Here is a 72,089-nt window from a genome sequence, read left to right as displayed (position 1 = left end):
GGGAAGGTTGGAACAAGAGGCCATGAGTTAAGGGTAAGAGGGCAAAACTTTAGGAGAAATATTAGAGGATGCTTCTTCACTCAGAGACTGGTGGCAGAATGGAATGTTCTTCCGAATGAGATAGTTGCAGCAGGGTCCCTTCTGTCATTTAAGAGAAGGTTGGATGTGTACATGGAGGTGAGGGGGTTGGTGGGATTTTGGCGGAGAATGGGAGGATTGAGCTAGTGGAGTTGTTCTAGTGAACCGGTGTGAACTCGAAAGGCTGACATGGCCTGTTTCTGCTCTGTAAATGGTTATATGGTTACATGGTGGCACAGTTTTGCATTTCAATGTCCCATTCCTCGCTACAAAACTCTCTGCTCTCCACGTTAGTGCTGCACATTTCTTCACTGCTGCTATTACTGGACTCAGAAAGTTTGTTTGATATTTATCCAACTTCTGTTTTGTATCTGCTTCATAAAGTTGACCAAGCACAAATATTCTCACGTCATTTTTGGTTTTTTTATCTTCATAATTTGTCCTAATAATATACTGAAATCCTTCCAAAATTTTTCCACTTTTACACAGGTCCAAACCAAATGGAAAAAAAAAAGTCTCGATCACCTGATTACATTGAAAACATTTCTCAGAATAATTGGAGATAAGTCCATTTAATTTATATGTAGTAGAGCAGAATTGATGTAGACAATTGTACTTTTATAACTGACATAAATCATATTTGTAACACACTTGAAACAATCTTGACCCTATTTCTTCGTGAATTTGTATATTTCAATCTTCTTTCCAACTTTGTTTCGATTTATATAAATCTTTTTCCCCATATTATATTTGATGTCTATAAAATCTCCTTCCCACAAATTTAATATTCTATTTCCTCTGTTCATAGGCAATAACACATTTTTACACACTGGTGCTTTTCTTGAGATCCCTACCTTTTTTCCCTAAACATACATTAATTTCTTGCCACATTCTGATCAGATCTATCTGTCATTTTTTCTAGTGATTTGACTCTCCATTTATTGATAAAATACTTTGCTTCCCCTCCTCCATTGTTGTCGGGTTCGTGTGGGTCCCAAAGGTTAAGTATCAGACCAAAGCGGAGGTACAAAGCACACTTTTATTTCAGGGATGGAAACATGACAACAGGGTCGATATGTTAGGCAAACCTCTATACACAGAGTATGCAGGGAGTAAATATACACTTCTTATTAGGAGGGAGAAACCGAAAGAGCTTGGGGGAAATTATATAAACTTACACATTCAACATTCAGGATCAAGGTGATACTGTGAGCTCCCACCCCTTGACCGATATGGACACGGCTCTTCCTAGCTTTTTTTTAATTTTTTTTTATTTTTCACACTATAGATCACATTATTCAAGATATACACATTTCTCCTTTCAAATATATACAGTGTCGTTTTCTCCCCCCCTCCTCCCCTCCCCCCCTCACCTCCCCCTCCATCCATTCAAAACTCTGAGTCCAAGATACATCAAACCCATCAAACAATGTTGTCACTCAACATTAACGAACAAAAACTTTCACTGAGTCAATTCTTTCCATTCTCTTTTCTTTTTGTCACTTTCGGTGATAGATGTCCCAGTAGGTTTTCTCTATTATATTCCATGTTCGGCTCCCATATTTGTTCAAATAATGTTATATTATTTCTTAAACTATATGTTATTTTTTCTAATGGAATACATTTATTCATTTCTATATACCATTGCTGTATTTTCAAATTATCTTCTAATTTGCAGTTTGACATAATATATTTTTTTGCTACAGCTAGGGCTATCTTAACAAATCATTTTTGTACACCCTCCAAATCAAGTCCAAATTCTTTATTTTTTATGTTACTTAGGAGGAAGATCTCTGGGTTTTTTGGTATATTCCTTTCTGTAATTTTATTTAATATCTGGTTTAGATCTTCCCAAAATTTTTTCACCTTTTCACATGTCCAGATTGGATGAATTGTTGTTCCTATTTCTTTTTTACAATGAAAACATCTGTCAGATACTGTTGGATCCCATTTATTTAACTTTTGAGGAATGATATATAACCTATGTATCCAATTATATTGTATCATACGTAATCTCGTATTTATTGTTTTTCTCATAGTTCCTAAACATAACCTCTCCCATGTTTCCTTTTTTATCTTTATGTTTAGATCTTGTTCCCACTTTTGTTTAGTTTTATCATTTATTTCCTCATTCTCCTTTTCTTGTAATTTGATAAACATGTTTGTTATAAATTTTTAAATTATCATTGTGTCTGTAATCAGATATTCAAAATTGCTTCCTTCTGGTCACTTCAGACTACTTCCCAATTTATCCTTTAAATAGGATTTCAATTAGTAAAATGCCAGCACTGTATCTTGAGTTATATTATATTTATCCTTCATTTGTTCAAAGGATAATAATTTATTCCCCGAAAAACAATTTTCTATTCTTTTAATCCCTTTTTTCTCCCATTCTCTAAAAGACAGGTTATCTACCATAAAAGGGATTAGCTGATTTTGCGTCAGTATTAGTTTTGATAATTGGTAGTTTGTTTTATTTCTTTCTACATGAATCTTCTTCCAAATATTAAGCAAATGGTGCAATACTGGGGAATTCCTATGTTTTACCAATTTTTCATCCCATTTATATAATATATGTTCAGGTATCTTCTCCCCTATTTTGTCTAGCTCTAATCTAGTCCAATCTGGCTTTTCTTTTGTTTGGTAAAAATCTGATAGATATCTTAATTGTGCAGCTCTATAATAATTTTTAAAATTTGGCAGTTGTAAGCCTCCTTGTCTATACCATTCTGTTAATTTATCTAGTGCTATCCTCGGTTTCCCCCCTTTCCATAAAAATTTCCTTATTATTTTCTTTAACTCCTTAAAGAATTTTTCTGTCAAGTGTATTGGCAGTGGCTGAAATAGGTATTGTATCCTTGGGAAAATGTTCATTTTAATACAGTTTATCCTTCCTATTAGTGTTAATGGTAAGTCTTTCCAATGCTCTAAATCTTCCTGTAATTTTTTCATTAGTGGATAATAATTGAGTTTATAAAGATGGCCGAGGTTTTTACTTATTTGTATACCTAGGTATCGTATTGTTTGCATTTGCCATCTAAACGGTGATTCTTTCTTGAATTTTGAGAAATCCGCATTATTCATTGGCATTGCTTCACTTTTATTTGCATTAATCTTGTATCCCGACACTTCTCCATACTCCTTCAATTTCTTATGTAATTCTTTTATTGATGTTTCTGGTTCCGTTGGGTATACTATAACATCATCTGCAAATAAACTGATTTTGTATTCCTTGCCTTTTATTTTTATCCCTTTTATTTTATTTTCTGTTCTTATCAGTTCTGCAAGTGGTTCTATAGCTAACGCGAACAATAAGGGCGATAGTGGGCATCCCTGCCTTGTTGATCTGCTTAAGTTAAAATGTTTTGATACATATCCATTTACTGTCACTCTTGCCAATGGCCCCTTATATAATGCTTTAATCCAATTAATATATTTCTCTGGTAAACTAAATTTTTGTAGTACCTTGAATAAATAATTCTTTTCTACTCTGTCGAAGGCCTTCTCTGCGTCTAAAGCAACCGCTACTGTTGGAGTTTTATTTCCTTCTACTGCATGAATTAAGTTAATAAACTTACAAATATTATCTGTTGTTCGTCTTTTTTTTATGAATCCAGTTTGGTCTAAACTTACTATTTTTGGTACATAATCAGCTAATCTGTTTGCTAATAATTTAGTTATTATCTTGTAATCTGTGTTAAGTAGAGATATTGGTCGATATGATGCTGGTGTGAGTGGATCTTTCCCTGTCTTTGGTATTACTGTAATTATTGCTGTTTTGCACGAATCTGGTAAGCTTTGTGTTTTATCAATCTGGTTGATTACTTCCAGGAGGGGAGGAATTAATAAATCTTTAAATGTTTTATAGAATTCTATTGGGAATCCATCCTCTCCTGGTGTCTTATTATTCGGCAGATTTTTTATTGTCTCTTGTATTTCTACTATTTCAAATGGTTCTATTAATTTATTTTGTTCCTCTGTTTGTAATTTCGGTAGTTCACTTTTAGTTAAGAATTCATCTATTTTGCCTTCTTTCCCTTTGTTTTCAGTTTGGTATAATTGTTCGTAGAATTCTCTGAACTTTTCATTAATCTCCGTTGGATTATATGTGATCTGTTTGTCTTTTTTCCTTGATGCCAATACCATTCTTTTAGTTTGTTCTGTCTTAAGCTGCCACGCTAGAATTTTGTGTGTTTTTTCTCCTAGTTCGTAATATTTCTGCTTTGTCTTCATTATATTTTTCTCCACCTTATATGTTTGAAATGTTTCATATATTATTTTTTTTATCTTTCAATTCCCTTCTTTTAGTTGTGGTCTTCCTTCATTGCTAATTCTTTCTCTATATCTGTTATTTCCTTTTCCAACTGTTCTGTTTCCTGATTGTAATCCTTCTTCATCTTAGTTACGTAACTTATTATTTGCCCTCTGATGAACGCTTTCATTGCGTCCCATAGTATAAACTTATCCTTCACTGATTCCATATTTCTGTTAATTTTTTTCCCGGTTTTATCTCTGTTTGAATCCAAATTGAGATTGAAATCCCCTTGCGTATCTGCTATCTCAAAAAAATATCCTGCATAAATTTTTGATCTTCTTCATTAGGCAAATATATATTAAGTAAATTCAAAAACTCCGAATATATCTGACATTTTATCATTACATATCTTCCTGCTGGATCTATTATTTCCTCTTCTATTTTAATTGGTATATTTTTACTGATTAATATAGCCACTCCTCTAGCTTTTGAGTTACATGATGCTGCCGTTACATGTCCTATCCAATCTCTCTTTAATTTCTTGTGCTCCACTTCAGTTAAGTGTGTTTCTTGCACAAATGCAATATCAATTTTTTTCTTTTTTCAGTAAATTTAGCAGTTTCTACCTTTTGATTTGGTTATGTATTCCATTAATATTTATAGTCATATAGTTTAATGTAGCCATTTTATACTTTGTTTATCTTTCCCTTCCGTTTCCTCATCATCACCTTTCCTTCTCATCCATTTCTGCTTTCTTTCTTTGAACAGTTTATAAGACAACATTTTTAACACATCAAACATTCCCCTTATTCTCCTACCTAATATTTCTTTAACCCCATTGTGCCCTTCCCTTCCTGAGTTGCCCATTATCCCTTGTCGGGCACCACATCTCCCCTCTCCATTTGGATTTGCAAATTCACTCGCAAGCGTCAACTGATTTTGCAGTGACCGTAATTTCTCCCTACCCAGCCCCCCCCAGAAAAGATTTCAATTTTTATATACAACAAAGGTCACTCTCTAAATTTCCTCTTTACTCCTCTCTTCCCCTTTTTCTCCCTCATTAATTCTTCTCTATACACTATATATTTTATTTTAAATGCACATACACTTATGTAATATATGTATTATATATGTACATAGTCCTATACACACGTCTTTTTAGTTCGCAGTCTTTTGTACTCTCGTTACACGTCATCATCTCTCAGTCTATTTTGTAATTGTTCTGCAAATTTTCGTGCTTCCTCTGGATCCGAGTATAGTCTGTTTTGCTGTCCTGGAATAAATATTTTCAATACTGCTGGATGCTTTAGTATAAATTTATACCCTTTCTTCCATAAAATCGCCTTTGCTGTATTGAACTCCTTTCTCTTCTTCAGGAGTTCAAAACTTATATCTGGATAAATAAAATTTTTTTGCCCTTTGTACTCCAGTGGCTTGTTGTCCTCTCTTACTTTCTCCATTGTTTTCTCCAGTACCTTTTCTCTTGTAGTATATCTTAGGAATTTTACTAAAATGGATCTTGGCTTTTGTTGTGGTTGTGGTTTAAAGGCTAATGCTCTATGTGCCCTTTCTATTTCCATTTCTTGGGGTAGTTCTGGACATCCTAAGATCCTGGGGATCCAATCTTTTATAAACTCTCTCATATTCTTGCCTTCTTCATCTTCCTTAAGGCCCACTATCTTTATATTATTTCTTCTGTTATAATTTTCCATTATATCTATTTTCTGAGCTAACAGCTCTTGTGTCTCTTTAACTTTTTTATTAGATTCTTCTAATTTCTTTTTTAAGTCCTCTACCTCCATTTCTACTGCTGCTTCTCGTTCTTCCATCTTGTCCATTCTTTTTCCTATTTCTGATATGGTCATATCTATTTTATTCACTTTCTCTTCTGTACTGTTTATCCTTCTTCTTAAATTACTAAATTCTTGTGCTTGCCATTCTTTAAATGAATCCATGTATTCTTTAATAAGAGAAAATATATCCATTGTCATTGCCTTTCCCTTCTTCTTCCATTTCACTGTGCTCTTCCTCTTCTTCTTCCTCTGGGTTGGCCATCTGTTGTTTCTTTGTTTTCTTTTTCTTCTCTTCTTTCTTGTTTTCGTTGTCTTCTATGTTCTCCTCTTGCTGCTGCTGTTCTGTAGCTGTCATTGCCGGCTGTGGAGAACGACTCCCCTTTCCTGCCATTTTTCTCTAATAGATAAATGGCGGGACACATTTATGGGCTTTTTGCCCCATTGGTGATGGTAAAAACACCATTCTCACTGCCTGTCCATGCATTCATCCTTCTTTAACTGAACTGCAGATATAGGAGGCTTGTAGGACACAGGAGATGGATCTACTGATCAAAGCAGCTGTTTGTGAGCAGGCACTTGCGTTGGAGAATGATCGAGTCTGTCAGCCTCCCACGCTACATCATGGAGATGGCAGAAATCCATGTTAACGATTGGTATTGCGACACGACCCGGGAGTTTGGACAGGAATAGAGTCTCAAAAAGTAAACAATAAGAATGGCCATCTGCTAATGCGAGCATCTCATTCATTAGATCAGATGGATCCCTGTCACCCAGGCCCTCCATATTTAAAAGCTCATGTCTAGTCAATTCCAGGAGAAATAGGCAGAACCTGGTTTAACTGCAGCCGTGGTGGCAGCAGCTGCAGTCGTTGTGTCCATGATCACTGGAGATTCAAGCTTCGGCTGAATCTTGCATTCGGGGCTCACCATTTCTGGCGGCAACTTCAGTACAGCTACTAAAGTCATATACATACCCACGTTAGTCAACACAAGACTGCTTTATTCAAACTTTACAGACTTCTTTTATATTCCGCATTACTTGTCAGGGAAGATATTACAGCGGTGCTCAGGCAAGAGACTGGAGGTCTCATCGAGGGAGGCAGTGTGGGCAAAACTAAAAAATAAGAAGGGTTAAGTTACTATTATAGGGGTACATTATAGTCTGGCAAATGGGAAGGGAGAACTAGAAGAGCAAATGTGCAAGGAATTAGCTGACATCTGCAGTAGGAATAGGGTGGTGTTGGTTGGGGATTTCAATTTTCCTAACATTGATTGGGAAACACAGTCAGTGAGAGGGCAGGATGGCTTAGAGTTTGTACAATGTGTTCAGGACTGCTTTTTGCAGCAGTATGTGGAGATGCCCACTACAGGGGGGGACAATGTTCGATCTGTGGTTGGGGAATGAAATGGGATGGTTAACTGGGTAAGCAAATATGCAGATGATATGAAAATAGGGGGAGTGGTGGATGGTGAGGAAGGTTTTCTTTGATTACAGGATTTGGTTTGTTTACAAAAGTGGACTGAAAAATGGCAGAAGGAATTTAATGTCGACAAGTGTGAGGTGCTGCATTCCAGAAAAAATAACCAAAATAAGACATATGCAGTTAAGGGGAGGGCATCGAGGAATGTAGAGGAACAGAGGGATCTTGGAGTTACGGTACAGAGTTCCTTGAAGGTGGATTGCCAGGTAGACAGGGTGGTTATGGCAAACTGGCCTTCATACATCATAGCATAAAGTACAGCTGGAAAATGATGCTGCGACTGTTGAAGGCATTGGTGAGGTCAGGTTTGGAATATTGTGTTCAGTTCTGGTCTCCAAGTTATAGGAAGGATATAGATAGGTGGAGAGAGTGCAGAGAAGATTTACAAAAATGTTTCTTGGCTTCCAGCATCTAGAATCCAGAGAAAGATAAAGGAGGGCTCATCAAGGGAAGCAGTGTGGTTAAAATGAAAACATAAGGATGAGGGTACTATTATTGGGGTATATGAAAGGCTGCCAAATGAGACATGGTGAGACATCATTAAGAGTTTGCTATCAATCCATGGAACCACCAGGTTTAAATTAAGCCCTGTGAATGTCCTGCACCTACCTGCAGGAGACACCACAGATCAACGTGCCGTTCCTCAGCATGCAACACCGTGCATGTGTGGTCCATTAAATGGATGAGTGCCCAGTGGGCTGTTTTATGGTATTGCGTGACATCGGAGAACTGCGTCACTGACGGTTCACAACGTGGGCTGTGTGCCCGCTTGGCCCTCTACATATATTTATTGAGATTATTCATTTGGTCATTACATGCTGCATATTGTGTGCTTTTGTGCAGGCACCATGGTAGTTTTGTCGGGTTGTAGATGTACGACCCAGTGCATCACTCCATGGATTCACAGAACATTACAGCACCAATACAGGCCCTTCAGCTTTTCTAGTCTGTGCCAAACTCTTATTCTGCCTTGTCCCACTGACCAGCATCCAGTCCATCACCCTCCATCTCCCTCGTATCCCTGAACTTGTCCAAACTCTTCAATGCTAACATTGAGCTCACATTTCCTCATGCAGCTGGCAGCTTGTTCCACTCTCCCACCACCTTGTGTGGCGAAGCTCCCCCTCATGTTTCCACTAAACTTTTCCCCTTTCATCCTTGGTCCATGTATTAAGGACTTCTCCAAGAGGCAGAGTCTCAAGAAAACAACCTCTATCCTCAAGGACCCTCACCACCCAGACCAGGCCTTCTTCACACTGTGATCACCAGGAAAACAGGTCCAGGAGCATGAATACGAAAACCCAATGGTACAAACACAGCTTCTCCCCCTCTGCCATCAGATTTTTGAATGGACAAGGAACCACAGTCACTCCCTCACTTACACTTCATTTTGCACAATTGGATTTCTTTTTTAAAAATTTAATTTAGAACAATATTTGCACCTGTATTGTTGCCACAAAATGACAAATTTTCTGACATGTTCATCACAATAATTTTTTTATTCTGAACACTGTGCGTACATCAGAAAACAATCATAGCTCAAAAACAATTTCAAAAGATGAATTAACTATTCCCATGCACCCTCCCCTTTTATGTCTATTTTTCTCAATCCACTCCATGATCGAGACATCTCCACTTAAACCCAACCCACATTTCTTCTCCCATTCAAAGCACTCAGTAATACACCAAGGCAATAAAATAAAAACTCAATGCTGGAAATACTCAGCAGGTCATCTACTGGAAAAATAATCGGAGTTAAAACCTTCAGGTCGATAACCTTTCACTGGGATTCAGAAAGATGATCAAACAAACCTGATTCTCTTTGCTGAGAAAAAGAAGAGGAGAAATAACAAAATGAACACATGGGATGAACAGCCCGAGCAGCAGAAATGGCAGTGGTGCTGGATGAGTGGAGTCAACTCATTGATCAACACATCTGTCTGGATGGAGGGGAAAAGGATAAACAAGACGAACATGATGTCGTCACTGTGAGGTTCAATACGACAGCTGCAGAGAATCTGAAATGAAGGAATGGTGAAAATACTTGTTTTTGGATCAATGTGACAAAATTTGACCTGACAAAAAAAAACAAAATTGCTTTGCTCTGCCAGAACTCTCTAGATCAAGGGGCACAGTAAAATAGTCCAGAAGTTAACATTATGAAATTGAACAGAGAAGTTATACAAATTGGCAGCAAGAGATAAAACACAGTTACATAATTCCATGAAAGTGGTGTCACAGGAAGACAGGGTTTTAAAGACAGCTTTTGTCACCTTGGCCTTCATTAATTAACATATTGAAAATAAGAGTTGGGAAGTTATGATGAGGTTGGATAAGATGTTGGTGAGGCTGAATTTGGAGTATTGTGTGCAGTTCTGGTCACCTAGCTACAGGAAGAGTATTAGTAAGATTGAAAAAGTGCAGAGAAGATTCACGAAGACACTGCCAGGTCTTCAGGAGTTGAGCTGCAGGGAAAGGTTGAACAGGTTGGAACTTTATTCCTTGGAGTGTTGAAAAATGAGTATGAGATTGCTTAAAGTGGCATATGAATGGGAAAAAAGGCTGAGAAAGACTGCAGTGGACCCAATTGTGAAGGAAAATTTTCCCTGAGAAAAATTGTCATTGGCCCATTTCCTCTGGAGTTATGAAACCACGCACAGAACAAGTCAATGAGGTACCCTTAAAACAGTGGTTTTCAAACTTTTTCTTTCCACTCACCTCCCACTTTAAGTAATCCCTTACTAACAGAGCACTTCTGGCATAAGGATTAAGTAGAATATGATCCGGGGGGTGGGGGTGGGGGTGGGGTGGAGGAGGAGTTTGAAAATCACTGCTCTAGATGAAAAGGTTTCTCCATCTCCATTTTAAGCAGACATCCTTTTATTCTGAGGTTGTGCCCACTGGTCCTAAACTCTCCCACTACTGGCAAAATACTCTCTATCCAGCCCTTTCACTATTCAGCAGATTTCAATGAGGTCCAGCCTCATCTTTCTAAACTCGGGCGAGTACAGGCCCAGAACCATCAAATGCTCCTCAAACATTTTTCCGCTCATCCCCAGGATCATTCTTGTAAACCACCTCTGGGCCATCACATCCTCTCTTAGAAATGGGGCCTAAAATTGCTCACAACACTTACAAGATCAGGACAACCAGAAGGTGGTCACGTGAGGGGAAGCAAGCTGCAGGACTGCCTCGAGTCCCTGGATTGGATCGTGTTCAAGAACTCAGCTGAGGAACTGAATCACTGTACCAGGACCATAGCGAACTTTATCAAAACGACTGTGGACGAGGGTGTCCCCACCAAATTGTTCAGGGAGTTTTCTCAACCAGAGATCCTGGATGAACAACAATATCCAGAAATTGCTGAGAGTCAAATCACAGTTTGGAGATACAGATACACAAGGAGCAATGTGTATCAGATACACAAGAACCATGGAAAGCCATCTCGCAGGTGGTGGAGATTCAGCACGAGAATAGAAACAACAAAGGATACCCATCAGCTGTGACAGGGGCCTAAATGACATAAAGTGCTGCATAAACAAATCTGGTGCAGTGGGAGATGGCAAAGCCTCACTCCTCATGATATGACCACTAGTACAGGGAAGAACCGTCGCAAATCCCCCCTCCCCCTACATCTCTTGATGATCCGCTGCGATCAGTAACCAAAGATGACAACATGGGCTGCCTTCAGGAGAGTGAATCAAAGGAAAGGATCAAGCCTGGATGGAGAACCCAGCAGAGGACTGATAACCTGTGTTGAACAACTGGCCATGGATATCTTCAACATCTCACTCTGACAGGGAGTGGCACCCACCTGTTTCAAACAGGCATCAAACATACCAGTTCCAAAGAGTGGGGTAACCTGCCTAAATGATGATTAACGAGTGACACTCACATCCAGTGATGAGGTGGATTAGGGGCTGGTGTTGAAGTACATCAGCTCCTGTCCGAGGGGCGACATGGATCGATTCCAATTTGGTTAATGCAGTACCAGACCTATGGCAGATGCCATCTTCACTGGCTCTGCCAAAACCCTGAAACACCCAGACGACAAAGGTGCATCCATCAGAATGCTCTTTATTGACTAGAGTCTGGCATTCCATACCATCCTCCCATCAAAGCTGATGAGCAAATCCAAAGTCCTGGGACTCCATAACATACTGTGCAATTGGATCCAGAATTTCTTCACCTCCAGACCCCAATTAGTGTGGATTGGCAAGAACCACTCTTCCAAAATCTCCATTGGCTCCCAAACACCAGAGGGTTGCCTATTTCACCCCTGCTCGACTCGCTTTACATCTACAGCTGCATGGCTTGGTATGACGACACAATCTACAAATTCACTGACGATAGCACAGTCATGAGCTGCATGAGGAGGGCAACGAGTCAGCATTCAGGAGGGAGATTGAAAGCAGGGTTCAATCATGGACCAACAACAACCTCGCACTCAATGCCACCAAAACCAAGGAGCTGTAGGAAGTAAAAGAGATGGACATTGCCTGAACTGGAATGGTTTTGGTTTTGATACACACATACACACGCGCGCGCGCGCGCGCGCACACACACACACACACACACACACACACACACACACACACACACACACACACACACACACACACACACACACACATATTTGTGCAGAGTGGAGTTAGAGTGAAGTAAAAAGTGTTGTTATTAATCTTTACCAATGAAAATGATTGTTTGAAGATGCCATTGTCCTGTGAATTATCATGGACCATTTTGTGCGAATATTAATCTTTAAAGTTACAATAGTTTATATACATTATCAAGTTATTTTGTGGGTTGGATTCAGGGTCACACACACAATTCTTTGAGATGCCAGAAGGCAAGCCATGTACGGAGATGAAACGTCTGCTCATTCAGCATCTGAAACCGAAAGAGGAAAACCTTCATGATGGTCCTTGAGATACTGGAGTGTTTGCTTTATTAAAAACGGAAGAATTTGTGTCGTCAGGAAAGACTGGTGATCAAATCGAGAGACCATCTGTTGATTATCTGTGTTCTTAAAATTGAAACTAAGTCAATAGAGTGCTGAGAGATGGCAGCTGTTCGAATAAGCGAGTTCTTGATTCAAGTACCTGCACAGACAGGCTGGAGTCCATTGGCTCATGATTCATACTTTTGAAGATGCTTAACGGACTTTAAAGGCAGAAATGATGGCACGTGTCATGGGATAAGCCATTCTGGAGAAACATTACAAATGAGAGGCAGAAGTTGTTGTCCATGCTGTGGGGAAGAGAGGATTGAAGATAGTCGTCAGAGAAGGTACAGTTACATCGTCTTCTCCTTTTGCCTGCAGTAACAAGTGGATTTTAAGGAGGAAGACCATTTCTAACCGTCTCTTTGAGATCAAGAGAGCAGCCTCGTTGTGACCATGGAAATGGCCACTTTTGATGAATAAAGCCAAAGTAATCTTGCATTTGCAAAATAACCATTTTTAAATGGTGACTTAGTTCAGCCCTTGACTGGGTTGATGAAATCTTGGTGGAAGAAAATGGCCACTCCACTGTCTCTTTGAAAAGAGAACAGATTCATCATGTGGAACAGATTCTGAAACCTCCCTGCAAGAGAGGAAAATAAACTCTCGCAGAGTAAGTTTCAGAGCAATGTTTCTTCATCCAAGAAATTCAGACGAGTTTGAAAGAGGACAGATGACGAGGTTTTGAAATCCTTCAGTTGCTTTTCCCACAATTTAAAGAAATCGACAGGGTGTCCAATGACTTAAGTCCAGATACAACCCTTCACCAATTGAGCTCTTCCAGCTCCGTTGGGTTCAACCAGCGAAAGATGAGGGGGTAAAGCCACAGGGTTAGAGAGAGTCAGCAGGTCAAACAGACATAGAGCAAAGAGAAAGAGACATCAAACACATTGTGGGTTTGTCCCTTCATCAAGGAAAGATGAGGAAGAGAAGGTCAGAAATGGGACCATTACATTGTGGGGGTGGAGGGCAGGAGGAAGCCACCACACAGAGAGGGGACTTGGGCACCTGGGGCAAACAGAGGGGTTCCCTCCCCCTGCCCTTCTTCCTCTGCCCATCCTCCCCTGCCCATCCTCCCCTGCCCGTCCCCCGCTGCCCGTCCCCCCTGCCCTTCCCCCCTGACCTTCCCCCTGCCCTCCTCCACCTGCCTTCCTCCCCCGCCCTCCTCCCCGCCCTCCTCCCCCTGCCCTCCTCCCCCTGCCCTCCTCCCTCTGCCCACCTCCCCCTGCCCTTCTTCCCCTCCCCTCCTTTCCCCTCCCCTCACCCTCCTTGCCCAGCCTCCTCCTCGCCCTCCAACTCCCCCTTCACCCTCCCCTGGCCCCATCCCTCCCCTCCTTGACTTGCCCCGCCCCCTCCGGGCTCCCGCCCCTCCCATCCCCCTCCCTCTCCCTCATCCCCCTCCCCTCCCCCTGCACCGACTCCTCGGCTCCACCCAAACACCGCGCCGGTACCGGCCACTCCCGGGTGGGGCCCGGTGGACTGCGGGTCGCCCGCTTTCCCTGGGCCGGGCGGCTGAGGAATGTCCCGGCGCTGCCGCCAACTTCTTCCCTTTAGGCACGTGGCGACGGACCCCGAGCAGACAACGCCGCCACCAACGTCCCGCCTCCTCACAGCAAGAGCCAATCAGCCCGCGAATCCGCCCATCAATCCAACCCGAATTCAGCATCCAATCGAATAACGGCCTCACCGAATCAACCCACTGGCTCGCGCAACTGAAGCAACCAATCAGAGAGCGAGTGAACACACAGGTGAACCCAATCAGCATCGCAAGACAGAAAACAGAGGCAGTGGAATGAGTAGGAGACCCTTCGGCCCTTCCACTTTTAACTACCCCAACAACTCAATCAAATCCTTGGGAAACACAGGATCAATTTGTCTTGGCTCCAGGATTCCTCTGATCTCAAGAAATACATTGTACCCCAACTGCAACGGAGACTATTTATTATCAAACTTTCCTTTATATTTATTACTGCTTCCAATTTAATGGAGGACACAAGTGGTTGTGTCAGCCAGCTGGACCACCTCGGGGAACCTCATGGAGCAGGCAATCATGGTGAGAAGGTAACTCGTCCTGCGGGAGGCCGGTAGTGACCCTACAATGTCATTGTAGATGTAGCTGAACCTATGTGGTGCTGGCTCGAATGTCTGGCATGGTGCCTTCACGTAGGTCTGCATTTTGGTCATCTGGCAGAGTGTGCAGGCCTTGGCCCACTGACAACCTGTTTCTGGAGGCTCAGCAAGACCAACCGATTGACCACCATTTTGACAGTACTGATGGCCGGGTGCGTCAGGTTGTGCACCTCATCATAAAACTGCCATCTCCATGCTGTCGGCATGATGAGGTGGGGTTTGCCATTGGAATGTCGCAGAGGAGCGTCTACTTACCAGGGTCGATGTTAACATCCTCCAGCCTGAGCCTGGACACTGCTGTCTTGCTTGCAAGGATCTCAGGGTCATCCTGCTGTCCCCTGCCGAGGGCTAAGTAGTCCATTCACTGGGACAGGGCCTGGATAGACTTGATTGCGGGGATGGGGCAGTGCGTCACCCACGATGTGTTGAATGTCTGTAGTGAACTCAGACTCATAGGAGAGGAGTCGCTGCTGCTTGGCCGATCACAGGTCCAACACTTTATGGAAGGCAAAAGTTAATGGCTTCTGGTCCATGAAGACACTGAATTGTCTACCTTCCAAAAATACCTTAAGTGCCTGACTGCCAGGTACAGCACCAATTGCTCTCAGTCAAAGACGCTGTATTTGAGTTCAGGTGGCCAGAGGTGTCTGCTAAAGAAGGACAGGGGCTGCCATTCCCCTTCGATGAATTGCTCCAGTGCACCCCCTACTGCTGTGCTGGAAGCATCTACTGTGAGAGTGGTGGGTGTCTCTGGCCTGGCGTGTACCACAAGGGTTGTGTTGGCCAGTGCGTCCTTGGCCTTCTGGAACGCCTCCAAATCCTCATTGTCCCAGGTAATGTCTTTACCTTTCTCCGCATGATGTGGGCCACGGGTTGCGTGGCAAGATGGCGTAAGGATCAGACGTGCCTTCCAGTTCTCTCCTGACTCTATCTTAATGTTTTGTCTAGAAATGCCCGTTAAAATTCTTTAAAAGTATTGATAACTTCAGTGCTGTTAAATTAACTTATGATGGTACAATTGGTGGAAAAGAGCAAAAAAAAAGACAACAGATTATCAAAAAACTACATTTTCCAAAAGTTCAAGTTTTGGAGCCTACCTACAGGAAAGACATCGAGACTCAGCCTGAAATGGATCCCAGGAGAAAGGTACAGCTTTCGGATGTAGAGATCAATGTTACATCGGTAGAGCCCTCTAAAGAGGGCGCCAAACAGCCTTTAGAACAAAGAGTTACTCAGGTTCGCACATGTGCAGTAGCATCTGATGGCAATGTTATGAATGAACCACTTGTAGTAACATCAGTTGAAGTACCGGCTGGGGAAAGGCATTTGTCAACTGTAGCGGTGGCACTGCAAACTGCACCTTTTGAGATAAAAGAACCTATACAACTTGATGGACTGGGGAAAACCCTGGCCAGCGTCCTCCAGTCATTGCTGGAGAGGCTGTGGCTGGGGGTTCCACACGCAGCTATACTACAAGGAAGGCAACCAGAATGAAGGAAGCAACAGAAGACCCTTTGGTTATTCAGAAGAAGCAGGAATCTGTTGAGCCAGAATCTCTTCCAATTGAAAAGATTCTTGTGAATCTTGAATGTAAATTATCTTATACAATGCAGGGATTATCCAAGATTATGACTGAACTTGGTACTAGGTTTAATACTTTGTGGTGAAAATACATTCTCAACAGATGGCTGAGTTTGGAGCTTTTAAGCTTGAAATGAGAGATAATTTTAATTCGTGTGAAGAAGATATAGACGAAATACGAGATCATGTTTCAGATGTGACCAAAATGGTCAAAGACTTACAAACTCAAAATAAAGATTTGGTGAAAAAGATTGATTATTTGGAAAACCAATCCAGACGGAACAATATAAAGATTATTGGTTTGCCGGAAGGTATGGAGGGACCAGACCCAAGAAAATTTTTTACTGAATGGATTCCGCAGGTGCTGGGTCAAGAACATTTCCCGGAAGGTATAATACTGGAACGTGCTCACAGAGCCTTGCGTAGAAGACCTATTTCAGGTCAAAGTCCAAGACCTGTTTTGGTTCGTTGCTTGAATTATTACAACAGAGAGATAATTTTACGAGTGGCTATTAGAAATGCACAACAGAGAAACTCACCCTTGATTCAAAATAATCGAGCTTTCTTCTATGCGGATTTGAGTCAAGAGGTTATGTTCCAATGACGGGAATTCAATTCTGCTAAAGAGTTGTTGTGGAAGAAAGGTTATAAGGCAACCTTTAGATATCCAGCTGTTTTGAAGGTTTTTCAAGATGGTTGCCAACCAAAGTTCTTTGATTCTCCAAAGGAAGCTATAGCATTTGCTCAAGAGCTGCCAATTACTCGGTTTCAATGGAGACGTAGTCCGCCGCGAACTCTAAGTAGACAAGAGATGGAAGAAAAGAGCCATGCTCCAAGAAGGAATGGTTGTAATGGTGACTCGGCAGTTGGAGCTGATTAAAAGAAGAGTTGTCCTTTTTTTTATAATGTTTTTTTTTAAAAAAGGAATATTAAATAATGATGATGTTAGTTTAAGATGAAGTGAGAGTTGGGGGAGAGAACTGGATGGGCACTATTTCCTGAAAGTCATCTGCTACGTGTGAGTTATCTCACACCCATTTTTTTTGGGAGTTACCGCATTGCGTGGTTTAGACGGGAGGGGGTATTTTTAACCTCCTACCTGTTTTTTTTTCCTTTTTTGTATTATTAGATTAAAGAGTTAAGGGTTTTCTTTTGTGTTTATAAAAAAAAGCATAAGAAAGTATTTGATTGTTTAAAAAACTAAAAATTCATGTGGTTTTTTTTGTAAAGTTTATTCAGTAGATAAGGAATATTTGAAATTTAAATGTGAATGGGATGGATAAGTTTTTTTAAATATATTTTCTTTAACTTTAAGGTGAAAGGAGTGGTAATTCTGGTGTATATTATTTTGCTATTTTAGTTATAGAACGAAGGGAATAATGGTGAAAGTTATAAAATGAGGCTTGAATTTTGTTTGTGGCTTATGCTCTATTTGTTGAAGATATAGATTTCGTTGTAGATGTATTTTTATTATTTGGATATCTGAATTTTAACATAATGATTGGGGATATTTAAATGTGGTATTGGAGCTTTTATTGGGTAATTATTCAAGGTTAAAAGGGAAAAATGGTGGAAGAGTACCAAATTTGAATTGTACAATGTTTAATGAGGTTGGAATTTTGTTTTAAGATGGCAGTTTATGTGACTAATATGATGATAGATGTGAAGTTAGTTGATATTTGGTGAAGGTTTATCTCTATTGAGAAAGTTTTTTTTTTCATCTTTTTTTTTCTCATGCTACAATTTTTTTTAAAGAATTGATTATTGTTTAAGAATTTTTGATAGACAATGTTACTAATTTTACTAATTTTTTATATTAAGTTTGAGTTAATTATATGTTTCATCTTAACTCTGTTAAATATATGCATTTAAGTTTGATTTAAATATGTTTTTTAAGTCTGATATCTTAGTATTAATTACTTTTCATTTTGTTAGTATTTTAATCGGTTATGTTTTTGTTTTTTTTTGTAAGTGGGTTTTTTTCTCACATATATTATTAACTTTATTAATTCTTCACTCTTTATTTTGGGGGGAAGGGGGGGTTGGACTTATTTGAGTTGGGTTAATAATGTGTAATAATTATTGGGGAGGGTATAGTTTATTTAGATTACTGATACTGTATTATAATTTTATTATTTTGTTCTTATTTTTTTAAATGTAATTCTATATGTTATTCATGTTATAAAATCTTAAATAAAGTTTAAAAACAAAAAAATGATGTCGGCCACTACCGGTATGAATCGGTGATAAAAATTAATCGTACCAGTGAATTCTTGCAGCCCCTTCATTATGTGGGGTTTGAGGAAGCACTTAACAAACTCTACCTTTTCAAGCAGGGTTTAGTTCTGTGCCTGTTGATTTGACCCCCAAGGAAGTCGAACGTTTCCAACCTGAACTAGCACTTAGCAAGGTTTATATAGTAAGTCCAAATTCCCGCAGCCAGGCGCACAGTCACATTAGACGGTCTCTGTTTAGCTTCATTGCCACCACTTTGACATCTTGTGGTTACTGCCACCCTCTGCTGTTGGAGAATATCCTCCTTGGTCTCAGACCCTCAATGTAACTAATGTTATATATAGAGAATTTAGGTTAAAATAGCTTAAGTTAAAATGTGATGATTAATCATAAAAAGGGAAGCCAGAATGGACAGGGAGCTTACTAGCAACCAAGGACAAAAGGTTCAGCTGGATATGTTTTTTTAAACATATCTTTCCATGGTCATAGTGAGAGACATGCAGGAGACAAAAGATTGATAAGAAGGGTGAGAAACAGAATTTAGTGTATGTAGAGTTCGCAGCGTACGTAACGAACGTGATAATTAAAAATGCAGTTGTACTTAGAATGCTTTTGCAATACTAACCAGTTAAAACAGTATTAATAAGTAGGGGAAGGGCAAACAACAAGGGTATAAAAATCAATGCACTGTATGTATCGGGGCTTAACTGGTGAGAAGCCAGTTGAGTCCAACTCTGCAGACTTGTAAATAAAGCTTGTCGTGTCATCAGTTTTAAAGAGACTCATGTGTGAGAAGTTTTATTTCTGACAAATGGGGGCTCGTCCGGGATCTACACTCCAGCCGTGAGGGGAGGCGAGAAGAGGGACATCGGAGGTGGTGCACCCCGCTGAGTTCAGCGGCTCCTAGTCCCTTGCTCGTTGCTTCGGGCGGCTTGAGCGAGTGGTATCCGGACAAGGTGACACGACAAGACGGAGAGGAGAAGGGTGACGGTTCAATCCCCGAGAAGACACCGGTAAGTGACGACTTACGATTGTGGTGTGGGGATTGGGTAACAGGTGTAACGGGATATACCTGTTAGGATAAAAAAACCTAACGTAATAGATCAGGTATAGAGCTTTTGTCGTGGCGTGAGGACCCTGTCGTGGGACTCTAGGATAGACCCCAGGGAAACCTCGGCGGTAACCGAAGGAGGGACAGCACCTCCGACGAAGTGCCGGGAAGAGAGGGGTCGACCCCAGGGAAACCTCAGCAGTAACTGAAGGAGGGACAGTACCTCCGACGAGGCGTCGGACCCCTAAAATGCCCCTAATGTTTTGGGCTTCATCACTACTCCTGGCAATGCATTCTTGACACCCACAACTCTGGATAAAAGAAAATACCCCTGATATCTCCCCTAAATCTTCCTCCCTTTGCTTTAGACAGATGTCTTCTAGTGTTTGCTACTCCCATCTGGGTTTCAGACAAACTGAAGGGCATCTTTCACCGAGTTTCTGGTCTTCCAGCAGTTCTGGATGTCTGTCTCTGGATGCTCTGCTCCGTGGACCACCCCGCAGTATCCCATCTAGTCCTAGAGTCTCTGTGTCAGCATTTTGCTGCTGACCACTGCCTGACAGCCTTGTGGTCAAAAGTGTTTGTCTATGAAACCGTTCCCAGGAAGGTAAAGGGGCAAAGTCCTGCTGACTGGAACATTGTGCAGCACCAGGGCCAGGCCAATCTTTCTCAACACCTGAGCCAGGTAGAACCTCAGCACATAGCAGCATTTGGTGCCCTTGCACTTTGGTTGCAAGCACAGCCACACACAGTTATGGCCATGCTGGTTACACCCTTGTCCCCATTGATTGACGATGTACACGGTCCTTCTCCAGACTCTATCCATTTTGGACCCCCACATGAATAGGAAATTTGTTTTGGGAATTGACAGGGTGGTGGTGTGGGGATGGGCCAAACCTGGTCCACGTGCAGCAGGACCGAAAGTTCCTTGCACATTGCACCTGATAATCACGTTTTACCCGAATGACAGAGATGGGCATCTCTGTGGTTCTCCCTGTCTCCTGGACCTGGGGGTCTTTGTACTGCTCCCCATCTCCTTAAGTTGGTGCTTTGTTCTCCACCACCCCCACAAGAAATCCAAGACCCCTGGATGGAGGGCAGAGGCGCAGAGAGATCAGTGAGAACACGGGTAGTTTCAACAGGGTGGGGTCCATCCAGGCGCCTGATAACAGGAGGAACCAAGTGGGAAGGAGGATGCAGGGCATTCGATAGCAGGACATTGCAAGAGAGTGGATTCCTCGAACTCTTGAGGGGAGAAGGCGCTATTCGATCCATCGGTTTAGGTGGGGCAGGGTATAGACATGGCAGTTGACTGGAATTGTCAGCGGGTTACTGAGACCTGGGAAAGGAGGGGAAGGAGGGTGCAGTTGTGTTCTGAGAGTGCTGAGGGAGAGGCAACATGGGTGCCACCTCAAGGCAACGGTCCCCTGATTGTTTGCTGGGATGGGCTCTGTAAATAGACTCATAGTTATCCAGCACAGAGCATCTTTGTCCCCCTGCCATCAGGAAGGAGATATGGAGGAATAAAAGCAGAGCAGCCAGGGAGGGAAATAGCTTCTTCCCACAGGCCGTGCGATTGACAAGGCAACATGAGCTGGATGGGAGCTAAGAATGAAAAGGGTTAGAGGAATATGGACTGATTACAACAGCTCAGCTAGCAGGAGAGAGGGGCTGAAGGGCCTGTTTCTGTTTTGTCTATCTGGACCAGCCGTTTGAGTTCAAGCTTCAAAAAACCCAATCATTTTTAATTTTAATATTAACGGTACAGAATGAATCAAGAGACAAGATGTCTGTCCAGCAGCAAGCGTCGAAAGCACTTCCTGAAACGGAGGCTCTGAAACCACAGGGAGGTTCTGGACGGAAAGAGGCCCAGCTTCTTCTGGAAGGAGGAGAGGAGAGGCAGGGGAATTGCGGGGGAAGGGAAGGGGAGGGGAGGGGCTAGGGATGCCGTCCACCGTTCACCTCCCCTTTCCTCTACCCCGTTCCCCTCCCCTTTCCACTGCCCGTTCCCCTCCCACATACCCTCCCCTTCCCTTCCCCAGTTCCCGTCCCCCGCTCGCCTCCCCCATTCCCCTCCCCCTTCCCTTCCTCCTACTCCTCACCCTAACCCCTAACAAAATCCTAAACCTAACCTTAACACTACCGATACCCCCTACCACCACTCCACGTCCCCTAACTCTACCCCCACCCTGTCCACTAACCCTAACTTTATCCCTACGCCTATGCCGCCCCCTAACCCCAACCTTAATGCTACCCACCATACCCTAATCCCAAACCTCACTCCTCCTCTACCCCCTGCTCCTACCCCCTTCCCCTATACCTAACACAAGCCCACTTCCCCGAACTATAAACCTAACAATAAACCAAGATATAGCCCTACCCCATGTCTCCGAACACTAACCCTAATGCTACCTCTACAATGCTCCTAACCCTAACCCTAACTATACCAAACTTCGCCAACCCTAAACTAAACCCTACTCCTATCCCTTACAACCTACCCCCTTCCCCTAACCCTACCTCCTACCCCTTCCCCATACCCACACCCCCTACAACTACCCCCTTCCTCTAACCCTACCTCCTACCCCTTCCCCATACCAACACCCCTTACAACTATCCCCTACCCTATCCCTTACAACCTACCCCCTTCCCCTAAGCCTACCTCCTACACCTTCCTCATACCCGCACCCCCTTCCACTACCCCTACCCTATCCCTTACAACCTACCCACTTCCCCTAACCCTACCTCCTACCCCTTTCCCTTACCCGCACCCCCTACCACTACCCCCTACCCTACCCCTTACCACAATCCCTACCCTTACCCCCTTCCACTACCCCCTTTCTCCTACCCCCTTCCCCTCCCCCTCCTTCCCCTAGGTTAGGGGTAGGAAGGGGAAAGGGAAGGGGGAGGGGAAGGGGAGGAGGAGAAGGGGAGGGGAAGGGGGAGGGTTAGGGGAGGGGAAGGGGGAGGGGAAGGGGAGGGGGTAAGGGGAAGGGAAGGGGAGAGGGGAAGGGGGAGGTGAAGGGTGGAGGGCTGGGATTAGGGCATAGGTGTGAGGGCAGGGGAAGGGGAAGGTGAGCGGGAGGGGGTTGGGATGGAGGAGGGTTAGAGGAGAAATGGGTGAAGGGACATGGAAAAGGCAGGGAATGGGGTTGGCAGGGCCAGAGGGAGAAGAAGGGGAGGGATTCAGGCCATCATGATGTTGTCTGCCCTCTGTTCAGCTGGGATGCGAGGTTCTTCTGGACTCGTGTCTTGTCTCTGAGATCGCTCCTTCTCCTGGGAAGAGAAATATAAGCGATAGAGATACTGTCTCTGAGGCCTGATCACAATGACTTTGGAGAGTCCCAATTCTTCCCCCATCATCCCCCCTACCCCTGAACACTGGAGCCTTTCCCCTTCCTCTGCTTTACCTGAGGAAGTGTGTTTTGGCGAAAACCACGATCTCTCTCTGCAGAGCTCAGAGCAACGTGTGTCCATCAGGCAACACCCGGGTTCTCCACGATATGGCAGCAAGATGTTAGACAATCATGGATGGATCAGTCGAGACCGTTCAGCTGATCCATCTGAACCTACCCCACAACAATGTTACCCTCCCCTCACTCACACCAGTACCCTCCATTTTTCTTTTATTGCTGTCCATATTAAAACCTTTTCGTGCCTTTTTTGGACGAGCCTCCGCTACTACCCCGGCAATGCATTCCAGCCACCCACTACATTCTGTGTAAATAAAATGTATCCCTCACGTCTTGCCTAAAGTTCCCTCAGCTCACCTTATTTAGACATCCTCTGGTATTCTTGCCCTACGAATGCACACAATATTCCAAGTGTGGTCTGACTAGAATTTTATACATCTGCAACGAACCTCTCGGTTCTTGAACTCAATCCCCTGACTCCTGAAGGCCAGCACACAATAAACCATCTTAAACTCCCTCTCAATTTGCACAGCAACCTTGAGTGATTTATAGAGCAGGATCTAAATATTTCTCTGTCCTGCACACTGTTCATAATCCTGCCATTAACCAAGTGCTCTGCCCACACATTCTTGTAATCCGCATTCAATAAAGATATTGGTCTATATGAAGCTACTTTTAATGGGTTTCAAACCTTCTTTGGAATAACTGTTATTCGTGCCCTTGAAAATTACTCTGGAAATAAACCTGGACCAGTTGCTTATTTAAGTACATCTGATTTACAGATTTGAACTCCATCTGTCACTTCTCTGCAAACTGGATGACCTATGACAACCTTCTTCACTGTCTACAACATCTCTACCTCTGTGTCATCACCTGACTTACCCACCCTTCCACTCCCATCATCATAACAAAAAATCACAAAGAGCAGGGGTCCCAGAGCAGATCCATTTGGAGAGCCACTCGTCATTGTTCCATCTACTACTCCCCTCTGTTTTCTGCAGACAAGCCAATTCTGAATCCACACAGCCAAGGCTCCATGGATCCCATGCCTCCGGACATTCTGAATGAGGCCACCGTGGGGACCTTGTCAAGCACCTTACTAAAATCCTCGTGCTGCACATACAGACCTTGACCTTCTTCTATTTCCTTTGACACCTCCTCGAAATACTCAATTTGACTCGTGAAGCAGGACCTGCTCCTCACAAAACTATCCATGAGTTTGCCCAGCATGTTTGGGCATTGCCCTCGGCCCCAGCATCTGCAGACTTCCTGGCCAGTCCCTCCCTTACCCCTTCCCAGAGCTTCCGCATCCATTAGAACATCAAGCATTGCTGCCCAGTACAGGCCCTTTGGCCCATAAAGGCTGAACTGACCTTTGTAAATGTTCTCCACAACCTTTACCTGTACCACACCCATAGGAACATAGGAAGTGGGAACAGGAGTAGGACAAAAATGGCCTATCGAGCCTGCTTCGCCATTCAATACGATCATGGCTGATCTAATTTATGACCTAACTCGACCTACCCTGCCTTCTCGCCATATCCCCAAATTCCTCTATCATGTAAAACTTCTGTTCCCTTACATCCACATGCTCGTCTCAGAGACTTTTATATGTACCTATTCTACCAACCACTCCCACTTTCTCCGATGACGCATTCAAAGTTCTCACAACTCTCTGCATAAAAAAAATCTCCCCTCACCTGAAGCGGATGCTCTCTGAGATTTGCACCTGACACTTTAGGAAAGGTTTCTGGCTGTTCATTCCATCTAAGCCCCCCACAATCTTATTTAGAATAAGTTATTAAGCTGTGGAAGGGGCAAGTTGGGAGAGGGAGGAGGAGAGAGAGCTGGTGAGGGAGGGATGAGAGCTGGTGGGGAGGGGACAAGGCCGTGTTGGGGAGAGGGATCAGGACCGCGTTGAGGTGGTGAACGGGAAGACACGGTTGGATCTACCTGCCGAAATAAAGGAGCAATAAGAAGGCCATCTTGGGATCTACCAGCATCTTTTGGGGCTTGATGTCTCAATGGAAAACCCCCTGAGGATGGAAGTAGGCCATGCTCTGCTACAGCTGGTACATGAACATCTGGCAACACAACGATATAACATGACCCACTCTGCCTCCACACTGGCCGGGTCTGGATCCTGAGGGTAAGGGGAGGTGGGTGAAGGGCCCCTCCCTGCCAATCAACATCCATCCTCATCATCCTCTCCACCCCTCTCCCCTCACTACCCTTTCTCTCCTCACCAATACCCATTGAGACCCTCATGCACCCTTCATCGATATCCAGTCCCCAGCGAGACTCAGCCAGTAAACTCCTTCATATCCTCCAACCCCACCATCCAAGCTTGCCCCAGTGGACAACTTGACCACCCAGACCCACAACCACCTTGATGTAGATCATGGGAATGGGCTGCTTGGCCTTGTTGAAGTGCTGGGCCATGCAGTGAACCGTCTCGGGAACATAGTCCAGACGCAGATTCAAATAAACCTCCTCTTTCTCTTGGACACAATACAAACATGTCAGCTGGATTTACCCTCCAACACCCAGTGCCTCTCCCAACTGGAGTGCCAGCCCCTCCTGCTCTCTGTAGGCCTGATGCCCCCACTGCTCAACACAACATGGCATGAATCCAAGGGCTCAGCGAGCAGAGCGTCAACAGGCCGTAGTGGACCCGTCCGCTGCCCCATCATTCGGCTTCTGGTGAGACTGCACAAAATGTGCAGCTCTGACCGCCCTCCCTCGTGCGGCAAGGATTCACCGGGAGAGAAAACCATTGACGTTTTGAGATGAGAAATGTTTGCAGCCGGGTGTTGGCTGGGGTCGAACATGTGGAGGCTGAGTTGTTGGGACGATTCACAGCAGGCGTTGATTTGGAAGCGCACCAAAAGGTTCTGGGGAAGTGAGTTATGGGGGAAAATACATTCGTGAAATGAATTAGGGAAACAGACTGGAGGGGCTGAGTGGCCGAATTTGGCGACCTTGTCTTGTGGTCTTGGCTGCTGCTGTCTGGAGTTGAAATGGCAAGAGGTCATGAGTTAATGGGTGAGGAGCAGGGCAGACAGCGTCAAGGAGTCGGCACTGGTCAGAGGGGCAGGATGGAGGCAACAGAGAGGCTGCAGCGAGACAGATCGATTGAAGGAATGGGGAAGGAAGCAGCAAATGATATGCATCAGAGTGGGGGTGGGGTGGGTGCAGGTGGATCTTACCTTGACTACAGAGGAGTAGAAGTTGAGAAGAGGGACGATGATGGTGTGATCCAACTTTCGCACGATCTGCAGTTTGCGGTTCTATGGCGAGAGAGGAACATCAGCAAGGCTGGGCGATGGGTCGGGGCCCTGAGGGGCGACTTGTCCAAGTTGAGGGGGGAGGCGGTGAGGAGATTCGTCAAGAGGTCAGAGGTGGGGAACTCCTAGGGAGGCCGAAGTGGGGGACTTTTCGAGAGTCAGTGGGAGGGACTTTTCGTGTTGCTGGAGTGGGGGCTCGTCAGGGGGTTCAATGAAGTATCATTTCAGTTTTTATGATTGTTTTACCAGCTTCTACAAAACAATTAATTTGCAGAAAATCTCTGATGTGTGTGTGTGTGTGTGTGTGTGTGTGTGTGTGTGTGTGTGTGTGTGGGGTGGGGGGTTGTGTGTGGGGAGGGGGGGTGCTGTTGTGGGTTTGTGTGACTTTCTCTGTTTCCAAACCCCATGGCTGCTTTCGTCTCTGTCAGATGCTCCTCTTTCCACCCACCCTTCAAAAATGTGTTTGGGGTGTTTGTCAATTGGGTGTAATTGTGTGAAACGGGCTCATGTGTCGCAAGGGCCTGTGAACGTGCTGTAGGCCCTAAAGTTAAATATCAGGGTTTTCCATTTCCACACAACTGCTCCTCCCCCTCACCTTGAATCTCTTGTCTTGCAAGATCTTCTTGATGGCAATCAGCTCTCCGGAGTCCACCAGCCTTGCCTGGTACACCACACCAAAAGATCCATTGTCGATGATTTTATCATCTGTGCAGGACACCACCTTGGGGACATTGGGTCCATGACCCGGTGTGGCCACCTCTGTTGTAACCTTATTGCCATGTCCTCTGGGGCAGAAGCAGCAGCATTTACACACCCAGAGGGTACACAACAGGTCATTTATCCCAACCCAGCCTTGCTGTCCAAGTTAGTCTCTACCCCTCCCTCTAACTCCCTTCCAAGGGTCACCTAAATGTCAGAATTAATCCTCTGGTGGTTCGTTTCAGCCTCTCAGTAGAAATATTGCCACCCCAGGTCCCTCTTTGATCACTCTCCTCAGACTGAAGCCAGCTCCGCAGCCGATCACTCTGTCTACAACCCTCCCTCCATGAGAGGATCGGGTCATCCTTGACCTTCAGCACGTCCCGGGGAGATGAACCACTCTGAACCCTACCACAGGTTTAGCAGAAGCCCTCCACATTCCCAGAAGCTTAGCAACACCGTGATCTTCCATGATGCAAGCGAGACCTCGTCGCCTGAGGGAGCAGGTGGTGCGGAGAGAGCCCCACTCTTCACCGCTCAACTCTGCTGGGACCACCGCAGCAGAAACACTTTCTAGCACCTTGATCCAGGTCCACTGGGGAAAGAATCCTATCCCAGTTGGGGGGGTGTGGGGTTGAAGGGATCTTGTAACCACGGGGGTGGGGGTGCGGGTGGAGGAGCGGTCCTGTCTCTCAGTGGACAGATCCCATTCCAGGTGGAGAGGGAGCTCTGTCCCATTTCTGATGAAAGGTCTGCCTTCCATCCCCCTCGCAACTTCTCTTCTCCCTCAGACACCTCACACTCTCCCCTGCCCCGATTCCTCTACCACACTCTCATCCCCCACCCAACAACACACCCATGGTTTCCCCAGTGCTTTCCGTCCCCTCGCACCCCATCCCCCAAGCTCAACCCTATGTCCCCTACCTCTGATCCAATCTCCCTTGACATTAGCCTGTGGTGCAACCCCGTTCCTTCATTCTCCCCTCCAATCCTACAGACCCCATCCCTGTATCCCCTCACATGCCATTGTTCTCCCCTCCCCAGTCCCCTCCAGCTGCCTCATAAAGTGCCCTGCACTCAGGATGGGGAGAGGGGATTAAATGCAGCCTCCATTCTCTCCGCCCACACTGGGTGAAGGATGGTGCCAGAGGAGGCTCTGTCCCTGTAGGGGAGCCTGTAACAGGCTCTTTATCTCACCCATGGGCGCAGGGTGCTTCCAAACTCAACCCTGTTGATCAGAGGGTCCCTGGGATGAGACAGCATCCTACTCCGACACGCGGGCTAGAATCCCCTTCCAGGAGAGGCATCTTTCTCATGTTGCTGTGCCATGGCACGACTCAGCTATGGCTGCCCCATGCAGTGACATCATCACCCCCTCTGTGTCATCATCTCCCCCCTCTGTAACACCTCCCCTCTCTGTCACACCACTAGTGTAATGGGCAGGGACATCCAACCATTTAAATCCTCCTCAATTTCCCCAAGCAAGGGGAGAATAATTCAGCTGGTCTAAATTACTCGTTGTTATCTATTCTAACTCCTAGATATTTGATGCCATTTTGCCGCCACATTTGTTGACTATTTTCTTGACATTGGCTCTAATCCCTCTTCCTAAGTGACATGATTTTGCACATATCCCAAAAGAACTTATACCCAGAGATCTCCCCATAGTCCTCCAAGGTGGAGCACAACTTGGGCAATGAGTGTGTCAGGTCTGTCAGATATATCAGAACAACTTCTGCAAATAAATTGATTTCATGCTCTTCCTGGCCTGTTCTGAAACCTTTAATGCCTGAATCCTGGCACATGGCCTCAGCTAATCGCTCCATGGCCAGTACAAACTCACTCACTTGGGGTGTGGGGGGGGAGTCAGACCTTGATCGGCATGCCTGTTGGCTACCTCTGTCCCTCTCATCTCGACATCAGTGGCTCAGGTTGGGGGAGTCTGTACTGCCTCCTGCAGTGCACAGCAGCGCTGCTGGACCACCTTTATCTCCTTATTTTCCTGGGCCCTCTCCAAATCTTTCCTTTCTATGATCTCACATTGGTTTCTAAGGAGAAACACTGGCAGCCAAAAGGCACCCTCTGATTCCCCTTAGATTTTGGGAACCCCAATTTCTTGAAGTGGGACAACACGTGGTGACCTATTTTCTCAAGATGTGGATCCAGGAGCTTGGACCAGTCTACCAGTTTGCGGTGATCCGCCAGCATGCTTGCCAAGCTTCCTAACCCTGCACTCTCGTCAGTCCACGCACAGATCTTGTTCTCCCTGCCTGCACTCGATTTCCTGCACCGATTCCAAAGCATCTCCACTGCAGCTGTGTTCAGTCGGAACTCGAAGGACCCTGCTCACTGCACCAATTATTATGTGTGTGAAACTGATTCGAGGGGTCCCAAGGGTGGCGAATTTGAACACAGTTGTCTTTTATTGACACATGTAGTGAAGTCGCACGAGGAATAAAAGATACACACAGACACAAACTCGCCGGATTAATCGATACACTTGCAACCACTCATGGATAGAAAACTTGACAATCAACTTGTCACGTACGATACCTTGAACAGGTCATTCATTCACTCATTGATTTTGGATGCCTGTGGGTGGTAGGGGATATGCAGGTGGCCCCAAATACTTGGCATCACCACCCATTGCTGGTCAGACGTTACCCGATAGGGTATTCCACATATCGAGCACGCTTAAATGGTGCTTGGTCGGCCCACTGGCAGGACATCCGAGTATGTGCTGACCATCATGAGATCATATCACTTTTTATTTTGGCAGGGGAGAGGCCTGATATGGTCAATTTATCAGACTTGGTCAGCTCCCGAACCCCAGCGAATGTGGCCCTTGGTTTTAATTGCTGACAAATAGGGCATTTGGCCATCACAGTTCTTGCAACATCATGAGACCCCCAGATCCTCTGGCCATCATAGTGCCCCCATATGCCCACATTTATGATGCACCAATGCTGCCAAGGCTCCGGGGTCTCTCTGCTTGGGGAAAAAAGTGGCAGAGCATATTTGAGCAGCTCAGTCCACAGTGGCATCGCGTCAGCTTCAGCGGTTTTCCTGGAGGTGTGTCCATCCACGTGGTGGACCCTGACTATTCTTTTGTTGTTCCACCTCTCAGAAGATCTGCCAGTGCTGTTGTCCTCAGAGCAGGCAGCCATGGATCTGCCTCCCTGTCTCCTGACGCCGACCCATCCACACTGACGTGCTGTTTGGCACAGCCCAGAAATCCTGTTGCACTGATCGGAAAAGAGGCTCCTGGGCCCGCCTGGTTGTCCCTTTTCGGATCAGTGCCACAGCTGCCAGCTTGGACAGTTGGCTCTCCCCTCCACCTCACCCTCTTGTGTCAGTACTTTATCTGTGGTGGGCTGGAGCGCTCCCACTTTACACCGTTGTTTTTCGCACATCCACCAGCCGGAGCCGTCAGTAAACCAAGCTTTTTCCTGCTGTCCAGCATCGAGGGTGTTGAACGGTTTGCCCCAGGCCATGGTGCCAAGCTCTTCTCGGGGTCATTCAAGTGGGAGGCTGTCACTTTCGGACAGGACATGATCTGTTCTTGCAAGTGGCTCAGCCCTTCGGGCCCGGCCGCTGTGCGGTCTGCCATGTACCACTTCTTCGGTCCGCTGTGAGTGGCATCCGCAGATTTAACCCATCACATGTTGGGGAGGTGTGGCTGGAGTGTGACTGTCTCTGCTGCCATCTGGTTCTCTGTGGTGAGCAGGCGAGCATCTGACACTCAGATGGGGAGTGGCGGGAGGCAGCTTCCAGGAGGGAATTGAACCAGAAGCTGTGTGGGACTCGGCGACCTTGCCTCTTTTGCTCGAGGCTCCACGAGGCCATTGTCTTCATTGCAGAGACAAGTCATTCAAAGGGTCTTCCAGTTTTGAGGGGTTGGGGGGTGCTTGTGGTCAGTGGCAGTGGTGTTGAACAGCGTGTTTTGCCATTTAAGAAGCCATTTGTTGTTCAGGTCATCAATGAAGCTGAGAGTTTTTTTTTCTGGGCAACATTGTACAGTAGATGGAGGGGCAGGGTGAGATGGGGAATATGTTGGCACCAGTAACCTAAAAGACCCACAAAACTTTGTGCCTCAACTTGTTGGTGGGCCCCGCAATGAGGATTTTGCTTTGAGAAACCATTGATATTTCTCTGCTGCCTGGATGCTCAGGAAAAGGACTGTTGGACTAGGACCCTGGACCTTTTCCAGGTGGTGCCTCCCTGGTGCCAGTGTCTGGGGTGTTGCTGCTGGTGTACAAGACATCCTAAAGTGGGCCAGAGGTTGTGGTACATGGAGATACCAATGACATAGGGAGGAAGAGGGAAGTTCCTGAAAAGTGGGTCCAGGGCGTTTGGTGAGAGCTGAAAAGAAATAGCATGAAGGGAGTCATGTTGGGATGACTGTCTGGGCCATGCAACAGTGAGAGCAGGAACAGAATGAGGTGGAGGATGAAGGCGTGGCCTGAAGGTGCGGGTTAAGAGCTCCTTGAGGGCATCCTATTTGCCTTTCTTGGGAGGCTGATGTCAGAAGTCGATGAGCCTTGCTGCCATGTCCTGATGAGCAAGAACATCGTGGAGGAGTAATGGATGTCATCAGCGGTGATCTCTTGGAGGTGGAACTGGTCCTTGGCCTGTTTGAACCCCACGTGTAGCTGCGAGATCCAGAACATTGACAGCTTCAACCAAACCATCTGAAGAGCCGCCTGGACCGTGATCTTCACGTCCAACTGAAGGGCTGGGTCCTGCTGAGGTCACCACTGTAGCAGTCACTTCTGTTGAGGAGAGAAGGGGAGGGGTTAGGATATTGGGGATGGGTGTGGGGGGTGGTTTCTTTATTCTTTCTTTTATAGATGCCACACATTCGATGAGCATTATTATTAATTGTGTGAATTTGTTGTGATTTTAAGTTTATAAATATATTTTTTAAAATGATCGGCTGGACTACGAGTGGCAGATAGGATCATGGGGACTCTCTCACCCCAACCCACCCTCCCCAAATATCAATGGGATAAACCGGGTTCATTGTCAACGTCGTAGAGGATCCCTTCCACCTGCCCACAGCATTTGGCAGCTCTTCTCGTCGGGAAAGAGGTCGAGGAATATCGGAGCCAGTAGCACCAGGCCCAGAAACAGATTCTTCCTGCGAGCAGTGAGAATGGAGAATGATGGATGACCGGCTCAGACAAAGACTCCATGACTCTACGATTGATTCAACAGAATTTATTTCTTTTTTGGGAGGGACTGCACGTGTATCATTTGTCTCTCTGTGCATAGGTCCGGTTGTGTGTTTGCAGAGGTTTCCACCATGAACACAGTTTCCTCGGGTTAAATTTGAACGGGTACAGAGGAGCTTTCCTGGATTGGAGAATGTATCTCATGAAACAAAGTTGACTGAGTTCGGGCTTTTCTCTTTTTCACCCCAAAATTAACTTTATTCTAAAATTATTGACCAAGAGGACAACTGTTCCACGTCTTTTCTCATCCTCGTGTTGCATGCCTATATTCCCTTCACTGCACACGTTCTCTGTTTAACATCATTCCACCACTTTGACACCTTGTGGTTACTCCCTGCACTCTGTGGTTGAAGGGGTTCCCCTTAGTCTCCGCCCCTCAAGACCCGGAGGATTAGAGTCCTTCCCGACAGCGCCCTCGTGTTGGCTGCACCAAGCCTCAGTGCATCTCTCAGAAACCTGGAATAGGCCGGTGGGCAGCGTTCCCTCACCCACATCTCCATGTGCTAAAAGACCAGGAGGTTAACGTCGAACAGTTATGCCCTTCGAACCTCGATGTTGTTCTGACCAATCAATTCCACGCAAAATAAAAAATAGACCCTTCCTCCTTCATAACCCTCCATTCTTGCAATGGAGGGAGTGCAGAGGCAATTCACCAGGCTGATACCTGGAATGGCAGGAATGACTTATGAGGAAAGATTGCGCAAATTGGGATTGTACTCGCTGGAGTTTAGAAGATTGAGAGGGGATCTCATAGAGACATATAAAATTCTGGCAGGACTGGACAGAATGGATGCAGATGGGATGTTTCCAAGGATGGGAAAATCCAGAACCCGGGGCCAGGGTTTGAGGATAATAGGCAAACCATTTAGGACCGAGATGAGGAGGAATTTCTTTACCCAGAGAGTGGTGAATCTGTAGAATTCATTGCCACAGAGGGCAGTAGAGGCAGGTTTATTAAATATGTTTAAGAGGGAATTAGATATATTTCTTCAGTATAAGGGTATTAAAGGTTACGGAGAGAAGGTGGGGATGGGGTCCTGAACTTTAAGATCAGCCATGATCTCGTTGAATGGCGGAGCAGGCTCAAAGGGTCGAATGACGTACTCCTGCTCCTATCTTCTATGTTTCCTTCATTCATGTGTCCAAGAAGCCCTTAAATGCCGCTAATATTTCAGCCTTCATCACCACTCCTGGCAAGGCATTCCTGGCACCCACAACTCTGTGTAAAACCAAGTACCCCTTATATTGCCCCTAAACATTCCTCCCTTTGCTTTGGGCTTCTCGTGTTTGCTTCTCTTATCTGGGTTTCAGGCAGAGCAAAGGGCAACTTTCACTGAGATTCTGGTCTTCCAGCAGTTCTGGATGTCTGTCTCTGGATGCTCTGCTCAGGGGACCACCCTGCAATATCTCATCAAGTCCTAGTCTCTGTGTCAGCTGGAATTCCATGCTGACCACTGCCTGATGGCCCTGTGGTCAATAGTGTTTGTCTATGCAACCATTCCCATGAAGGTGATGGGGCAAAGTCCTGCTGACTAGGACATTGTGTGGCATCAGGGCCAGACCAATCTTTCGCAACACCTGAGCCAGGTAGAACCTCAGCACATAGCGGCTTTTGGTGCCCTTGCACTTTGTTTCCAAGCACAGCCATACACAATAGCCATGCTGGTTAGGGTTATTCCCCCATTGATTGACGACGTACATTGTCCTCCAGACTCTATCCATTTTGGACCCCCACATGAATAGGAAATGTGTTTTGGGAATTGACAGGGTGGAGGTGTGGGGATGGGCCACACCTGCCTCACGTGCAGCAGTACCAAGAGCTCCTTGCACCTGATGACCGGGTTCTACCGGGTTGACAGACTTGGGCATCTCTGTGGTTCTCCCTGTCTCCTGGAACTGGGGGTCTCCTTACAGCTCCCCATCTCCTTGAGTTGGTACTTTGTTCTCCACCATCACCACAAGATAACCAAGACCCCTGGATGGAGGGCAGAGGCGCAGAGAGATCAGTGAGAATACGGGTAGTTTCAACAGGGTGGGGTCCATCCTGATGCTTGATAACAGGAGGAAACCAATGGGGAAGGAGGATGCAGGGCATTCGATAGCAGGTGGGGCAGGGTGTAGACATGGCAGCTGACTGGAATTGTCAGGGGGTTACTGAGACCTGGGAGAGGAGGGGAAGGAGGGTGCAATTGTGTTCTGACGAGAGAGTGCTGAGGGAGAGGCAACATGGGTGGAACCTCAAGGCAAGGGACCCCTGAATTTTTTGCAGGGATGGGCTCTGTTAATAGACTCCCAGATATCCAGCAAAGAGCATCTTTGTTCCCCTGCCATCAGGAAGGAAATATGGAGGAATAAAAGCAGAGAAGCCAGGGAGGGAAATAGCTTCTTCCCACAGGCCGTGAGATTGACAAGGCAACATGAGCTTGATGGGAGCTAAGAATGAAAAGGTGGAGAGGAATATGGACTGATTACAACAGCACAGCCAGCAGGACAGTGGGGCCGAAGGGCCTGTTTCTGTGTTGTCTATCTGGACCAGCCTTTTGAGTTCAAGCTTTAAAAGACCAAACCATTTTTAAATTTAATATCAATGGTATAGAATGAATCAAGAGACAAGATGTCTGTCCAGCGGCAAGCATCAAAGGCACTTCCTGAAACGGAGGCTCTGAAACTACAGGGAGGTTCTGGCCGGAATGAGGTCCGGCTTCCTCTGGAAGGAGGAGAGGAGGCAGGGATAATGTGGGGGAAGAGTTGCCTTCCTACATTCACCTCCCATTTCCTCTACACCGTACCCCTCTTCATTTCCCTGCCCATTCCCCTCCCTCATCACCTCCCCATTTCCTGTGCCCCGATCGCCGCCCACGCTCCCCTCCCCAACCTAACCCTAACCCCTAACAATCCCTAAACTTAACGTTAACACTACCGATACCCTTAAACACTACACCACGTCCCCAACCCTAACTCTTATTTCCACCCTGTCCTCTAACCCTATCCCTACGCTGTCCCCTAAACCCAACCCTAATCTTACCCTCCTTCCCCTAACCCCAACTCACACCCCACCTCTACCTCCTACTCCTACCCCCTTCCCCTAAACTTAACACAAGCCCACTTCCCCGAACTCTAAACCAAACCCTAAACCTCGACCTAACCCGAGCCCACATCCTAGCCCTAAACCTAACTGTACCTCTACCCGTCCCTGACCCTTATCTTAATTCTACCCACCTTCCCCAACCCGAAGCTAAACCCTACCCCTATCCTCTACACCTACCCCCTTCCCCTAACCCTACCCCATACCCGCACCCCCTACCACTACCCCATTACCTACCCCTACCCTCTCACTACCCCCCTTTCTCCTACCCCCTTCCCCTATCCCTCCTTCCCCTAAGTTAGGGGTAGGAAGGGTAGAGGAGGGGAAGGGGAGGAGGGGAAGGGTAGGAGGCGAAAGGAAGGGCGAAAGGAGAGGGGAAGGGGAGGTGAAGGGAGGAGGGCTAAGTTTAGGGCATAGGTGTGAGGGTAGGTGAAGGGGAAGGTGAGTGGGAGGGGATTGGAATGGAGGAGAGGTAGGGGAGAAATGGGAGGGGAAGTGGGTGAAGGGATATGGAAGAAGTGGTGAATGGAGTTGGCACGGCCAGAGAGAGAAGGGGAGGGGTTCAGGCCATCATGATGTTGTCTGTTCTCTGTTCAGCTGGGATGCAATGTTCTTCTGGACTCGTGTCTTGTCTCTAAGATCGGTCCTTCTCCTGGGAAGAGAAATACGAGTGATAGAGATGCCGTCTCCAAGGCCTGATCATGATGACTTTGGAGGGCCCCAACTCCTCCCCCATCACCCCCCTCCATACCCCTGCACACTAGGGCCTTTCCCTTCCTTTGCTTTACCTGAGGAAGTGTGTTATGGAGAAAACCACAATCTATATCTGCAGAGCTCAGAGTACCGTGTCTCCATCAGGCAACACCCTGGTTCACCACGACATGGCAGCAAGATGCTGGACAAATCATGGATGGATCAGTCGAGTCCCTTCAGCTGACCCATCTGAACCTACCCCACAACAATATTACTCTTCCCTCCCTCTCACCAGTACCTTCTGTTTTTCTTTTATTCCTGTCCCTATATTAAAATCTTTTTCATGCCTTTTTTGCACCAGCCTCCACTACTACCCCTGGCAATGTATTCCAGCCACCCACTACATTCTGTGTGAATAAAATATCCCCCTCACATCTTGTCTAAAGTTCCCTCATCTTACCTTATTTAGACGTCCACTGGTATTCTCGCCCCAGGAATGCACACAATATTCCAAGTGTGGTCTGACTAGAATTTTGTACATCTGCAGCGTTACCTCTCAGTTCTTGAACTCAATCCCCTGACTCCTGAAGGCCAGCACACAATACACCATCTTAAACTCCCTCTCAATTTGCACAGCAACCTTGAGCAATTTATGGCGCAGGATCTAAATATATCTCAGTCCTGCACACTGTTCATAATCCTGCCATTAACCAAGTGCTCTGCCCTCACGTTCTTGTAATCCGCATTCAATAAAGATATTGGTCTATATGAAGCTAATTTTAATGGGTCTCCAACCTTCTTTGGAATAACTTTTATTCGTGCCCTTGAAAATGACTCTGGAAATTAACCTGTACCAGTTGCTTGTTTAAGTACATCTGTATTTACAGGATTCAACTCCATCTGTCACTTCTCTGCAAACTGGATGACCTATGACAACCTTCTACACTGTCTACAACATCTCTACCTCTGTGTCATCCCCTGACATACCCACCCTTCCACTCCCATCATCATTCATAAAAATCACAAAGAGCAGGGGTCCCAGAGCAGATCCATTTGGAGAGCCACTAGTCATTGTTCCATCTACTACTACCCTCTGTTTACTGCAGACAAGCCAATTCTGAATCCACACAGCCAAGGCTCCATGGATCCCATGCCTCCCGACGTTCTGAATGAGGCCACCGTGACGACCTCGTCAAGCACCTTACTAAAAACCAACATGCAGCGCATACACACCTTTACCTTCATCTATTTCCTTTGACATCTCCTCGAAATACTCAATTTGACTCGTGATGCAGGACCTGCTCCTCACAAAACTATCCATGAGTTTCCCCAGCATGTTTGTGCATTGCCCTCGGCCCCAGCATCTGCAGACTTCCTGGCCAGTCCCTCCCTTACCCCTTCCCAGAGCTTCCGCATCCATTACAACATTAAGCATTGCTGCCCAGTACTGCCCAGTACAGACCTTTGTAAATGTTCTCCACAACCAACTAACCCTTACCCGTACCACACCCATAACTATGGGTGGATTAAATATCCAATTAACTTCTTTCTGAAGTAACGCATCAGGAATTTGATGTTGATTCCAATTTTGAATAACTTTTCATAATTCTCGTTCAGCTCCTTTAAAGTTAGATCCATTATCAGAACATAATTCTTTTACTTGACCACGTCTAGGAATAAAACGCCAAAGAACATTAATAAAAGAGTCTGTATCAAGCAATGACGCTACTTCAATATGAATTGCTCTCATAGTCAAACAAGTGAAAATAACTCCATATCGTTTTTCAACACTTCGTCCTCACTTTACTTGCAAAGGACCAAAATAATCAACTTCCACGGATGTAAATGGGAATTCATCAGGTGAAACTCTGTCCTGTGGTAAATCTGCCATTTGTTGTTGTCCAGGTTTTCATTCTCTCTGTTAGTCACAAAGAGATGAAACCTCATGATTTCATTATTAATATATTTAAGCACTGATGATCTATCAGTCCAAAACACAGGATCTGCTAACTCCATCTGTAATTCTCTTCTTAACATAGCGTCCATTTTGCTCGCCATAATAGCAGCAGTCAATTCCATTCAAGGTCTGGTGACTGACTTTAATGGAGCCACTCTGGCTTTTCCAATTACAAATCCACCATATACTCGCACTTGGTTATTTCACAGGACTCAGTAACTGACAGGATCAAAACCACCTTCACTTAAATCAGAAAAATGGTGTAATTGAGCAAATGTGGCCACTCCAAAGTCTGTTGACGTCAAAACTTCCAAGTATATGAAGACGCTCAATCTAATTTTTCCAATCTTGTGCAATGGATTCTGGATTAGTTTCATCCCATCCAAATTTTCTTCTGCACAAAACTGGTATTTGGCCAGGCTGATCATTAGGCTGAATTCGGCCAGTCGGGAGAAGAGGGTGTGCAGGTGAGACTTGTGTTGTGCCCAGTCTCTGCTGGCGACAAGAATGTCATCCAGATAAATGAACACGAAATTCAAATCCCTGCGCACCGTATCCATGAGGTGCTGGAAGGTCTGGGCGGGTTCTTGAGCCTGAAAGGCATGCATAAAAATTCGAACAAGCTGAAGGGGGTGATGATGGCCGTTTTAGGGATGTCGTCGGGGTGCAATGGGATCGACCTTGGAGAATACTCTCACACCATGTAGATTGGCCATAAAGTCCTGAATGTGAGGGATGGAGCAACGGTCAGGTACTGCCGTGTCATTAAGCCGTCGATAATCTCTGCATGGGCGCCAGCCATCAGAGGCTTTTGGGACCAGGTGGAGCGGCGAGGCCCAAGGACTGTCAGAGCGACGAATGATCCCCAGTTCCTGCAGATGCGAGAACTCCTCTTTCGCTATCTGGAGCTTATCCAGCGGGTTTAACAGTAATGTACGATAAACTGTGACACCAGGTTCACAGTTGGGAGAATATTTAACGGTGATATACAGTAGACTTTGGCAGATACTGTGACACCAAGTTTTCAGTAGTGAGAAGGTTTAACAGTAATGCATGATAAGCTGTGGTTGATACTGTGATACCAGGTACACAGTTGGAAGAAGTTTTTACGGTGATGTAATATTAACTGTGGCAGATAAAGTGACACCAGGTTCACATTGGGGAGAATTTTATGGTGATGTACGGCAGACTGACGCAGATATGGTGACACCGCATTCACAACGAGGAGAAGGTATATCAGTGATGTACAATAAACTGTGGAATATACTGTGACTCCACGTTTACAGCGGGGAGAAGGTTGAACTGTGATGTACGATAAATGGTGGCAAAAACAGTGAAAAATGGGTCACCGTGGGGAGAATGTTTAACGGTGATGTACAGTCGACTTTGGCAATTACTGTGACACCGTGTTCACAGTACTGAGAAGGTTTAACAGAGATGTATGGTAGAATAAGGCAGATTCTGTGACTCCAGGTTTACAGTAGTGAGAAGGATTTAAAATGATGTACAATAAACTGTGGCAGATACTGTGAAACCTGGTTCACAGTGGGGAGGAGGTTAATGGTGATGTACAGGAGACTACGTACATAGGTTGATACTGGGCTCAGAGTGGGAAAAAATGCTTTATTGGTGTTGTATGGGAAACTGAGACAGTTACTGTACACCGGGTTCACAGTGGGGAAAATGTTTACCACAGCTAACGATAACCTTTGGCGAATACAGTGACACCAGCTTCATATTGGGGAGAATTTTTAATGATGATGTACACTAAACTGTGGCAGATACAGTTACACCAGGCTCACATTGAGGAGACGGTTTACTGGTGATGTACGGTAGACTGGCAGGCTCTGTAACACCGAGTTCACAGTAGTGAGAAGATATAATAGTGATGTACGATAAACTGTGGCAGATACAGTAAAAACGGTCTCCCAATGGGGAGAAGGTTTAATGGTGATGTGTGGTAAACTTAGGCTGATACTTTAACACCAAGTTAACAGGGGGAGAAGGTTTAACGTTGATGAATGATAGAGTGAGGCAGAAGCTGAGAGACAGCATTCACAGTAATGTGAAGGTTTAACAGTGATTTACTATAAACTGTGTTAGATACTGTGACAAGATGGCACAGAGGGTAGACGTGTGGTTCCACCCTTCCCCAGTTAGACTATTAAATGCTTGATTTTAAAAGTTATAAAAGTGATTAAAAATACTGTTTATAGACTTTGGAATAGTGGAGGATCGAAATGGTGTCCAGACCTGCAGCAGCACCGGAAGAGGACCTATTGCTATGGAGGAAGAAGATGCTCAACTTCATTAGAATTTGAAGAACTGGGGACTGCGGCAAAAGAAGGTCAGCCTCAAATGGAGGTGATGGATCCTGGACTGGATTCTGTGTTTCCAATTCTGGAAGGGATTGCTCAGCTCATGGAAGATATGGCAAATATATTAATGCAGATGACTCATCAGATGACTCAAGGATTTCTGGAAATGAAAACTAAAATGAACACTGTGTGTGAAGAAATAACTTTTATGAAGCAAGATATTAATGTAGTTAAGAGTGATGTTACGAGATGGACACGATCAGTGGATACTGTGCAAGATCATTTTAAAAAGATTGAGGAGGCTTTCTTGAATGCAAGAGTCAAGTGGAGCGCAATAGAGATAAAATGGAAATAGTGGAAGATCCTTTTGTAGATTGGGGGATTCAGAAGAAGGAATTATTGAAGAAGTTTGACTCATTAGAAAACCAAAGTAGTAGAAATAATGTTAAGATAGTAGGTCTTCCGGAAGATATGGAAGGTTCGGATCAGGTGAAGGTTTTGAAGAAATGGATCCCAGAAGTGTAGGGCAGGTAATTCGTTCTGGATGGACTGGAATTAGATCGAGCGAACAGAGTGTTAAGGAAGAAACCGTTTCCAGGCCAATTACCACAAGCAGTTTTGATTCGCTGTTTTAAATATCAAGACAGAGAGATGATAATCCGATTGGTGGTGCAGAAAACACGGCAAAATCAGGCTCCACTGATGGTTCAAAATAATAGGTTTTTTTTTAATGCAGATCTGAGTCAAGAAATGATCAGAAGAGTCCGAGAATTTAATTCAGCCTAAGAAGTATTGTGGCATAAGGGATATAAATTTGCTTTTCGTTATGCGGCAGTATTGAAAGATTTTTATGGGAATTTTCAATCTCAGTTTTTTGAAAATGACCAAGATGCTTTAATATTTGCTAATTCATTGCCAGATGTTCGAGGAAATGGGCGATCGTCACCTATGTCACCGAAGGGAAGGGTCAATGGGAATGGAAATGGGAAGATTGGAAAATATGGAAAGAATGGAAAAAAGTTGAATTGACGCAAAGTCTTCTCGATATTGAAGATCCGGAACAATCATTGGGACTGGAATCACTGGGTTGAATGTTTTTGTTTCAGTACTTTGTGAAAGTCTGACTGGGGGTGGGTGACACTGAGTCCTTTAGTCACCTGCCACTTGTGGACTTCACCACACCCAGATTTTTTAGGGGACTACTACTCTTGAGTAGCTTGTTTAGGGATTGATTTTTCTCTTTTTTTTTGGAATTTTTAAAATAGGTGGGATTCGAATACAGCGAGACTTAGAAGGGGAGCATTATTTTATAGTAGGATTCACATTTGTGAGAAGGTTTAACAGTGATATACTATGAACTGTGTCAGATACTGTGGCACCAGGTTCACAGAGGGAGAAGGTATGTTGTAGGGTATGTTGAGGTAGATAACTTGACACCAGGAGTAAAGTGGGGATCAGGTTTAACGGTGATGTACTGTAGACTGAGGCAGATACTGTGACACCAGCTTCACATGGGAATAAGGTTTAATGGTGATGTAAGGTATGTTGATGTAGATCATGTGATACCAGGTGCACAATGGGGATAATGTTTAACGGTGATGTATGGTAGACTGAGGCAGATACAGTGACACCAGGTTCACAGTGGGGAGGAGGTTTAATGGTTATATACGGTATGTTGAGGTAGATAATGTGACACCAGGTGCACAGTGGGGATAAGGTTCAACGATGATGTCCGGTAGACTGAGACAGTTACTGTGACGTTGGGTTCACAGCAGTGAAAAGGTTTAACATTAATGTACGATAAACTGTGTCAGATACAGTGACACCAGGTTCACAGTGGGGAGAAGGTTTAACAGTAATGTACGATAAACTGTGTCAGATACAGTGACACCCATTCACAGATGTGTAAATGTTAATCGATGATGTATGGTAGACTGACAATGGTTTCAGAACATTAAAACGGTTTAACAGTCATGTATAATTAACTGTGTGAGATACTGCGACACCAGGTTCAGAGTGGGGAGACGTTTTAACGGTAAAGTACAGTAGACGTTGGGATATAATGTGACGCTGAGTTCAGGGCAGTAAGAAGGCTTAATGGTGATGTGCTTTAAACATTCCATAAACTTCTATTCTAATCAGATTTTGTTCATTTAAATAGGTCACCACTAAAAGCTTAAATCGTTTGGTCTCCTAAGTACGCTGCACAAAATTAAATTCTTTACCTGGGTTTGGTTCAACGGCACTTCAGTCTGCTTCATTATTTTTTCAGCCCCTCATTTTGTGCTTTCTGCTTTGCCCAGCCGATACGCCAAATGGGCATCCAACTCTGTCTTCTCAGCTTCACCCAACATTTCCTCTGTAAACTTGAGAAAACCGAGAAGACTAAAGTTAAAATTTTCACCTTCGCATTTTCAAACACAAAAATGACGCTGAGTTGCAATTTCACATCAAAATCCCACTTGCTAAACTTTCAAGCAACTGAATCGCATCCAACAGCTGGAAAATTGCAAGAGAACTGCTTGGTTAAAGCTAAGACTCCACCCAGTCACCCCATTAAAGGCCTCCAAGTTAACAACAGATAGCAACCTGAAAGTTAAATACAAACATCTGTATCAGGAATATTAACGGGCTTTTAAAAAAAAAAAATCACTTCCACTATTGAAAGAAATCTCCTCAGGGAACATCAGGCTCTTGTTGAACAATTCCTGTTGTATTCCTCAAAATGGTTTGAATCTTGATTTCAAGCAGAGTCATTTGGTGAGATTGTTGGTCCAGAACAAACCCTGCCCACACACTCCCTTAAATACCTGCAAAGACTTGGTTCAGCTCTGCTCCATGCTAAAGCTATAAAGCTTTTCTGAAGAGATAACAAACTTCAGATGCTGGTACATTGAGTCACAAAAACACTAATGCTTCCCTGAGCAACACAACAAGAACCTTCCCGAGTGGTAAATATCAACAAGACATAATATCATTTAACTGTTGTGTTTGTGTCGTTGGAGAATTCCCTTTCCATTCAATCAGAATTAGAGTTTTGGGTGCCTTATTTGAGAAAAGATGTGCTGGTCTTGGAGAAGGGCAGAGATGATTTACTGGAATGATATCAGGAATGAAAGGGTTAGTGTATGAGGAACAATTGTCGACTCTTCGACTGAACTAGTTGGAGTACAGAAGGATAAGGGGGACCTCAGAGGCATTTCAAATGCTGGAAGGCTTGGACAGAGTACATATGGCAAAGATGTTTCCCATGGTAGGGGATTCTAGGACAGGAGAGCATAATTTCAGGATAAAAGGGTGTCAATTTAAAACAAATGTGGAAAAATTGATTTTGTCAATGGGTCGTGAAACCCACGTGAGGTCATTGGGTGTATTTAAGGCAGAGATTGACAGGTATTTTATACGTCAAGGAATTAAGGGTAATGGGGAGAGAGCTGGGCAGTGGGGATGAGTGGAAGAGTGGTGGAACAGACTCGACGGGCCAACTTCTGCTCCTATATCTTGTGATCTATATCCTGCTGGAGACCTAGTGAACCTTCCTCTTGTATTCCATTCTTAGAAAACATTCTGCATCATGGTTTTATGTCACGTGAACCCATTTCCGATTGAATCCCATGTTACAAATAACCCAATGCAAATTCTGCATTGAGAGGACTGCAGCTTCCTCTTTTTAAAAATTGTTATGGAGTAGCTCAAATGAGATTTCTTGCTTCTTTTTTTGAAAGGGTTAAAATAGAATCAAATAAAATAGGAGAGGGAAAAGCAGAAGAATTTATGTACAAGTGGGAATCAAAATTAATGGTTGGTGATAAAAATGCACAATTGTTGAAACATTTGATTAATATATGGAATAAAATAAATGATGAAATTGGTGTAAGTGGATGTACATCACCCAGAATGGCTTTGATTCAAAATCCTCGTATCCTCGTATCTTCAGGATCATCAATTACTGGATAGCTGGTTTCGTAAGGGGATTATAAATGTTGAAGATTGTTATGAAAGGGGTCAATTAATGTCATTTGAGCAACTGAGAAATAAATATCGTATAACTCATCGCAATCTTTTTTGCTATTTCCAACTAAGAGCATTTTTTTAAATTTTTTATAATTTTTTATTTTTCACACCATAAATCACATTAACCATGATACACATATTTTGCTTTTCACACATATACAATGTCATTTTCTCCACCCCCCCCCTCCTCCCCTCCCACCCTCCCCACCTACCCTCTCCCGTCCATTTAAGGTATAAAATCTAGGATACATTAAACAAGTCAGACAATGTTGTCATTCAATAAAAATACACTAGAAATTCCACTGAGTCCATTCTTTTCATTTCCTTTTCCTTCCGTTAACTTAGGTAGTGATTGTCCCCGGTAGGTTTTCGCTATTGTGTTTAATATAAGGCTCCCATATTTGTTCGAATATTTCAATATTATTTCTTAAACTCTATGTTATTTTTTTCTAATGGAATACATTTATTCATTTCTATATACCATTGTTGTATTTTCAAATTATCTTCCAATTTCCAGGTTGACATAATACATTTTTTTGCTACGGCTAGAGCTATCTTAACAAATCTTTTTTGTGCATCCTCCAAATCAATTCCAAATTCTTTGTTTTTTATGTTACTTAGGAGAAAGATCTCTGGATTCTTTGGTATATTGTTTTCTTTATTTTATTTAATATCTGATTTAGATCTTCCCAAAATTTTTCTACTTTTTCACATGTCCAGATTGCATGAATTGTTGTTCCCATTTCTTTTTTACATAGAAAACATCTATGAGATACTGTTGGGTCCCATTTATTTAACTTTTGAGGTGTAATGTGTAGCCTGTGTTTCCAGTTATATTGTATCATACGTAACCTCGTATTTATTGTATTTCTCATCGTTCCAGAGCATAACTTCTCCCATGTTTCCTTCTTTATCTTTATATTTAAATCCTGTTCCCATTTTTGTTTAGTTTTACCATTTGTTTCCTCATTCTCCTTTTCTTGCAGTTTAATATACATATTTGTTATAAATCTTTTGATTATCATTGTATCTGTAATCACATATTCAAAGTTACTTCCCTCTGGCAAATTCAAACTGCTTCCTAATTTATCCTTCAAGTAGGATCTCAATTGGTAATATGCCAGTGCTGTATCTTGAGTTATATTGTATTTATCTTTCATTTGTTCAAAGGATAATAATCTATTTCCTGAAAAACAATTTTCTATTCTTTTCATCCCTTTTTTCTCCCATTCTCTAAAGGAAAGGTTATCTATTGTAAAAGGGAGTAACTTGTTTTGCGTCAATATTAGTTTTGGTAATTGATAATTTGTTTTATTTCTTTCTACATGAATCTTCTTCCAAATATTGAGTAGATGATGTAATACTGGAGAACTTCTATGTTGTACCAATTTTTCATCCCATTTATATAATATGTGTTCAGATGTCTTTTCCCCTATTTTATCTAATTCTAATCTAGTCCAATCTGGCTTTTCCCTTGTTTGATAAAAATCTGATAGGTATCTTAATTGTGCGGCTCTATAATAATTTTTAAAGTTTGGCAGTTGTAAGCCTCCTTGTTTATACCATTCTATTAATTTATCTTGTGCTATCCTCGGTTTCCCCCCTTTCCATAAAAATTTCCTTATTATTTTCTTTAACTCCTTGAAGAATTTCTCTGTCAGTTGTATTGGCAATGCCTGAAATAGGTATAATATCCTTGGAAAAATGTTCATTTTAATACAGTTTATCCTTCCTATTAGTGTTAATGGTAAATCTTTCCAATGCTCTAAATCATCCTGTAATTTTTTCATTAGTGGATAATAATTGAGTTTATATAGTTGGCCGAGATTTTTGTTTATTTGTACACCTAGGTATATTGCTTGCATTTGCCACCTAAATGGTGATTCTTTCTTAAATTTTGAGAAATCCGCATCATTCATAGGCATTGCTTCACTTTTATTTACGTTGAACTTGTAACCCGACACTTCTCCATATTCCTTCAATTTCTTATATAATTCTTTTATTGATAGTTCTGGTTCTGTTAAGTATACTATAACATCATCTGCAAATAAACTGATTTTATATTCCTTGTCTTTTATTTTTATCCCTTTTATATTATTTTCTGTTCTTATCAATTCTGCTAGTGGTTCTATAGCTAACGCAAACAATAAAGGTGATAGTGGGCATCCCTGTCGTGTTGACCTGCTTAAGTTAAATTGCTTTGATACATGTCCATTTACTGTAACTTTCGCTAATGGTCCCTTATATAATGCTTTAATCCAATTAATATACTTCTCCGGTAAACTGAATTTTTGCAATACTTTGAACAAATAATTCCATTCTACTCTGTCAAAGGCCTTCTCTGTGTCTAAAGCAACTGCTACTGTTGGTGCTTTATTCCCTTCTACTTCATGAATTAAGTTAATAAATTTACAAATATTGTCTGTTGTGCGTCTTTTTTTGATAAATCCAGTTTGGTCTAGATTTACCATTTTCGGTACATACTCTGCTAATCTATTTGCTAATAATTTAGCTATTATCTTATAATCTGTGTTAAGTAAAGATATTGGTCTATATGACGCTCGTGTGAGTGGACCTTTCCCTTGCTTTAGTATTACTGTAATTATTGCTGTTTTACATGAATCTGGTAAGCTTTGCGTTTTATACTAAGAGCATATTTGAAGGATAAGTTGGGACCAACCATGTTGTACTGAAATAGAAATTCCTTATAAAGAGGAATTGTTAAAAAAAATTATTTGATGATGTCCTCTTTATTACAAGTAGGAACTTTTAAATGAGAAGTTCATAAGTTGAGACAAAAGTGGGAAATGGATCTGAATATTGTAATTGATTGGCAAATATGGGGAGATCCATATCAGGATCTCAATGCAAGACATAAATTAGTTCAGTATAATTGTTTTTACATCAGTCATGTGGCAGATGTCAGCAAGGATTTTATCTGAAAGCTGCACTTGGAGTCAGGTGACTCAGGCTATTGGATTTGAAAACCTCCTCAGGAAGCTGATTTGGCAATAGAAACATAGAAACATAGAAGATAGGAGCAGGAGTAGGTCATTCGACCATTTGAGCCTGCTCCGCCATTCAACGAGATCATGGCTGATCTTAAAGTTCAATACCCCGTCCCCGCCTTCACTCCGTAACCTTTAATACCCTTATACTGAAGAAATATATCTAATTCCCTCTTAAATATATTTTATGAACCTGCCTCTACTGCCCTCTGTGGCAATGAATTCCACAGATTCACCACCCTCTGGGTAAAGAAATTCCTCCTCATCTCGGTCCTAAATGGTTTGCCTATTATCCTCAAACCATGGCCCCGGGTTCTGGATTTTCCCATCCTTGGAAACATCCCATCTGCATCCATTCTGTCCAGTCCTGCCAGAATTTTATATGTCTCTATGAGATCCCCCCTCAATCTTCTAAACTCCAGCGAGTACAATCCCAATTTGCGCAATCTTTCCTCATAAGTCATTCCTGCCATTCCAGGTATCAGCCTGGTGAATCGCCTCTGCACTCCCTCCATTGCAAGAACATCCTTCCTTAGATAAGGTGACCAAAACTGCACACAATACTCCAGGTGTGGTCTCACCAAGGCCCTGTACAGCTGCAGTAAGGTATCCTTGTTCCTATACACAAACCCTCTTGAGATGAAGGCCACATACCATTTGCCTTTTTATCCTCCTGCTGTACCTGCATGCTCACCTTCAGAGACTGGTGTACAAGTACCCCTAGGTCTCTCTGCACTTCCCCATCTATTAATCTATTGCCATTCAAATAGTAATCTGCCCTCCGGTTTGTATTACCAAAATGGATAACCTCACATTTATCCACATTGTAGTGCATTTGCCATGTATCTGCCCAGTCCCTCAATTTATCCAAATCACACTGGAGCTTCCTGACTCCCACTTCCGTGCACACAACCCCTCCCAGCTTAGTGTCATCTGCAAATTTGGAGATATTACATCCAATCCCCTCATCCAGATCATTAATGTAAATTGTGAATAGCTGGGGTCCCAGTACAGATCCCTGTGGCACCCCACTGGTCACCGCCTGCCACTCAGAAAATGAGCCATTTATCCCAACTCTCTGTCTTCTACCTGCCAGCCAGTTCACAATCCACATCAATACTTTGCCCGCAATCCCATGAGCCTTGATTTCGTAAGCCAGTCGTTTATGCAGGACTTTATCGAAGGCCTTTTGGAAGTCCAGGTACACCACATCCACTGGCTCTCCCCCATCTATTTTACCTGTCACCATCTTAAAGAATTCCAATAGATTTGTCAAGCACGATTTACCTTTTGTAAATCCATGTTGACTCTGTCGGATCCCTTCTCTGCTAGTCATATGCTCCGCTTTTACATCCTTAATAATGGATTCCATCATTTTGCCCACTACTGATGTAAGGCTCACCGGCCTATAATTCCCTGCTTTTTCTCTACCCCCCTTTTTAAATAGTGGGGTAACATTAGCTACCCTCCAATCCATGGGTACTGATCCTGAGTCTATCGAGTTCTGGAAAATAATTCTTAAAGCATCTGCTATCTGAATGGCCACTTCCTTGAGTACCCTACGATGTAGATTATCTGGTCCTTGGGATTTTTCTGCCTTCAATCCCATCAATTTCCCCAAGACCATGTCCTTAGAGATACTGATTTCTTTCAGTTCCTCCCTTGCATTAGTCTCTATGTTTCCCAACATCCTTGGGAGGGTATTTGTATCCTCTCTTGTGAAAACAGAATGAAAGTAAGAATTTAATTGGTCTGCCATTTCCTTAATCCCAATTATATATTCCCCTGATTCTGACTGCAAGGGACCTACTCTGGATTTCACCAACCTTTTCCTCTTGACATATTTATAAAAGCTTTTGCAGTCGGTTTTTATATTTGCCGCAAGCTTACTTTCATAATTTATTTTTGCTCTCTTGATCACGTGAACCAGGGGAGTTGTATTAATTCACTTCAATGCAGCATTTTGGATCTATTGACCAAAGTTCCACACTGCAGCAGTGAGGAAGGAATTCACAACTAGTTTTTCTTCTACAGTTACTTCTTACACCAGTGAAATTGAATAGAATAAAATCAGAATTATCACATCAATGTTTTAGGTGTGGTGAAGATATCGCAACTTTCTTGCATTCAACTTATCTTTGTCCTAATGCAAGATCTTTTTGGGGAGAATTACAATATTTATTGAACAAGTTATAGGAGATGTTTTTCCACAGAATCTGACCTTATTTTTATTAAGAAATATGGAAGGAACAAGGACCAAATTAAATCTATTAATATATCAATTTAAATTTGTTAAATTAACGTTAGCGGTGATGAGGACATGTATTGAACTTACTTGGAAATCCCATATATTTTTATGGATGCCAAGATGACATGCAAAAATTCAAAGTTGTATTCCTTTGGAAAAAATTACATTTCGCTTGAGAAATATATACTCTATGCCTTTGCAAATTTGGCACCTGAATATTCAAATATCAGGCTTCAATTTGTAATAATGCCCTTTCCATCCCTCTAGACATGTGAGATTCTCCTCTTAGTTAATTTTTTTAAATTTAGATTTGTTAGATTTCTTCGCCACCGTGAAATCTGGGGAAGCGGACGACTAGTGCAGGGCACCAGAAAACAGAAAGACCACACCCACCAACATCTCAGAAGCAGAGGATTCAATCCACGGGTCAGTGACCAAGGAAGCAGACCAGTGGGGGGTTCTGCAGCTGAAAGACCCACATAGGTGGCAGGCTGTTGGTGACTTGAGGAGAGGAACCCACGCAGGCTGTGGGCTTCTGGACAAAGCAGTCAAGGAACTCACACCAGGCTGTGGATTGCTAGAGACTGGGTCAAAACTGGCTAAAAGGGTGTCAGGTATCAGACCTGGGATACGAGTGAGTGCTAAATGGTTCCTAATTATGTCAGAGGTTCAAAACTGGAGCATACATCTGTGAGCATTAAAAGAGAATCCACAGACCCTCAGTGACTTGGCCCAGGGTTTGGGGTGGTGGTGGAGGGGAGAGCACTCAGTCTTTCTCTGACTGCAAGAGGCATTTCAGGCAATTTCTGCCAGAGGTGAGTCTGTCTGTCTTATAGCAAGAAAAAAGCAATTTTGTGTGACATGACACTTTTTAATTACATGACAGTAAATTGTCTCCTGAAATAGAGAGAGGTTCAAGTTTCAAAATATTACAAACTCCACTCAACAGATTATACCTCTTCCCACTTTTTGTTTTTGCAAGGACACCATTGATTTTATCACAACTCCTCTGCTGCATCTGTCCTGTGACAGATTATGTATTTCACATTGTATATAGAGATGTTTTTGAAAGAGATGGATTGGAGGAGTCGTTTTGGTCACAAACAAACACATACACTGCACAAAACAGCTCTTATTTAAAATACAAGAGCTTTGTTGAGAGTGAGTCATTCAGGCGCCGAGAGTCTTTACAAAGACAAAACAAGGAGACTGTTTTGCTAAAGAATTTCAAAAGCAGGTGTAAATGGATTATTGTTTTAAAGCAACAGATTAATGGACTCAGAAGTTTGAGTCCAGTGCAGTCATCTGGCTGATACCAGTTTGCTATTCTAAGAAGGTCATGTGGTTTTGCAAGCAGAGAAGAGAGACCAAATAGGCTTTTTCTAAAAGAGAGAGTGAGAGAGAGAGAGAGAGATGGCAAGCCAGCATCTTGTTTTTAAGACGGGTCGTGAGTTCTCAGTTCAGCCTGTTGAAAAACAGGAAATGGCTGGCTAGAAATGATGTTTCACCTGAAATAAGGGAAACAAAAGGAAATCAATGGTGACCTGCAGAAGAGGTTATCATTTGGAAAACCCTTATGGGTCAAGGTTCTTTGGAAAGACACCAAAGTGGTTGATCAGAGGGAATCAGTTTATGTGTGTCCAATGAGCAGGAAATCCCTCTCTGAAACCAACAAGAGCTTTCCTGGAGGGTAAACATTTACTTTTAAGCACCAGAGCTTATCATTCATATTCAAATTCATAAATGTTGAATTCTATGCACAGTATAAGATTTGATAGACACCGGTGAACTTGGAGTTGTGTCAAAGAACTTTATGCACATTAAATACACCTGCACTTCGAATTAGAAGGGGGTAATGGAAGGCTGTTAACAGTGATAAGTTAAAGTTTGATCCTGTTTTTTTTAAAAAGAAAATTAAAAACAATGTTTGTTTAAGTATGAATGGTGTTATTGCTTAAAATCTGCCTGTGATGGAAAGTATTCTTGGACTGAATAGACATCTGGGCCAAATGGCTATTTAAAGACAATCTGTACATGATTGTACATCCTAAAGTACAATGACTACTTCTATCCACTAAAGATTGTTAAAGAGCAAGAATAGACAATACAATCACATAAAATTCCCATCCATACAGCACACGTATTAATACACAGAACGATCACACCTCCTTATTGGTCAGGAAGGGCCTACACTTCCCAATGAGCCTGAGAAAGTCAAGGCTAATGGTTCTCATCCTGAGATTTTACAGTAGCGCAGTTGAGTCTCGACCTTTGGATGGTCTAGTTGCTGTATAGCATCAGACAGCAATGATGCAGAGTAGTGAGGATCACTGGGGTCTCCCTTTTTCTGTAGATGACATTTACTGGGAGTGTTGTTCAAATTGGGCTCAAGGAATAGTACAAAGACCATTTTGATCTGGTGAACAGCATCTTTAACCACGTCCATCATCAAAATCAGGACTTACATGCTGGGCAATAGCATCTTCCCACAGGCTGTGAGATGGATGAAAAGTATCCTGTAAGTGTGATCATCCTCCCAAATATTTATATATGTAGCGTCTACTTCGATAGAGCTACTAAAGCAACACACACACACACACACACACACACACACACACACACACACACACACACACACACACACACACACACACACACACACACACACACACACACACACACACACACACACACACACATACCAGGTTAGTCAACACAAAACTGCTTTATTCAGTCTTTACAGGCTTCTTCTATTTACACCGTGTGCCGGGCTCCATGGGTCAAGGTGGGACATCATTTGTGAGTTTGCTGCAGATCCACGGGACCACAGGTTTAAATTAAGCCCTGTGAGTGTCCTGCACCTTCCGGCAGGGGAAATCACAGATCAACGTGCCATTCCTCGACACGCAGGACCACGTGCATGCGGTCAATTAAATGCATGAGTTCCCAGCTGTCTGCCTTATGATTTCATGTGCCCGCCAAAGAACCTGGCTCTCTCGGCCCGCTACATAGCTGATACACACCCCACCCCCCACCAGAACCGTCGCCAGAAAGTAAAACACCAGTTGCATGCACCTTAAGTGGACACCCTCATCGTCTCGGCTGGGGGCAATGAAAGGGTGAAGCGGGATCCAAATGGGCAGAGGTTTTGTCTATACCAACTAAACAGCTGTGAATGTCCTCCAATGTCTAAAGTATACGCAAACCCATTCTTCTTTACCACCTGGAAAACACCCTCATACGGTTGTTGTAACAGCACTCCTAGGTCCTGTCTGCGCACAAAAACAAAATCAGTGTCCAGGAGTGGTGGGGTACATTCTGTTAAGGGGATCCAAGCCAGTGGGTAGGAAAAGCTTTGCTGATCACGATACCATGTCGAAGCTGTGGAAGGACGTTCAGATCAGAGTTGGTTGTGAAATGAATGTCCCATGAAACTGTAAGGACCGTACCGTAAACCATCTCTGCGGACAATGCAGTCATATCTTACTTTGGAGCTGTGCGCACTCCCAAAAGAATGCATGGCAACTCATCAACCTAATTGGGACCAGTGAGTCGGGCCTTAAAGTGGACTTCACTTGCTGGTGGGAACGTGGGTGAATTGTGTTCCGCGGATTGAATTAATGTGGGAAAACCAAATCTAGCCATCCAGTTGACGATGAATGCTCTGGCCATTGTCTCAGTGTCACTGGATGGCAACGGGACGGCCTCTGGCCAGCACGTGAAATGTTCTACAACTGTTAGAATGTATCTCATGTTTTGAGATTCTGGCAATGGTCCAAGCAGGTCTACATGCACGTGTTCCAACTGTCTGCATACCATCGGGAAATGTTGAAGAGGTGCCTTAGTGTGGCACTGAATTTTGGCAGTCTGGCAGGAGGTACATGTGCAAACACATTGCACGACACCTTTTCTCAGTCCATGCTATACATATTTATTTAACATGCACTTGACAAATGTTCTGATGGACTGATGAGATAAGCTGTGTATCTGGTCAATAAGGTGTTTCCTCCAAGATGCAGGAAACATTGGTCTAATGTAGCCCAAAGACATGGCACAAAGTTAGGTTGGCCACCCAGTTGTGCTGCCCTCTGCTGTATGTCCAGGTTAGTAATGGCCGTACTGTATGCCTGAACATCGGGGTCCATTGCCTGGATACTGGCTAATTCAGAAATATCAATGTCACCCTGAATATGATATATAGTCGGTCTGGACACCATATTCGTGATGCCATTGTTTTTACCAGATGTTATCCAAGTAGATGTAAGGGAACTCTAAATCTCTGTCCAAAGTGTCTATAACCCGCTGGCAGGTTTGAACACCATTCTTCAACTCAAGTGGCATCCTAAGACATTTAAAAAGCCCAGAAGGGGTAATAATCACCGTTTTAGGAATGTCTTCCTTATGGATGGGATCTGATGGTATCTTATGACAAGATCAACCTTGGAGAAAGCACAGAAATTGTGCAGATGGGAGGCAAAATCTTGCACATGAGGGACGTTAAGACAGTGGGTCTTAACCTGAGATATGGTCTGCTGGCCTTCAGAAATCATAGCATAGACTAGAGTATAGCTGGAAAGTGATGCTGCAACTGTTTAAGGCATTGGTGAGGCCAGGTTTGGAGAATTGTTTTCAGTTCTGGTCTCCAAATAGAGGAAGGAAATAGATAACGAGGAGAGGGTGCAGAAAAGATTTACAAAAATGTTACATGGCTTACAACATCTCGAGTACAGAGAAAGATTAAGGAGACAGTGACTTTATTCATTGGAACGTAGATGGATGAAGGGGGTTATGATAGAGGTATTCAAAATTATGAAAGGAATAGATAGACTAGACATGAGTAGACTCTTTCCCCTCAGGGCAGGGGTGGTTGGAACAAGAGGGCATGAGTTCAAGGTAAAGGTGCAAAACTTCAGGAGGAATGTTAGAGGATGTTTCTTCATTCAGAGAGTGGTGGCAGAATGGAATGATCTTCCAGAAGAGATCATTGCGGCAGAGTCCTTTCTGTCATTTAAGAGAAGGTTGGATGTGTCGATGGATATGAGGGGGTTGGAGGGATATGGCCAGAGTGTTGGAGGGGAAAACTAGTGGAGTTGTTCATGTGAACTGGCACAGAATAGAAGGGCCAATATGACCTGTTTCCGTGCTGTAAACAGTCATATGGTTATATGCGCTGGGCTCCACAGGACAAGTGGGACCTCATTAAGAGTTTGCTGCCGGCAGGTTTGAATTAAGCCCAGTGAGTATCCCAAGCTTTCCGGCAGGAGACTCAAAAATTCGAAAAGATGAATTAACTATTTCCATGAACGCTCCACTTTTACGTCTATTTTTCTAAATCTACTCCATAATCTAGATATCTTTACTTAACCCAACCCATATTTCTTCTCCCATTCAAAGCACTCAGCAATATACCAAGGCAGTAAAATAAAAACTCAATGCTGGAAATACTCAGCGGGTCATCTACTGGAAAAATAATTGGAGTTAAAACCTTCAGATCGATAACCTTTCACTGGGATTCAGAAAGAAAATCAAATTAACCTGATTCTCTTTGCTGAGAAAAAAGAAGAGGGGAAATAACAAACTGAATAAGTGGGATGAAAAGCCCGAGCAGCAGAATTGGCAGTGGTGCTGGATGAGTGGATTCGACTCGCTGATCAACACATCTGTCTGGATGGAGGGGTAAAGGATAAACAAGACAAACATGATGCTGTCACTGTGAGGTACAATACGACAGCTGCAGAGAATCTGAAATGAAGGAATGGTGAAAATACTTGTTTTTGGATCAATGTGACAAAATTTGACCTGACAAAAGAAAACAAAATTGCTTTGCTCTGCCAGAACTCTCTAGATCAAGGGGCACAATAAAATAGTCCAGAAGTCAACATTATGAAATTGAACAAAGAAGTGATAGAAATTGGCAAGAGATAAAACACAGTTACATAATTCCATGAAAGTGGTGTCACAGGACGACAGGGTTGTAAAGACAGCTTTTGTCATCTTGGCCTTCATTAATTAACATATTGAAATTAGGAGTTGGGAAGTTATGGTGAGGTTGTAAAAGATGTTGGTGAGGGAAAAATTAGAGTATTGTGTGCAGTTCTGGTCACCTAGCTACAGGATGCGTATTAGTAAGATTGAAAGAGTGCAGAGAAGATTTACTAGGAAGCTGCCAGATCTTCAGGAGTTGAGCTACAGGGAAAGCTTGAACATGTTGGGACTTTATTCCTTGGAGTGTCGAAAAATGAGTAAGAGATTTCTTCAAGTGGCAGATGAATGGGAAAAAAGGCTGAGAAAGTCTGCAGTGGACCAAATTGTGAAGGAAATATTTTGCTTGAGAAAAATTGTCATTGGTCCATTTCCTCAAGAGTTATAAAACCACACACAGAATAAGTCAATGACGTACAATTAAAACAGTGGTTTTCAAACTTTTTCTTTCCAATCACATTTCACCTTAAGTAATTCCTTACTAACAGAGCTCTTCTGGCACAAGGATTCAGTGGAATATGATCCAGGGGGTGGGGGTGTGGAGGAGGAGTTTGAAAATCACTGCTCGAGATGATAATGATTCTCCATCTCCGTTTTAAGCAGACATCCTTTTATTCTGAGTTTGTGCCCACTGGTCCTTCACTCTCCCAGTACTGGCAAAATTCTCTCCATCCAGCACTTTCACTATTCATCAGATTTCAATGAGGTCCTGCCTCATTGGGCGAGTACAGGCCCAGAACCATCAAATTATTCCTCGCATCCCCAGGGTCATTCTTGTAAACCACCATCACATCCTCTCTTAGAAATGGGGCCTAAAATTGCTCACAACACTTACGAGATCAGGACAACCAAAAGGTGGTCACGTGATGGAAGACAGCTGCAGGGCTGCCTAGAGTTCATGGATTGGATGGTGTTCAAGGAGTCAGCTGAGGGGAGGTTGGGGTGGGGGGGGTCGTGGAAAGATGGCATCGGAAAATGACGTGAGAAGACACCTCTCCCTGACTGAACTATTCAATACTCGAACTGTAGTGAATTTTTTGACTTTATCAATGTTTTGAACATTAATTTACTACTGTAGGATTCTGGAAATGAAGAAAGGAAAACAGCAGTGTTGGGCACTGACAGTTGCCCTAATAATCAAAAAGACAAAGACTAAGGGGAGCGATAGGCTTTATTACACACAAGACTGCAGGCCCGCGTGCAAGCTAGGTAAGTGAAGGGATGGAAGAGGTTGCTCGACCTTTATGGCCTGGGTCACTGGGGAGGAGTCCAGGGAGGAGTCTCGGAGAGGATGTCATCAGGAGGGTGGGCCAGCCCATGCTTATACTGGTCAGTTCATACACAACCATTTCATTACCAGCAACTTAGAAAAAAACCTAGGTTTCCAACCTGTGAAAAGTGCAGAAGAAGCAAGGCCGACCTTCCAGAAGGAACCTCAGGAGCAGTTAGAGATAGATCCAAATCCTCAATGTGGAACCCAAGAGAAGCTGAAAGAAACGTCTGCATCCGCTGCGCCTCCAGAGACGCAAGATATCGCCAAGATCTTTGGCCTGGGGGTGGGCCAGGAGAGTGAGCGTGGAATCTGACCCAAGCCTGGCTTGACTAAGGAGAGCAGGGGGGTGGGTGCCCGAATGTAAGCGCGAGTTCGCGGGAAGGCGACTGACTGTATGCAGCGGCCCATCTGAAGATGCTCCTCTGGTGCTACTGAGCTTCTCAGCATGGATGGATGTTCTCACATGCAAGAAATCCGCAGTTGGGCAGCCAGGTATGAGGTGGAGGAGGACAACTCAGAAATTCAAGAAGAAGAAGAGCAAGAATGACTATTTGCTGCAGTTGGACTTACTGAAGGAAGGCCTTAGGCTTTAAGAACATCTCCATCTCCAATGAAAGCTGTTGTTTAACCACAGACACCTTCCCCAGTCTTTATGGCCCATGCAACAGGGATGGAAGTCAACTTCATGTCTACAGAACTGATCCAACCAAATGAAAAGATGATGTCTTCTATGACCTAATATTTTGAAACTTTAAATGATCAATTTGCTGGTATAAAGGAAATAATGGCTGGTATGTGTGAATAAATTACATTTATTCTAGTTGATATTAATAAGAGTTTAACAGCAGTGGACACTGGACAAGATCAATTTAAGAAGATCGAAGACATTTTTATTGACTGTAAGGACCGTGGGGACCATTATGCGGAGAGAATGGATCATATTGAGGAGTTGTTTACAGGCTAGGATGTCCAGAAGAGAGATTTGTTAAAAAACATTGATTCGTTAGAAAATCAAAGTTGTCGAATTAATATTAAGATAGTTGGTCTGCCGGAAGATATTGATGGTTCAGATCCTGTAAAATTATTTCTGGAAATGGATTCCAGAGATGTTGGGAGTCGAGACTTTTTAGATAGGGCTCATAGGGTGTGAAGGAGAAAACCTTTTCTGGGTCAAATGTCAAGAGCAGTTCTTTTAAGATGTTTGTGATATCAGGATAGAGAAATTATATTGCGGCTTGCAGTTCAGAAAGCTTGCCTTGATCAAAGCCCAATGATGGTTTAAGACAATAGGGTTTTATTTTATCCTGATTTAAGTCAGGAGATTATTAAGTGATGGAAAGAGTTTAATCTGGTCAAAGCAGTGCTGTGGAAGAAAGGGTATAAGTTTACTTTTCAGTGTCCGACGATATTTAAGGTGAATTATGGGCCAGATCAGTCTCAATGTTTTGAGAGTCCTTATGGTGCATTATCTTTTGAAAATTCCTTCCCAGATTTGAAGGAATTGATGGGGAAAATGCCCGAGGTTAAATTTGGGAAGGGAACAGGGAAAAGAATTAGAATCAGAATTGGTGAGTGATGTTGAAGATAAAGCTCAAGCTCAATGTGGGTGTTACCATTGGTATGTTTTATTGTTCGGTTGGGGGGTGGTGATTGACTCTGCTACTTCTAAAGCCATCTGTCACTTGTGGTATTAACTGCAGCTGGTCCACAGAGGGGGGTCCGACTTTTGTACTTGTAGATTTTTACATTTTTTGCAGGGGTTTCTTATTGTTTGAAAGGGGGGTTTGGGTTTTTTAAAATATTTAATTGTTCTGTGAAGTGGAAATCTCAAGAGGAAATTAAGTTATGGCTCATTTCAATTTTGTGACCTTCAATGTTAAATGACTTAATAATCCGATGAAAAGGAAGGGAATATTGGCATATATAAAGAAAATGAAGGTTGATGTTGCCTTTTTGCAAGAAACTCATTTGTCTGAGAAAGAACATATGAAATTGATGAGAGATTGGGTAGGACATGTTTTTGCATCTTCATTTAATTCGAAAGCAAGAGGTGAGTTGCTACTTTGGTTTCTAAGAAGATACCGTTTCAGTTGAATCATTCTCTGCCACATTGGGTAGAGAGCTGTTGGTGAATTATAACATTTTTTATGAAGCATGGACTTTGATGAATGTTTATCCACCCAATGAAAATAATGAAGACATTATTTCTGAAATTTTTTGAATCTGGGTCAAGCTAATGAAAATATTTTGGTTGGTGTGGAATTTAATGGTGTGTTGGATAAATTTCCAAAAACTGTACAAAGAACCAAAATGGCTAAATGGATGTTAGACTCAATTAAAGATTTGAATTTGGTGGAAATGTGGAGGAAGTTAATTCTGACAGAAAAAGACTTTTCTTTTTATTCACCCAGACATGATCCTTTTTTGAGAATCGACTTTTGCTTAACATCAGCACAATTACAGGGTAGATTTATACATGCAGAGTATATGAGTAGGATTTTATCAAATCATTCCTCATTGTTAAGTAGAAGTACACCATCCTTTTTCCAGACATCTAAAATCCGGAAAGCTCCAAACATCAGCAAGTGGGAGAGAGATGGCAGCGCGAGTCAGGCAGGTGAGGAGTGGAGCAAAAATATCAGTATGACTGGAAGGGAGTGGGGGTGGATACAGCAGCATAATTTGGGTGGGCTTAAATCTGGCTTTCCAAAATCCAAAAAAATCTGAAATTCAGAACACAGTGCCCCCCCCCCCCAAAGGGATCTGGATAAAGAATTGTGCACCTGCACATGTTCTGGTTTGCATAATGTAGAGACCCCTTATCGGTGAAGGTTTAATGGGATGTTATTGAAGCAACCAAAGTTTCTACGTTAAATCAAAGACCATATTCAATCTTATTTGCCAATTAATACATATTCAGTAGAAAGTAAATTTGTTTTGTGGGATGCTTCAAAAGCTTATTTAAGAGGTCTGATAATCAATTATTCTGCAAGAATTAAGACGCAGCATTTGGCAGAGAGGCAAAATTTGGAGAAGGAAATAACAATTTGAGAGAAGGAATTCCAACGAAATTCGACTGTGGATAAAAAGACTTTTTTGATTCAGTTGAAACTGTTATAATATTATGCAAACATATAAATATGAAAAATTAATACAATGATCTAAATAGAATTACTATGAGTAAGGAGAAAGAGCGCATAAAGTTTTGCTTGGCAATTAAAGACTGAACAGACATCAAGGACAATAAATGCGATAAGAAATAATATAAGAGTTACTTTTAAACCTCAGGAAATGAATGATGAATTTCACTCATTTTACCAGAATTTATATCCTTTTGATGTAAATCAGGATGAGGAACGTGTTGAGTTTTTTTTAGGTAGTTTGGAGTTATCGGTTTTGGATGATAAAGATAGGACAGAATTGGAAGTTCCTTTCAGTGATTTAGAAATTGAAGAAGCGATATTGAATATCACCTGGAGAAGATGGGTTTACAGGAGGGTTTTATAAATAATTTTATGAAGTCTTGTCTCCTGTTTTGATGGATGTTCTTAAACAAGCTACAGAAGAGCAAAAGCATTTCCAGAATCCTTTTCTAGAGCTAGACTTAGTTATTGCAAAAAAGGAAGAGCCCCATTGAAAGTTGCCTCATATCGAACAATATCGTTATTAAATGTAGTTTATAAGATAGTAGCTAAGGTATTGGCTAATAGACTTGTGAAGTATTTATCACGTTTAATACATGTTGATCAAGCAGGTTTTATTAAGAATAGATTTTCTTCTGAAAATATTGTTAGACTGTTGACGTTGATTCATGTGTCAAGACATTGTTTGAATCAATCAATGATAGTGGCATTAGATGCAGAAAAAGCCTTTGATCGAGTTGAAAGGTACTTTTTATTTAAATACTTGAACGATTTAAGTTTGGACCTTTTTTACCTGGTTGGGTTAAAGACTTGTATAAAAATCCCTTGGTGAGGATGGTGACGAATGGACAAATTTCAGATACCTTTAATTTAACACGCTCCACTTGGCAAGGTTGTCCTTTGTCACCATTGGTGATAGAACCGCTAGCCCAAGCTATAAGACAAAATGATAAAATTAGTGGGATTAAAATAAATGAAGAGAATATAAGGTTCCTTTGTACCAATATATTTAACAAATCCTCAGTAATCGTTATGACATCTGCAAACCTGTTTGGTACAATATGGAGAAATGTCTGGTTATAAGGTTAATCGGGATAAGAGGAAGATATTACCAATTACAGAGGAAGATTATCCTGCTTGTAAACAGATTACACAGCTTAGATGAAAAATGAAACTTAAATATTTAGAGGTAATGGTTGATGTGGATTATCAACATTTGTGTAAGTTGAACTATGTTTCTCTATTGATAAAATTAAAGCTGATTTAATCAAATGGAAAAACCTTCCTTTGACATGAATGGCACATGTGAATTGTATTAAAAAGAATAATTTTCCTTATATTCAATATCTTTTTCAATCAATTCCATGTTCGCTTCCAAACATATTTTTTAAAGAGTTATGCAGCAATCAGAATATTTTTATAGAAAGGTACATTGGCTAGAGTATTATTGCAAAATTTAACATGGCTATATGCATTAGGGACGACAATGGCTTCATTTTCAGAATTATTCATTAAATTATTAGTTAATTATCAGTTAAAATTTATTAATAGGATGTTCAATGTTAATCAACCTCCACACTGTGCTAAAGTGTTATTAGCACAGATTTTTCATTCTATTATACATTAATGTATATTTAGATGGACTCCTCGTCTTTTGCATTATTATAATGTGCCAGTATTATGACATTTATGTGATACTTGGTGTAAAAGAAATCTGGGAATAGGAACTGGAGAGAAGGTTTTATTACAAATTCCATTATATCAGGATAAATACATATCCTTCTCAATGAGTAATCTCAGTGTTTAAATATTTGCCAGATGAAAGGTATTCAAGTGTTAGCAGATTGTTTTGAAGATGGGATTTTTTTTCTTATGTTAGGCTTCAGTAAAAAATTGAGGTACTGTTAAATTCTTTGCTTGCATATTTTCAAGTACATGCTCCAGTAGTGAAGAGTTTTGGGTGGGAATTGAACATGCCTAAGTTAACTAAATTAAAAAATTTAATTGTAAATGGGGCAGAAAGGGATTTATTTCAGAAATGTATTCTTTGTTGCAAGAAAAAATTGCTAAACTGGATTTAGATAAATCAAAGCCTAAATGGGAGAAAGATCTATCGTTAGAATTATCCCAAGAAGGATGGACTACTCTGTGTGAAGATAGTGTGACTAAATTTGGTGAACTATAATTTTCAACATCAGTTGTATTAAATGCCGGAAAAGTTAAAAAGTTATGGATTTAGTCATTCGGATTTATGTTTTAATAGTGGGACTCAAAATGGTACTTTTTTTTCAATTCTGTCTGGTTGTGTGATAAAGTAAGTCTTTTAGGATAAAAATTAAAGAGTTTAAGGCGGAATTATTGGACACTACTTTAATGTTAGATCCACTGCTTTTTTTAAATGGGGTTTATTACAACTTTAACAATGGGTTTAAGAATGGATAAATCTCAAATTGAGTTTATTCAGTTAGCATGAGCAGTGGCGAGGGAATGTATTGGGATTACTTGGAAAAATTATGTGGATTTTAATATGAATCATTGGCAAAATGAAAGCTTGTATTTGTTTGGAAAAGATAACAAATTACGTGATTTTTTAAATGTGAAGATTGGTCTAAAATTTACAGTCTTTTGCGTCTCTTCCTTCTTAAAGAGTGGAGTAACATTTACAATTTTCCAGTCCAGACCTGGCAGACAAGGATAGATGGACTTTAAACATGAACATGGTGAGTAATTAGTGAAGCTATTCATTCAGATATACTCCTCACAACGAGGTAATTCCAAAACACCCAAGTTATAGGGTTCCACATGAGATGCGAGGCCAATAGCCGCAGAGATCAAGACAAAGCTGAATCATACACACCATTACTACCAAGATTTACATTAGTGACATATCAGAGTCAATGCGATACTTTAAGATTAGTTACAGCACAGTAACAGACCCTTTAGGCCCACAAACCTGTGCCTCCCAATTCACCTTCAACACGCTCATACTTTTTGAACAGTGGGAAAAATCTGGACCCCCCTCCCCTACCCCAGGAAAAACTTACAAACACACATGGAGAACATAAAAACTCCTCACAGAGAGAGTAGGATTTGAACCCCATCCCTATCACTGGCAGCGCAACAGAGTTGCGATTCTGCCATCCACTGTTGAACCATGTTGGACAGGAAGAAACTCAAATCAAGGAAGTCAATAAATGGAAAGCATCAATATTTCACGGGTTGGTACGGATTAGTCCAGATTTTGAGAAAAGATGGATGGACAGTACTTTGCAACAACATAATAACAGTCAGTACAAAAGAAGCCACAGTGAGCTTGCATGGGAGCCAGGAAGGGAAAGTAGCCACTTCATTGAAATGGAAGCAAGAGAATAGGCTCAGGAGCCAGAACCCAAGTGAGAGAAAATCTGGTTCATGAGCAAGTCACGAAAACCCAATGATGCCTTCCAAAGTGCATTCCGATTTGGGAATACGAGGCATTCATCTCAACTTATTTCTCCAGTTTGGGGATTTTAGATCATGACCATTCCGCAGTATTCTTCAACATGTGTTGTTATGAGATATAACTATGCAGCTCGTATTTGCATAGCAGATACAATAAGGGATCCACCCTTCCCCCTCTCCTTCATAGTGTCTATTTAAGACAAACATTTTTCTCTCAATTTGCCCATAATCTGCAAAGAAATGATGATGAGATCACGAGATGAAGCAGTAGAACTTCCTTCATCTTTTGATTTGATTGTCTAAACAAGTTTTTTTTTTTAAATACAGACCTGTTGGGATCTCGGATGCATTGCTCGGGTGGAGGTGGAGGCTGGTACAACGAGGACATTCAAAAGACTAAGATACATGGATGGAAAAATAATAGAGGGTAATGAGTGTGAGGTAGGGAAGGGTTAGATTTGTAACGGCACTGATATACCATCGTTTACAAACAATTAAAGAATACCCTCACTCGTTTCCTCCAGAAGACAATGCAGTCGACCTTCTTTATCCTCCACAGACAAAACATTGCATTCTTCAACTCCCCAAACATCACCCAGCCAAACCCCTTTGATCTTCTCCTTAGCTCAGTGCCACACGGTGATCCTGACCCTCTCTCTCAACTCCTCTTGCATCCGAGATCCATCACCAATATACTGACGCTTAACGCACCTGCGCACGTGGGCTATTCCTCCAGTGCGACGATCCAATTACATCATCAGCGGCAACTGGCACCGTTCCCAAAGCAGGCAGATACATCACCGTGACAGCCCCCTCCCCCCCACCTCCAGCCTCCGCTCCATGCAAGGAGGCGACTGAATGGAACTGTCCCCAGGGTAACAGTCTGGAGGGTTGACAGTTCAGCCTGATCTCGTATGATACTGCAAGACAGGAGATGCAGGGGTACGACTGGTCCCCTGGCTCGCGGGTCCCCTGGCTCGCGGGTCCCCTGGCTCGCGGGTCCCCTGGCTCGCGGGTCCCCTGGCTCGCGGGTCCCCTGGCTCGCGGGTCCCCTGGCTCGCGGGTCCCCTGGCTCGGGGGTCCCCTGGCTCGCTGGTCCGCTGGCGCGCTGGCGCGCTGGCTCGCTGGCGCGCTGGCTCGCTGGCTCGCTGGTCCGCTGGCTCGCTGGCCCTCTGGTCCGCTGGCCCTCTGGTCCACTGGCCCTCTGGCACTGGCCCTCTGGCACTGGCCCTCTGGCACTGGCCCTGATGCAGAACGTGGACATTCAAAATACACTGGCTTCAACCTGTTGATGGAAACAGTGTTACCTTTTCCATTCCTGTCAATCACAAAACACTATGGATGGTGCCATAAGACCTGGAAAGGACAATCGTAAATGGGCTAAAGTGGTTTACGAACAACATCATGTCAAAGAAACACACGAGTACAGTTGTTCGAATATTTCAATATTATTTCTTAAACTATACGTTATTTTTTCTAATGGAATACATTTATTCATTTCTATATACCATTGTTGTATGTTCAAATTATCTTCCAATTTCCAGGTTGACATAATACATTTTTTTGCTACGGCTAGAGCTATCTTAACAAATCTTTTTTGTGCATCCTCCAAATCAATTCCAAATTCTTTGTTTTTTTATGTTACTTAGGAGAAAGATCTCTGGATTCTTTGGTATATTGTTTTCTGTTATTTTATTTAACATCTGATTGAGATCTTCCCAAAATTTTTCTACTTTTTCACATGTCCAGATTGCATGAATTGTTGTTCCCATTTCTTTTTTACATCGAAAACATCTATCAGATACTGTTGGGTCCCATTTATTTAACTTTTGAGGTGTAATGTATAGCCTGTGTATCCAATTATATTGTATCATACGTAACCTCGTATTTATTGTATTTCTCATCGTTCCAGAGCATAACTTCTCCCATGTTTCCTTTTTTATCTTTATATTTAAATACTGTTCCCATTTTTGTTTAGTTTTACCATTAGTTTCCTCATTCTCCTTTTCTTGCAGTTTAATATACATATTTGTTATAAATCTTTTGATTATCATTGTATCTGTAATCACATATTCAAAGTTACTTCCCTCTGGCAAACTCAAACTGCTTCCTAATTTATCCTTCAAGTAGGATCTCAATTGGTAATATGCCAGTGCTGTATCTTGAGTTATATTGTATTTATCTTTCATTTGTTCAAAGGATAATAATCTATTTCCTGAAAAACAATTTTCTATTCTTTTAATCCCTTTTTTCTCCCATTCTCTAAAGGAAAGGTTATCTATTGTAAAAGGGAGTAACTTGTTTTGCGTCAATATTATTTTTGGTAATTGATAATTTGTTTTATTTCTTTCTACATGAATCTTCTTCCAAATATTGAGTAGATGATGTAATACTGGAGAACTTCTATGTTGTACCAATTTTTCATCCCATTTATATAATATGTGTTCAGATGTCTTTTCCCCTATTTTATCTAATTCTAATCTAGTCCAATCTGGCTTTTCCCTTGTTTGATAAAAATCTGATAGGTATCTTAATTGTGCGGCTCTATAATAATTTTTAAAGTTTGGCAGTTGTAAGCCTCCTTGTTTATACCATTCTATTAATTTATCTTGTGCTATCCTCGGTTTCCCCCCTTTCTATAAAAATTTCCTTATTATTTTCTTTAACTCCTTGAAGAATTTCTCTGTCAGTTGTATTGGCAATGCCTGAAATAGGTATAATATCCTTGGAAAAATGTTCATTTTAATACAGTTTATCCTTCCTATTAGTGTTAATGGTAAATCTTTCCAATGCTCTAAATCATCCTGTAATTTTTTCATTAGTGGATAATAGTTGAGCTTATATAGTTGGCCGAGATTTTTGTTTATTTGTACACCTAGGTATCTTATTGCTTGCATTTGCCATCTAAATGGTGATTCTTTCTTAAATTTTGAGAAATCCGCATCATTCATAGGCATTGCTTCACTTTTATTTACGTTGATCTTGTAACCCGACACTTCTCCATATTCCTTCAATTTCTTATATAATTCTTTTATTGATAGTTCTGGTTCTGTTAAGTACTTAATAACATCATCTGCAAATAAACTGATTTTATATTCCTTGTCTTTTATTTTTATCCCTTTTATATTATTTTCTGTTCTTATCAATTCTGCTAGTGGTTCTAAAGCTAACGCGAACAATAAAGGTGATAGTGGGCATCCCTGTCGTGTTGACCTGCTTAAGTTAAATTGCTTTGATACATGTCCATTTATTGTCACTTCGCTAATGGTCCCTTATATAATGCTTTAATCCAATTAATATACTTCTCCGGTAAACTGAATTTTTGCAATATTTTGAACAAATAATTCCATTCTACTCTGTCAAAGGCCTTCTCTGCGTCTAAAGCAACTGCTACTGTTGGCGCTTTATTCCCTTCTACTGCATGAATTAAGTTAATAAATTTACAAATATTGTCTGTTGTGCGTCTTTTTTTGATAAATCCAGTTTGGTCTAGATTTACCATTTTCGGTACATACTCTGCTAATCTGTTTGCTAATAATTTAGCTATTATCTTATAATCTGTCTAAAGTAAAGATATTGGTCTATATGATGCTGGTGTGAGTGGATCTTTCCCTTGCTTTAGTATTACTGTAATTATTGCTGTTTTACATGAATCTGGTAAGCTTTGCGTTTTATCAATCTGGTTGATTACTTCAAGGAGGGGCGGAATTAATAAGTCTTTAAATGTTTTATAGAATTCTATTGGGAATCCATCCTCTCCTGGTGTCTTATTATTTGGTAATTTTTTTATTATCTCTTGTATTTCTACTATTCCAAATGGCTCTGTTAATTTATTTTGTTCCTCTATTTGTAGTTTTTGTTGTTCAATTTTAATTAGAAATTCATCTATTTTCCCTTCTTTCCCTTCATTTTCAGTTCGGTATAATTGTTCATAGAATTCTCTGAAGTTTTCATTAATCTCTGTTGGATTATATGTAATTTGTTTATCTTTTTTCCCTGATGCCAATACCATTTTCTTAGCTTGTTCTGTCTTAAGCTGCCATGCTAGGATTTTGTGCGTTTTTTCACCTAGTTCATAATATTTCTGTTTTGTCTTCATTATATTTTTCTCCACATTATATGTTTGTAGTGTTTCATATTTTATTTTTTTATCCGCCAATTCTCTTCTTTTAGTTACATCTTCCTTCATTACTAATTCTTTTTCTATATTTACTATTTCCCTTTCCAACTGCTCTGTTTCCTGATTATAGTCCTTCTTCATCTTGGTTACATAACTTATTATTTGCCCTCTAATAAATGCTTTCATTGCATCCCATAGTATAAACTTATCTTCCACTGATTCCGTATTTATTTCAAAATACATTTTAATTTGTTTTTCAATAAATTCTCTAAAATCCTGCCTTTTAAGTAACATGGGGTTTAATCTCCATCTATACATTCTTGGAGGGATGTCCTCTAACTTTACTGTCAATATTAAGGGTGAATGGTCCGATAGTATTCTAGCTTTATATTCTGTTTTTTCTACTCTATCTTGCATACGAGCTGATAACAAAAATAGGTCTATTCTTGAGTATGTTTTATGTCTACCCGAGTAATATGAATATTCCTTTTCCTTTGGGTGTTGTTTCCTCCATATATCCAAAAGTTGCATTTCTTCCATCGATTTAATTATAAATTTGGTTACTTTGTTCTTTCTGTTAATTTTTTTCCCAGTTTTGTCCATATTTGAATCCAAATTCAGGTTGAAATCCCCTCCTATTAATATGTTCCCTTGCGTATCTGCTATCTTCAAAAAGATATCTTGCATAAACTTTTGATCTTCTTCGTTAGGTGAATATACATTGAGTAAATTCTAAAACTCCGAATATATCTGACATTTTATCATTACATATCTCCCTGCTGGATCTATTATTTCCTCTTCTATTTTAAATGGCACATTTTTACTAATTAATATAGCTACTCCTCAGAAACATTCGTGTTAATGCTATAGAGTTTAAGGCTGCCCTGGAGGAATATAATGTGTTTTCTTTAAGATTGTTTACCCTCACCCTGGCGAAGGATGGGGCCAACAGACATATTGCTAGAAGGGTTCGAGAATTGATATGGTAGGTCACAGGAAGCTCAAGTTTAGATCCACAGAGCGCATGTGTTTAGCAAAATGGCCACCCAGTCTGTATTTGGTCTTGCTGATATTGAGGTCAACTGAGTCTACAAAATGTATTAGATTAGGTTGGATGGAGTGCACGTGAAGCTCTGCCTCACCTGGAAGACCTGATTGTGGCCTTGGATGGAGGTGAGAGGAGATGTAGGGACAAGTTTGGCAATTTCTGCAGTTCCAATGGGGAGTGCACCAGGTGGTGGTGGGTGGAGAGGGAAGTGCCGTCGAGGGAGTCACAGAAAGACGTGCATCTATGACAAAAGGATATGAGTGGAGCGGGTTAGATGTAGCAGGTTAGAGGATGGTGCTGAAGTTGGAAGTGTCCAAGGATAACTTGTCAGATGTGGCAGCTGATGGGTGGTAAGTGAGAAATCTGCGGGATTCTGTCCGTGTTCTGCCGGAAAGGAGGTGGGGTAAAGGCAAAAAGATAATTGGAGATATGGGTGCAGGCTTTATCAATGATTGTATGGAGGAATCGGCAATTATTGAGGAAATAAGACATTTTGGGTATCATGGTATGAAGACCTAAACTTGGGGTTGTTACAGGCCCAAAGTACCCCAAAACCTAGCAGCAATAGAAAATCTCCAAGACAAATGGATACTTCAACAAATGTCTTTTTAATTTCCTTGAAACAAAAAAAGAGGTTCAAACTTTAAACTATCACTATTAATGTAACTGCCTAACATTAACCCTTTCTAATTCTAAGCACAGGTGTATTTAATGTGTATAAAGTTCTTTGACACTCCTACAAGTTCACCGGTATCTATCAATTCTTATACTGTGCACAGCATTCAACATTTATGACTTTTCACCAAGCTCTGGTGCTTAAAAGTAAATGTTTACCCTCCAGGAAGGCTCTTGTTGGTTTCAGAGAGGGATTTCTTGCTCATTGGACACACAAAAACTGATTCCCTGTGATCAGCCACTTTGGTGCCCTGCTGGACTCACTGGGCTGTTGCTTCCTCGACGCAAGCATGACCCGGGCATGAACTCTGTTCACCGGGTGATCATACAGTTCTTTCAGTACCTTTATGGCTGTGGTGTAAGTGGTCTCATCCTGGATGTTCTCGTAGACTCTCAAGGACACCATAGACAGCAATGCTGTTAGACGTTGGTTATCCTCCTCCACTCGAATGAATCTCAGGAACTTTTCAAAGTTCAGCAGCCAGAACTTAAAGGCTTTGAAGGCTGTACCTGACTGTGGGTCGATGTCAAGTTCTTCTGGCCGAGTCAAACGCTCCATCCTGTTCAAAAAAAATTATTTTTTCTTTTTGCTAATAAAATTGTAGAGCTCGTCAAAAGAATCAAAGACTTGTTGATCCAAACCAAGACTTTAATTAGCAAAAGACAGGAGCTCTTCACAGGTGGCCGACCAGTCCGGAATGATCCGACCTGGCGAGGGACACAACCCTTAAGGGCCAGACAGTAGGCGTGGCTAAGCTCTCAGCCAATCGCTGTAAATACAGTCTAGATACTGTAACTATATACACTATATACATTGGTGATAGATCTGTACTATCACAATGTCAAAGTATATGCCAGAATTTATTGTACATCACTGTTAAACCTTCTCACTCCAGTGAATCCGGTGTAAGCATTATCTAAGTTAACCGTACATCACCTTCAACATTCTTCCCACTCTGAACCTGGGGTCACAGTATCTAACAGAGTTTATCGTACAACACTGATAAACCTTATTCCCCCTGTGAACCTGGGGTCACAGTATCTTCCACAGTTTATCGTACATCACCGCTAAACCTGCTCCCAACTGTGAACCTGCGGTTACAGTATCTTCTACAGTTTAGCATACATCACTGATAAACCTTATCCCCATTGTGAATTCGGTGTCACAGTATCTGCCTCAGTTTTCCGTACATCTCCATTAAACCTCTCCCCAATGTGAACCTGGTGTCACTTTATCTGCCACATTTTATTTTACATCACCGTTAAACCTTCTTCTTACTGTGAAACTTCTGTCACTTTATCTGCCACATTTTATTTTTTTTATCACCGTTAAACCTTATTCCCATAGTAAACCTGCTTTCACAGTATCTGCCACAGTTTATTGTACATAACTTTTAAACCTTCTCACTACTGAAAACCCGGAGTAACAGTATCTGACTCAGTCTACCGTACATCATCGTTAAACCTTATACCCACTGTGCACCTGGCGTCACAGTATCTGACACAATTTATAGTACATCACTGTTAAGCTTCTCACAAATGTGAATCCTGTCTCACAGTTTCTGCCTCAGTCTACCGTACATCACCGTAAAACATTTTCCCCACTGTGAACCTGGTGTTACAGTATCTTCCACGGTTTATTGTACATCAGTGATCAACCTCTCCCCATTGTGAACCATGTGTCAAAGTATCTGCCACAGCCTTCCATACATCACTGTTAAACCTGATTCCCACTGTGAATCTGGTGTCTCGTTAACTGACACAGTTTATTGTACATCACAGTTAAACCTTCTTACTTCTGTAAACTCGGTGTCACAGTATCTGCCAAAGTCTACCTTACATCACCATAAAACCTCCTCCCCGCTGTGAACCTGCTGTCACTGTATCTGCCTCAGTCTACAGTACATCACCATTAAACCTTATCCCCACTGTGCACCTGGTGTCACATTATCTATCTCAACATACCATACATCATCGTTAAACCTTATTCCCATGTGAACCTGGCGTCACAATATCTACCTCAGTCTACCGTACATGACTGTTAAACTTCTGTATCTGACACAGTTTATCGGACATTACTATTCAACATTCTCACTGCTGTGAACCCAGTGTCACAGTATCTGTCTCAGTCTACTGTACATCATCGTTAAACCCTCTACAACTCTGAACCTGGTGTCTCTGTATCTGCCTCAGTCTACAGTACATCACCATTAAAACTTATCCCCACTATGCATCTGGTGTCACATTATCTCCCTCAACATACTGTACATCACCGTTAAATCTGATCCCTCTGTGACCCTAGTGTCACAGTACCTGACACAGTTCATAGTATATCACTGTTAAACCTTCTCACAAATGTGAATCCTACTATAAAATAATACTCCCCTTCTAAGTCTCGCGGTATTCGAATCCCCACCTATTTTAAAAATTCCAAAAAAAAAAGAGAAAAATCAATCCCAAAACAATCTACTCAAAAGTAGTAGCCCCCTAAACATCTGGGGGTGGTAAAGTCCACAAGTGGGAGGTGACTAAAGGACTCAGTGTCACCCACCCCTAGTCAGACTTTCACAAAGTACTGAAACAAAAATATTCAACGCAATGATTCCAGTCCCAATGATTGTTCCGGATCTTCAATATCGAGAAGACTTTGCGTCAATTCAACTTTTTTCCCATTCATTCCATATTTTCCAATCTTCCCATTTCCATTCCCATTGACCCTTCCCTTCGGTTTTAATGGTGACAATCGCCCATTTCCTCGTACATCTGGCAATGAATTAGCAAATATTAAAGCATCATGGTCATTTTCAAAAAACTGAGATTAAAAATTCCCATAAAAATCTTTCAATACT

At 42.5% G+C, this 72,089-nt stretch overlaps 2 long non-coding RNA genes across 2 annotated transcripts; both read right to left on the bottom strand.

Annotated features, from left to right (window-relative positions):
* Positions 1-25,960: 25,960 nt before the first annotated feature.
* Positions 25,961-28,318, bottom strand: LOC138750305 (uncharacterized). Its single transcript, XR_011349244.1, has 3 exons — positions 28,199-28,318; positions 26,898-27,087; positions 25,961-26,305 (listed from the first exon to the last, which is right to left on the bottom strand). It is a non-coding gene; the product is annotated as an uncharacterized lncRNA (long non-coding RNA).
* A 7,233-nt stretch (positions 28,319-35,551) lies between these two features.
* LOC138750303 (uncharacterized) lies at positions 35,552-60,811 on the bottom strand. The gene is made up of 3 exons (XR_011349242.1): positions 60,750-60,811; positions 42,514-42,654; positions 35,552-35,972 (listed from the first exon to the last, which is right to left on the bottom strand). It is a non-coding gene; the product is annotated as an uncharacterized lncRNA (long non-coding RNA).
* Between the last annotated feature and the right edge of the window lie 11,278 nt (positions 60,812-72,089).

Source organism: Narcine bancroftii, unplaced genomic scaffold (assembly GCF_036971445.1).
Source record: "Narcine bancroftii isolate sNarBan1 unplaced genomic scaffold, sNarBan1.hap1 Scaffold_114, whole genome shotgun sequence".
In the NCBI taxonomy this organism is placed as follows: domain Eukaryota; kingdom Metazoa; phylum Chordata; class Chondrichthyes; order Torpediniformes; family Narcinidae; genus Narcine; species Narcine bancroftii.
The sequence above is the reverse complement of the archived record's forward strand: the minus strand, read 5'-3'. Positions and strand labels throughout refer to the sequence as shown.